Source organism: Mytilus californianus, unplaced genomic scaffold, assembly GCF_021869535.1.
Source record: "Mytilus californianus isolate M0D057914Y unplaced genomic scaffold, xbMytCali1.0.p SCAF_5, whole genome shotgun sequence".
NCBI lineage: Eukaryota > Metazoa > Mollusca > Bivalvia > Mytilida > Mytilidae > Mytilus > Mytilus californianus.
The window spans coordinates 81,675,424-81,745,093 of record NW_026262701.1 but is presented as its reverse complement, the minus strand read 5'-3'; the positions used below and the strand labels follow the sequence as shown (position 1 = coordinate 81,745,093).

General features: G+C 32.7%; 1 protein-coding gene across 1 annotated transcript; it reads right to left on the bottom strand.

Annotated features, from left to right (window-relative positions):
* Positions 1 to 14,999: 14,999 nt before the first annotated feature.
* LOC127702781 (N-lysine methyltransferase KMT5A-A-like) lies at positions 15,000 to 44,927 on the bottom strand. Its single transcript, XM_052207083.1, has 8 exons — positions 44,865 to 44,927; positions 40,567 to 40,657; positions 26,815 to 26,983; positions 23,335 to 23,548; positions 20,753 to 20,798; positions 17,278 to 17,348; positions 15,798 to 15,852; positions 15,000 to 15,049 (listed from the first exon to the last, which is right to left on the bottom strand). Exons 1-8 carry the CDS (start codon positions 44,925 to 44,927, stop codon positions 15,000 to 15,002), a joined length of 759 nt encoding a protein of 252 aa, XP_052063043.1.
* Positions 44,928 to 69,670: the final 24,743 nt, after the last annotated feature.

Sequence of the window (69,670 nt, the reverse complement as noted above, 5' to 3'; positions counted from 1 at the left end):
ATCGACAACTTGGTCTCGCATTATCATCTTTATTTTCTAAATAGTGAAAAATGTTCAACTTTAATTTGGTTAAAAATTATTCCTGTGTAAATGTGTAGGACTGGGAGGAGGGGAGGATGCTGATGTGTGAAATTAGAATGACCATTTGCTGATGTGCAATGGTCTATATAACGTGTAATGGTTGTTTAAAATCAACAGATGTTCAATTATTATGAGATGAAGCTTTTTTAAGTGGTTAGTATATAAATTGCATTTGTTATTTTCTATGTATGCATGTCCTAAGCTATAGTTGCATATCAAATGTGTGATTGTCCTCTTTGATTTTCTGCATGTGACATAATTCTGGGTTAACATTCACTTTTTCTTTGTTCTTCTCTTCAGTTTCTTTTTCACTGTAATATTATAATAGGAGAGTCTGTCTGTGAACCTGTATGTATTAAAAAAACCAAGCTCCATTGTACATAAAATAGAACTTGTAAGATTTTCAGCAAAAAATATGCCACAGAAGGTTGACTTTCCCTTTTACACCAATCACATTTCCTTTAGTATAGTATATGGGTTTTATAATCTCCTTATTAACCGAAAAAAAGTCAAAAAAATGCTTCTAATAAACAATTTGACCTCAGCGTTACCCCAATTGCACTTAGGCTATCAACAAGACAGCTTTACAATGCTACCATTGTACTTCAGAGTAATCAAAATCTCACTTCAGCATCAAACCATTGCACAGCAGTGTGACCATCGTGATTCAGAGATCTTCTAATGTTAGTAACAGTATACTTACATTGCTTGAATTATAAGGAATATCCATATCTGTGGTAAGCTGTCTAGAGAATTGATTATCAACTATTGGAGGAGTCCACTGTGTTTTCCTGAAGCACAAATTATTTGTGAATTTATATGTGAGGCCAAATAAAATAATATGTGTTTCGGACTTTCCTATTACATCTTTGAAAAAAATAGGGTAGGTAGGTAGGGAATTTTTTTTATTTTACAATTTTTTTTTACATTAAGTCTATGGGAGAGAAATTCTGACTTAACAGTGCTTATTGAAAAATGACCAAAAAAACTTTAAGGTAGGCTATTTCTAAGCTTAAAATATAGGGTAGGTAGGGAAATAGGAAACACACATATTTTTTAATTTGGCCTGACTGTGATACATGTCATATGTGTTTCTAAGATTAGATTTGTAAGACTCAGATCGACTTCCAGTCTCTATTCGACGTCCCTTCCTCAAATCGACGTCCAAATCTGATGTCACAATAAAATAACATTCCAAATCGACTGCCAATTTTATGTCCCTCTAATCCACGTCCCTTTTATGGACTTGTCGCAGAGAAATCACGTCTTTATTAACTGGTGAGTTAAATCTAAAACTCAAAAAGTTGTTGAAAAATATAACACCAAATCATAATACTTTTCAACAATTGGGCGTACATTTTTATTCATGTATTGTTTGAGTCTGTATACTGTCCTCTAGATGTCTTGCGATTATCTTTGTCTTTGGTTTGTTGTCTCATTGCCGTACAATGTATATCCATATTTATTTGTGTTTTTTTTTTTAAACAAGAATGGAAAACAACAACATAGATCAATAAAATGAATGTCTTGCACCAAAATATTAATATTTATGTACATGTAGTAGTAATATGATGTCAGTGATTGTCTTTTTTTCTTTATCTGATGTTTGTCCTTTTATTTTGATACCAGTTATAGTTATAGTTTCTGTAAGCTACTTGTCAAAAAGACAAAACCATTATAATATAGAAAATATCAATAAAGATCAATTTAAAAATAAATTATTCAATGACATCGCAATGAGAGGAGACTTTGATAATTCAGACGTTGTGTCTGTGATTCATAACGTCACATTGGACGTCAATTAGAGGATTAAAATATTATACACTGATTTGAGAATGCAGCGTCAGATTTTGAAGAACAGGCGTCAATTTGAGGAATGGCCGTCGATTAGAGACTGGACGTCAATCTGAGTCTAACAGATTTGCCAAAGAAATGAATTAATAAAAGGCAAATTGGGTCTTGATTAAAGGTTAAACAACCAGTACAAAAAGAGGATAAAATTTATCACCATTTGTGAAGTGTAAGAAGTTTACTAAAAATAGTTCTTTGAATAACTGTTCACATCTTAATAAAATTACGTAAATATCAGTTTTCCTCTTATCTTTTTAATTGTTTTAATGAAAGTTGAGAAAACTGTTGAAAAGATAAATTTAACAGCAGCAAAAATATCACATTTCATTCATTTGTACTAGCATTTACAGTAATTGCACATTACATGTTACGATTTGGTCTCTTTTCCTAACAAATAAATAAAAAAGATCAGGTGTAAAACTTCAACAAATGTGCAATCTTTCTGTGAAGTTTCAGGAATCTGGATTGAAAACTGTAGGAGGAGTTAATTACACAAATTGATTACACAAATTAGGTATCCAGATGTCCCTGCCCAACTGCCGATCTGCCAAACATCAATATACATTTTAACCAATTTTTTAAAATTGTATCAAACCAGGCCAAAAAGCTGTCTACTTCTTGAAAACTCAATTTTCATAACCATGTGATAACTGATAAATGTTACTTAAAATAAAGCACATATTATATCATTACCTAGTTTTGACATTAAAATAATAGGTTTTGCCCGTTGAGTCCTTGGCATCTTTCCAGTTTGGTGGTAGAACAGGTGCTATGAACTGAGGGGGTGATGGTGGTGGAGGAATATCTTCTTCATCGGAAAAATCCAATTTTGAAAAATCATATGAAATCTGAAATAAGAATAGAAAGAAATTATGTTCTACTCTGGATTCATTTATTTTTGTGGATACCAATTTTGTGGATTGAGGAAAGTTTATAGTTTTGTGGATATTTGATTTTGTTCTTTTTCCAAATTCTGCATACAAGACAAATGAAAATTTGCACTTTATTCAACATTTATATCCACAAAATACAAAAGAAGGACAATAGAAAACAAAATGCCCTTCTTCTATCCAATTTGTTGGGGCATAAAAATATTACTCATTTAAATACAATCAAACAGCAAATAAATCTATTGCAAGGATATGTGCTCTTTTTATGCCTAAATAAAGGCAACAGTAGTATACCACTGTTTTCGAAATTCAAAAATCCATTGAGAAAAAACAAATCGGGGTTACAAACTAAAACTGAGGGAAACACATCAAATATAAGAGGAGAAAAACAACACAACAGAAACACTAAAAATCGAGGCATGCCTTTGACATGCATTGAGGAAAAAATGGCTGGTCATTCAATGCATACTGTAGAACTTTGGTATTATGATAATTTTTATATTCTAAATTTAAAGCATATACCAGTTTCCTACAAATATTCACACAGTGGGATTTCCAGTGAACGAAAACAAAAGAAAATTCACTCTTCTTATGATAGAGTTGAGAAAGTCAATAATAAAACAATACCGGTGACGATACCGATCAAAATTTATTTCTAACTGATAATTGTACATTTTAAAGAAATTATTTGTTAAGCTGTGATATTAGAAATATACATGCAAATACACAATGTTTGATGTTCAGTATTTCTCGAGATAATCGCTTTAGAAGCTTGTAAAACTGAAATTTGGTCACCAATTTTCTGAGTGTTCCAAAAAGTCCTTAGCATGTTACAATTTCCCAAACTATGCTTATTTTTTCACATTTAAGTTATCGAGCACACCGGTCTGCTCTTGTCACTTGTACATACAGTAGAGAACTATTGTCTTATCATGAATATAAAAATTTAAAAGTCTGTCTGTGCAGGTTAAAAAATTAAAGATAACTAATTCTATAAAGTAGGTATCTTTCTACTATTTTGTATACAATTTTAAGAAAAGGTCGTCTCGAATTTTGTACAAGTATTTCCGGCCTTCTTTATTCATTCACATTCAATGTTTACATCGAGACAAGGTCTGTTTGATTTTGCTTAGTAACTTAATTTCAAAAGTGACAAACTTTGCTGCATATCAACTGATTCCTTTGGAATTTTTTTCCCGACTTTCTCTTTATCTAGATGTATATATATACGAAAAATTAGCATGTTCCAGAGAGGTATACAGACAGTAAAAAAATAAATTGAAGTTGGTACTTCAGGAATTAATTCGCATAGCAACATTTTAAACCAGTTTTACACCAAGCTTCTGTAACCTGCTGTACTTGTCGTTTGCTACTTAAGGAGGAAAATGATAACATTGAATGGAAGTTTTGTTTTTATTTCAATTTATTTCTATTTTCACTATTTACCAGAACGTTTTTCCGTGAACCCATAATTGATAGCGTCCTTAATAAAATGGGACAAACATTGAGAAGATCTAGTTTCCAATGTTTACAGGGGAGGTAATATTTTGTCACTAGATTTTCCACTGCACATTTGGGATGTATTTTGCTGAAAATTATTCTAAATTTCAATTTATATTTTAATTCAAATTCATTGCACATGTTTAATATTCATCATCTATCAAATATCAACATAAAGTAATGCCCTCTTATTGTTTCCTTCACACTTTTTTTTATTACTGAATATTGTAAACCCCAACTATTCAGTGCCTTTATATCTAACACTGGATGTATGTATGTGTGTATCTATCTTGTTTTAAATGTATTGTATTGTTTTATGTAGCCAATTCAAACTCTTCTAAAAGCTACTTGTGAATTTGTATATTGACACATTTTAATTTTTATAGATTTAAGGTTAAACTATCAAATGAAATACAATGTACATAAATAACTTGATACAGAACCACTGCTTTAACATATTTCATTTTTTCTAATGGTTCAATGTATACAAATTTCAGTGTTATAATAGATCTAATTACTTTAAATTCAGCAAATAATTGAAATAATTTAGAAAAAAAATCATTGTCTTACATCATGTGTCTTCATTTCTACTGTCTTTGATTCAGCAACATCTTCTTTATCACCTAGAGATATAATAAGCACATGTGAAAAAGTGTAATATTTTCATGTTGTACCTCGGAACCAACTGTTTGTTGCACACTTCACTGGTTTCTTGTTTTACTTTTACTTATTGTGATCAGAAATCATAACTTTAAATTATTTAGTCTGACATAAAAAAATTAAAGTTTCAGGAACTCTAAGAATCTATATTTCAATAATGTTCTGAAACAACAAAACTTGTCAGCTTAAATGATTCAACTTTGAAATTTTTTTTTTTTTAAAACGGAAACTTTATGAGGTAAACAATTTTTGAAAATGTAATATTGATTAAATTGAGGATAGTGTGGTCATTTTGCAAACATTTCGTAGTTTGTGAAATCATTGGACACTGGTTTCGTGTTTAACTTTTACTTATTGTGGTAAGAAATCATAACTTAAGATGATTGTGTCTGCTGGAAATTATCATAAGGATCTATATCTCAATGATGTTCTCAAAACAATTAACATTTTAGGCAAAAAAGACTTACAAACTGAAAAATATAACAGAAATTTCAAGATTGGAAAAAATTTTGTAAAAAAAGGAATATTGAAAATATTTTTGAAAATGGAATATTGATGAAATTTGTTAATTTTATGAAACAAATATTAAACATACTTCCTGTCTCTTCAGGTTGGATTAAACCATCTGCCACCATGAGATCAGGACCTTCAGGTGAACAAGGTTTACCTAAAATAAATACCAATCATTCTGAAAACTGATAATTATGTCGAAAAAAGGGTCAATTTAAATTGAAAGGTTAGTTACTAAACAAAAATTATTGCCTGATTTATGCAACACAAAAGTTCAGGTGTCAGACCATTAACAAAACAAATACTGTCTCTGGACATGGGTCTCTACATGCAGTCTATTGAAATAAAATGTGTAACCAAGCATAACTGGTCATTCCCTTTCATTGAAGACAAGAAAACTTTCACAATTTTCCTTGCAAAAGCAGTGTTGTAAAATTTCCAACTGCAAAAAAGAAGTAGCTTATGTGGCAGATGAAACAACTGCTTAAAATCCCTTGATTTCATTGTCTATATTTCTTCAGGAAAATATTGTAACATTAGACATGTTAGATTAAGGTATCATTGATGCTTTTAGCATTTAAAAAAAAATCAGATGCATAATTAAACCTCACATCTGTGCACATGCGCACACATGTACTAGTTTCAAACAACGTGGATCTGACAATTTTTGGTTTACAACCTTTACTGCTACCTTTTACAATTTTCATCAAATTATGTTCATGTATGTGTATTTCACATAATATCAACTTTTTTGACTAAATTGATAAGATGCAAACCGCTGATTTAAAAAATAACAAAAAAACTTTTAAATAAATAGAGCGATCAACATCTGGTACAAAATAGTTTACCTGTTGCTTGAAAATTATGACCTTATTGTCTTAAATACGTTTTTTCCATAGTCTCAATTTATTTTGCTTAAAAGTAGTAAGAATTAAACAAGGAATGTTTTTAATTTCAATAAAAAAATATCTTCCAAAAAGATCGATTGATACAAATATGTTACTCGACATTGGTGATCACAGGTAAATCTCACCTGTTTGACACTTAATTAACATTGTTTGAAATGAGAGGGGATTACAGTGGGCGATATCTTTTTGCGCCAAATATGAACTCATTTGTGCCACAACTTATTTTCGCCAATACTACTTCAGTGCCACTTCTTTTTAACAAGAGTGCACACGCTGAAATGTCTTGCCTTCTTTACTAATCATTGATATTATGTTGATTGTCCTAAATATAAAGCTTTATTACAACTGTCACATAAACTTAACATTAACCAAGTAAACTAAACATTGACCAATGAACCATGAAAATGAGGTCAAGGTCAGATGAACCATGCTAGGCAGGCATGTACAGCTAAAAATTCTTCCATACAACAAATATAGTTGACCTATTGCTTATAGTTTAAGAAAAACAGACCAAAACACAACAAGAGTGCACACGCTGAAATGTCTCGCCTTCTTTACTAATCATTGATATTATGTTGATAGTCCTAAATATAAAGCTTTATTACAACTGTCACATAAACTTAACATTAACCAAGAAAACTAAACACTGACCAATGAACCATGAAAATGAGGTCAAGGTCAGATGAACCATGCCAGGCAGACATGTACAGTTAACAATTCTTCCATATAACAAATATAGTTGACCTATTGCTTATAGTTTAAGAAAAACAGACCAAAACACAAAAACTTAACACTGAGCAATGAACCGTGAAAATGAGGTCAAGGTCATATAAAACCTGCGCGACTGACATATAGATCATAAAATATTTCCATACACCAAATATAGTTGACCTTTTGCATATAGTATTAGAAAAAAAGACGAAAACTCAAAAACTTAACTTTGACCACTGAACCATGAAAACGAGGTCAAGGTCAGATGACACCTGCCAGCTAGACATGTACACCTTACAATCATTCCATACACCAAATATAGCAGACCTATTGCATACAGTATAAGAAAAACAGACCAAAACACAAAAACTTAACTATAACCACTGAACCATGAAAATGAGGTCAAGGTCAGATGACACCTGCCAGTTGGACATGTACACCTTACAATCATTCCATACACCAAATAAAGTAGACCTATGGCATACAGTATAGGAAAAACAGACCAAAACACAAAAACTTAACTATAACCGCTGAACCATGAAAATGAGGTCAAGGTCAGATGACACCTGCCAGTTGGACATGTACACCTTACAGTCCTTCCATACACCGAATATACCAGACCTATTGCTTATAGTATCTGAGATATGGACTTGACCACCAAAACTTAACCTTGTTCACTGATCCATGAAATGAGGTTGAGGTCAAGTGAAAACTGTCTGACGGGCATGAGGACCTTGCAAGGTACGCACATACCAAATATAGTTGAACTATTGCATATAGTATTAGAAAAAAAGACCAAAACTCAAAAACTTAACTTTGACCACTGAACCATGAAAATGAGGTCAAGGTCAGATGACACCTGCTCGCTAAACATGTACACCTTACAATCATTCCATACACCAAATATAGTAGACCTATGGCATACAGAATAAGAAAAACAGACCAAAACGCAAAAACTTAACTATAACCACTGAACCATGAAAATGAGGTCAAGGTCAGATGACACCTGCCAGTTGGACATGTACACCTTACAGTCCTTCCATACACCGAATATACTAGACCTATTGCTTATAGTATCTGAGATATGGACTTGACCACCAAAACTTAACCTTGTTCACTGATCCATGAAATGAGGTCAAGGTCAAGTGAAAACTGTCTGACGGGCATGAGGACCTTGCAAGGTACGCACATACCAAATATAGTTATCCTATTACTTATAATAAGAGAGAATCTAACATTACAAAAAATCTTAACTTTTTTTTCAAGTAGTCACTGAACCATGAAAATGAGGTCAAGGACATTGGACATGTAACTGACGGAAACTTCGTAACATGAGGCATCCATATACAAAGTATGAAGTATCCAGACCTTCCACCCTCTAAAATATAAAGCTTTTAAGAAGTTAGCTAACGCCGCTGCCGCCGCCGCCGCTGCCGCCGCCGCTGCCGCCGCCGGATCACTATCCCTATGTCGAGCTTTCTGCGACAAAAGTCGCAGGCCCAACAAAAACTATATGTATCATTTGTGCCAATTTTATGAACTTATTTACATTTACTTATATATCTATCAATCTCTTTTATCCAGGCTTGAGTCCGACAGTTTATCGACTGGCAGAATAAAGTCATTTGAATACAAAATATATGCTGAATTAAATTACTCACTCATATATACATACAGTTAAAACTATAAAATGTCTATGTTCAGGCTGGTATTTATAATTTAAAATAGAAACATATTCCTTTCTGCCCACTTCTCCTCTCACTAGTTTTTTTAAAGCTTTTTCTGAGATCTTCATCTTATTTCTTCATTTTTTCGTAATAATTAAATGCATGACGGATTTTGTGATCTTCTACAATGATGATAGGTTTCCCTTATTCGGACTCTATTTTATAAAACGATATACATGTATTAGACATATTTCCAAGTAAAAAACTCTTCTATTACTGAACAATTTATGTATTGGTGAGTTTTCTTAATTTTGATGAGTGTTCAGTTAATCTAAAGTGGATAGGTTAACGGTTACATGAATGATATAGGTAAAAATATACAGGTAAATGTGGCGCAATTTGATTCTATTTACTGGCGCAATTAATACCATCAGAAAAATGGAGAGTGGCGCAATAAGTACCTTTTCAAAACTGTAATGGGCTCAAATTGATTCTGCCCATTACAGTAGTGCTTCTTTATAGATTACTGTCAGTTTTATGACTAGAAAAGTGTGGCTGTTTAAGGCAAAAGGTCAAGTCTTATTGGTTGATTTTTCTGAATCACATGAATGTTTAAATGGCAAACCCACGTAGGATACCGTTTCATGCTTTGCCCAGTCGGACAGTCTGGTAAACTGAAATTTGTCCTGCAAATACCACCGTTTTGGAAGCCTTGAACTAAACTTGTAGGCTAATCAACTTTAACCAAAATTTCAAGATGTAAATAATTTTTGAAGATGGAATATTATAGAAATTTGTTAATTTTATGAAAGAAATATTAAACATACTTCCTGTCTCTTCAAGTTGGAATAAACCATCTGCCACCATGTGATCAGGACCTTCAGGCCTAGGTGAACAAGATTTACCTAAAATAAATACAAATCATTCTGAAAACAGATAATTATGTGGAAAAAAGGGTCAATTTAAATTGAAAGGTTAGTTACTTAACAAAAATTATTGTCTGATTTATGCAACACAAAAGTTCAGGTGTCAGACCATTAACAAAACAAATACTGTCTCTGGACATGGGTCTCTACATGCAGTCTATTGAAATAAAATGTGTAACCAAGCATAACTGGTCATTCCCTTTCATTGAAGCCAAAGAACACTTTTACAATTGTCCTTGTACAAGCAGTGTTGTAAATGTTAAAGTGTTTACAAAAAGGGAAGTGACTTTTGCGGCAGATGAAACAACTGCTGAAGGTGTAATACCACCATTGAATTTCCCTTATTAGTTTTTGTTAAATTTGCACTTTTCAAAAAATTGTGCAGAATTTATCTTTGTTTCAAGTAAAGAAATACTTGGCATGAGCATTATTCTGTCCAGTACTATAAACAAAATTTCACATAACATTTCATTCCATATATATAAGAAAATAACCATTACTGGAAGTTAACCAATCAAATTTTCAACTCTTATTTACCTGTGTTCAAGCTTTAGTAACCATGTAACCTCAAGTTTCCAAAATATTCTATAGAAATCCCAAATAAAAAAATAATGATGCTTTGAAATACCCAAGATATATATTTATGACCCAGAAATTTTTTACTGCAATGAAATGAAGGATTAACAAGTGAAACTGTCAGCTACTGCTCACTGAAGATACCCAAGCCGCAATTGGATAATTTTAATAGTGGAAAAATATGCGAGTTTTCGGTAAAAAGTAAGTTGTTGAGTGATGAATCTGAAAACGCATCACACGGTATAGCTGACTCATATAAACCCTGAAACCAAGTTTCAGAAATCCTTGTAATGTAGTAATGTAGTTCCTGGGAAAAATGCGGCGTAAATTTTCAACTTGGGTGTCATGACTTGTGTAAAATGATGTCAGTGTTCGGTAAAAAGGAAGTTGTTGGGAGATGAATCTGAAAATGCATCACATGGTATAGCTGACTCATATAAACCCTGAAACCAAATTTCAGAAATCTTTGTATTGTAGTTCCTGAGAAAAAATGAAAAAAATTTCAACTTGGATGTCATGTGTAAAATGATGTCAGTGTTCGGTAAAAAGGAAGTGGTTGAGGGATGAATCTGAAAACGCATCACACTGTGTAGCTGACTCATATAAACCCTGAAACCAAAGGACAAGGTACACTAAGGGCCTTATATGGTCCCTTTTTTGTCACAAAATCATTTTCATGACATAAATGAACTGAGCATCAGAAAAGATTTCTATGTATCTGTTCTTCAGTAGCACATGCGTATTTTATCTTCATGAAAACAGAAACCTGATTTTGGGTCGCTTAAAGTGTGTTGATAGCGTCAAAATATAGAAATTGTAGTTGATTTTTGGACTGCAATCCTTCGTTTTAAAAGGCCTCCGCCAACGTGAGCCACAGTAATAATTAGTGATAAAGATGGTATACAAACAGGGTTTCCCAAATAAGAAAAGAAATAATTACACCTTAAAATCCCTAAAACTTAACATGATCAAGCTACAGACCTAATTTAAAATCATTCCTTTCAATAGTTTTGACCGAATTTGACCATAACTTTCCTTGCACATGTGTTTTATAAATTTTCTAAATATCTGGAAACAGGTAGTGGCTTAACTACAAATGTCAAAGGAGTATGTTCAATAACACCCTAAAACGATCCCTATTTCTAGCTACAATTATAAATTAGGATTTAATGACCAATATCACAATGAATCATAGCTAATACAATGACTATATAGAAAATATGTCTTTTTGTTGAAAATTTACGTACTTGCTTTCTATTCATGATGTCACAAATATCACTCATTTTGATTTTGACCAAAAATTCAATGAAAACGGGTCAATTTCCAATGATTTTTTGGACAGGAAACATAAAGCTCATGCGTCAACAAAAAAGCTTTTTAACAAAATATTTGTTATCACATTTTACATATCTGACTTGAATATTAAGTTTGTCGACGCCTGTGCTCTAAGTTTCCTAGGCCATAATTTGGTTGAAATTTTGACAATTTTGTTAAATTTCGCAAAAATCTCTATTTTGATCTTTACAGGATGTAAAAATCAACGCTTTTAAACTAGAACTTTAACAAAAAAGTTCTATTCAACTTTCTCACGTGTCTTTTTATCACTTTAAAACATTTATTGTCTTGAAACATTGAACATAATAATCGGGGCCAAATATGACCCTTACTAAACTTACTTCTTTGCTAACACGGTAAAAAATAACATTATCAGGCTGCAGACCAAATATAACCTTATTTCCATGGATAGATTGCTAAGAAAAACTTTCACAATTGGCAATGCAGGTAAAAAGTTCTAAATGACTTAAATGCAGACTTTTTAATATGAACTATGTTCATAATTTCACATTATATGCAAATTTGTTAATATAAAAAACAATATTCAACTGTAAACTTTTATTGTATTCAACAGTGGTCTGTTTTGCTGCTTTTAAAGCAACACCACTAGGCACATAGTCAAAACAACTGCTAGTTTGGTTACATTTACTTGATAACAAGGCACACAATATATCATTGTCGAGTTCTGGTCAGAATTCAGGGTAAATTTCTTTATAATTGAAAATGATCTCTCACAGTCAGAATTGATATTTGGCTGAACTATAATAGCTTCATGAAGCTTTGAAAGAGTGTCATAATGTTTTTTTTTGCCATCTAAAATGTCATCTATGATCTCTGCATATTGCTCCCAACAAACTATACAATATATGTTGCTATTGCCTGGTCAAAGCTGGGTAGTTCATCAGAAGACAGCTAATACTATGAGAACTGATCCAACAGTTCCGTGATATTTCCATCCCTTATGGCCTGTGGAAATCTGTTGGCTACATTTTAAACTGAAAAAGAAAAATATTTTATAATTGTTAAATGCTTAATCAAATAGCTATGTATTTTAGTTCTCCTCTCATATGTATTGTTATGATTGCAACATAGAGTGCACAATGCGTTACTCATCCCTCAATGATTTAAAATCGAACTCCCAAATATAATTTATAAATCTTGGTACGTACACATCGTTTTCGCTTAGAAATCGGCTCTATAGACAACGGCACAGGTCCTGAAAGCTACCTCTTTCTGTGGACATTTCCCCTAAGTGAATTTGAAAGAAAGAAAGTCCCAAAATTGTAAAAACTAATCACAAACTACTTACCTTGAGAGCTTTTGCTGTTCGTCCATATAGAAAAATAAACAATGGCCAGATAACAATTACTTAGCCTGGGATCCTGGCCAACTGTTTGACATCGACGAAGTATTAGATTTGGTCAGGATGCCAGGCTAAACAATTACTTCGAAATTTCGGTATTTATCGTGTTATAATGAAAAAACCCGAGAATCGCGATATCACTAACAACCTAAAAATCATAACGAAAAAGCGTGTAATTACGTGTAAAGTGGTGAAAAGCGTGTACACGCCATGTGATAAAATCCTCGCGTGTAAACCGTTGAAAAAGCGTGTATTACACGCGAATATCATGTCAGTTGGCAACTATGGTCATAAGGAGTATTCATGCCATGTTTTATTCCATTCCATTCAGTGGTTCTTTAAAAGAAGACATTTGTATGTATTTCCCATAGGGTCCTATGTTAAACTAAGTCCCTCTCTGGCGTCCATCTTGGATGATGGATCAGTTTCAAAGTAATAACACTTGGTCAGCACCTGAAAAGGAACATTTTTGCCATGTTTGGTTCCATTCCATTCCTTGTTCTCTTAAAGAAGACATTTGTATGTATTGTCCATAGGGTCGATGTTAAACAAAGTACCCTACTGGTGGCCATCTTGGAAGATGGATCAGCTACAAAGTAACAACACTTGGTCAGCACCTCATAAGGAATATTCATGCCATGTTTGGTTTCATTCCATTCAGTGGATCTATAAAAGAAGACATTTGTATGTATTGTCCATATGGTCCTATGTTAAACAAAGTCCCACCCTGGTGGCCATATTGGATGTTTGATCGCCTACAATGTAACAACACTTGGTCAGCACATCATAAGGAATATTCATGCAATGTTTGGTTTCATTCCATTCAGTGGTTCTCTAGAAGAAGTTCAAAATATAAAAAGTTAACGACGACAACGAAGATGGACAATTACAACAGACAAGGACAGACAACAGGTGCCAAGTAATGAGAAAAGCTCACTTGGCCTTTTAGACCAGGTGAGCTAAAAACCAAGCCATAATTATGAAAAAATAATAAAGTTACACATTATTTGATATATGCTCTTATAAGCAGACTTCATAAGAACCAACTCCGACCTGTTGGTCCTAACGTTGACAAAATTTAAAGACGTCTGCCAATTTCACAATTGAGCCTGTCTGTTTGTACGACTGCTATCATACAAAAGGCCTTTTGGGTCACTGGGGTTACTTCTACCAACATTTTGTAGTTTGTCAAATCATTGGACACTTGTTTTTTGTTTTACTTTTACTTATTGAGGTCAGAAATCATATTACTTAAATAAGGATGATTGTGTCTGACAAAACTTGTTATAAGGATCTATATTTCAATGATGTTCTCTAAACATTTAAACTTTTTAGCAAAACATATTTAACTGAAAAATAAAACGAAAATTTCATGTGAATAAATTTTGAAAATGGTATATTGATAAAATTTGTTGATTTTATTATAAGAAATATTAAACATACTTTTTGTCTCTTCAGGTTGGATTAAACCATCTGCCACCCTGAGATCAGGACCTTCAGGTGAACAAGATTTACCTAAAATAAATACAAATCATTCTGAAAACAGATAATTATGTGTAAAAAGGGTTAATTTAAAGTGAAATTTAAAACGAATTTAAATTGAAGGTTATTGACTAAACAAAAATTATTGTCTGATCAATGTAAAAGTTCAGGTGTTGGACCATTAACAAAACAAATACTCAGTCTGGACCTTGGTCTCTACGTGCAATCAATTGAAATAACATGTGAGCCAAACTGATCATTCCCTTTCATTGAACAATGAGTAATGTGAAATTTTCAACAGTCTGCAAAAAGGAAGTGGCTTACATGACAGGTAAAAAAAAATTGCTGAAACACTCAAGTTCAACATTATCAAGCTACAGAGTTTTGACAAAATTTGACAAAAAAATTTCCCTTGTTTCTAGCTTATTGTACTCTATAGTCCAACCCTATCTGGCAGGTTCAATTTTGGAGAATAAAGCTGCTGACTATACAAGCCTGAATTCGTTGGTGGTGTTAAAAACTTTGCCTCTACGCATTTTTCACAGGGTCTTACCCTTTTGATTTGGCAGTCCTACTACAAATCTTCCTCCTATAAGACAATACACAAAAAATCAATTAGTTTTCAATTCTATAATTTTTTAATTATATGATGAATGACAGCTGAAAGATTTACTTGTTGACAAAATATTTTTGTATACATAATAATTAGATATTTGGGCCATCTTTTAGTCCTCCTTTTAATATGTATACTATCTGACACTGAATAATTGGTGTAAATGAAGAAATGTATATGGAAAGGGTTGGTGTTTAATGTCTAGTGGAAAACATAACATGCATATGGGATGAAAACATGTAAATGTGAATCACTGCTTAGAACAAGATAGACATGCTGAGTCAAAATTTCAACAATAGTATTTCCCAAACTACCAGTCAACATGAAATATGCAACCCAACCCAGAACATTTCAATTAATTGGTTTGACACAGTTCAGGATAGAACCCAAATCCTCCCACACACGCCAGGCAAACTGCCACCACAAGACTATTCAGGCAGTCCACAAGGAAAGGCTCTTCATTTTTATGGATGGCAGAGATGACAAAATATCACACAGTACAAAGTTAGTAGAACTTTCCTAATCTATCAAAAGCTAGATTGAAAACTGTGAAGTCATGCATTAGATAAACCATAAAAGTGAATTTTCACTTGAACTTGCATTGGTCTATAGTATGTTGTGAATAGTGATTTTATTTCTAACCGTACTTTAACTGAATGGTCTCAGAACTTTGAACATTCTATTGAAAGGTAAACCATTTTACATACCAAAAATTAATACTTACTTTTCAGTTCTGATATTGAAAACTTTTTCAAACTGACATAACACTTCTTTGTCATCTGAAAATATTATTTTTGAAATTATTTCCAGTCTGAATAAGGTATATAATTGGTTAACTGGCAAATTCCATTAAACTTAGTTTAAGCATACATATCCATAAACCAATCTTACGACTAAGGCCATCCAAAATGTGTTTGTGCCTGGACATAAATTTTCTTGAAAATAGGCCTCATAAGCAACATAATTTTCAAGAAATCTTATATAAGACTGATTTTTAGGCTTTTCAGTCAAAACGTTTTTATTGCAGACTCTTTACACAGAATATAAATAAAACAAGAATGTATCCATAGTACATGGATGCCACACTCGCACTATCATTTTCAATTTTCAGTGGACCATGCAATTGGGGTCAAGACTCTAATTTGGCATTAAAATTAGAAAGATCATATCATAGAGAACATGTGTACTAAGTTTCAAGTTGATTGGACTCCAACTTCATCAAAAACTACCATGACCAAAAACTTGAACCAAAAACTTTAACCTGAAACGGGACAGACGGATGGACGAAAGAATGAACGAACTGAGTGAGGAAAGGATGAACGAAAGGACACAGACCAAAAAACATAATGCCCCTAAGTGGAGAATAACAAAATAAGAGGTACACATCAATAACATAGCAATGCATCTGCACAAGCAAAAACATTTATAAGATATAGACTGAGAAAATCCTTATGATCTTCATTTATGATGTCTTTTATTTTGAATGATTTAGTTTTCATTTTTTAACATCTTAATTTTGATTATCTGATTGTTGTGTTTTTGTTTCTTAACCAATAAACACAACAACTAATCCTATATATATATTAATGTTTTTGTCCAATTAGTCAAAATGATATGCAAGGCCAGATTGAATTCACCTCAACATGGTCAGTACTTCAGCTTGCTGTCAGTAGTTCAAAGTCTTCTTTGACACAATATTTTTCAAACAAGTGTATTTCTTGTACTTTTGGTTTTACTTGAAATGTACCATTTCTTATTCAACAGTTCCAAATTATAAAGGACAGCTGAGACTCAGATCTCAAAAAGTTAGGTAGTTGATCATGTACCAAACGTTTGTCTTATGAATGTCTATAAACCAAATCCCTGTTACTTGTTGTCTTTTGTTATCTAAATAACTTTGTCATTGAGGGAATTTTATACACATTGTTGTCAATTTAATGGAATTTTATGCAACTGTCATACAAGTAAGAGGTTTAGCTAGCTATAAAACCAGGTTTAATCCATTATTTTTTACATGAGAAAATGCCTGTACCAAAGTCAGGAATATAACAGTTATTTTCCATTCCTTTGATGTGTTTGAGCTTTTGATTTTGCCATTTGATAAGGGACTTTCCTTTTTGAATTTTCCTTGGAGTTTGGTATTTTTGTTATATACTTTTTGTTATGGAAGATTAATTTTAACTTTATAAAAGTTGTTGTCTTACTTGAAGTTTCGAAGATTGCTCATGGACAGTACACAAAGAGTCTTCCAACATGTTTGGAGTTCTTGGTTCACCTATTTAATTCAAATATAGAATTGTAAGCATATGATATTGCAAATGTTTAAAGGCAATCTGTAAATTTAGGCATAACAGAAGGCAAAACTATTACACTCTACTGGTAAATATTATGTGTCACTGACGATGACTATATATAGCATGTAAGAAAAAAGTAAAAACTATAACCTACAAGATAAAGACTATCATAGCAACATTGCATCCATCTGCCAATGAAAATTACATAATACAGATATTCACAATATAGAGAATTCTGACTTGAAATCTAGAAGTGAATTTAAATATTATAGTCAAATTAGAAATTATACAATCAGGAAAAGAACTATTTTAGCAGCAAATCATTTTGCCCTTTTTGAAAGGACAAGAAGTGACCTCTTACAGAAAGCACATATATATTTTTTTTTTCTTTTTTAAAGGTTCCACCTAAATAATCCTCATTGCTCATAGTCTATAAGGGTGTGATAAACTCAGATTAACTCATAACATGAAAACATGCAGAGAAAATTTACAACAGATAGATCTCAACTAGATTAACATTTTTACCCCATGTCAGATTTACTCTAAATGCTTTAATTTCAGATATGTAAGCCAAAAACTGTATTTCACCCTTATATTCTATTTTTATGGGCCATGTTGATAGGCAGGCAGGGTCATCGGACACATTTTTTCAACTAAATACCCTAATGATTAATGTGGCCAAGTTTGGTTAAATTTGGCCCAGTAAGTTACAGAGGAGAAGATTTTTGTAAAAGTTAATGGACGACGGACGACGACGGATGTCAAGTGATGAGAAAAGCTCACAATGGGCCAGATGAGCTAACAAATCGTGGTACTATCATATAGAATCATCAAAATATCTAAATGAACAGCAGACCAGAAATGATTTCCAGTATTCACTTCATCCTACAATAGCCTTTTCTTTATTCTATAATCAGGATAATGGTAGGTTTCTTAATGACTTTAAATCATCGGAAAAGGAACACAGTAGTCCATTTTATTATAATTGCATGAATTTAAAGTGAGATTTTAACAGAGAGCGCCTAGTTTTCTTCTTCTTATTCTTCATAATTAAGGTATGAAATATTCCATCGACATCTGATGACCACATACTGTTGCATATGTGGACTATATATAAAATTTACCCCAATTTAAACAGAAAATAAATATTTATAGTACAATGAAAATAACAACCTTGATACTATAAACATTCTAACTTTATGTTATTAAATAATAGTACAGAGAACAGTAAGAGGGAGCTTTTGTCTGACGTTATTAACTGATGGTGCCTGAACAAGTACCACAGGAGCTGATTCCACTCACAGTGACACAATGCAAATGATTAGAAGGGACCATCAGAGAAATATGGGGAATAATGAAATCAAAGTTATTTGTTAATTTGTTCATATTCAAACACTTCTTATTTGACTCAATTTCAAATTTAGAATTTTGTGGAAGACATTTATTATGGATTGCCATGTCCAAGGATAAAAAGCCTTTTTTTAAATGTTTTTCGTTAAGCAATTGCTGTATCATTGCTAGGCTGTTATAAGCATCTAGTACACTAAATCTAAGGGTCACCATTCATTTGTCCCGTAATTAGGCTTGTATAGTTTGCACTGGTACATTATCCGAACCCCCCTTCTCGCCATGAAATTTCAGGTAAAACAAGTGAAACTGTGAGCTACTGCTCACTGATGATACCCCCGCCCAAATACTTGACGGTAAACAGGAAGTTGTTGAGTGATGAATCTGAAAACACATCACATGGTATAGCTGATTTATATAAACCCTGAAACCAAATTTCAGAAATCCTTGTAATGTAGTTCCTGAGAAAAATTGGACGAACATTTTTCAACTTGGATGTCATTTGTACAATGATGTAAGTGTTCTGTAAATAGGAAGTTGTTGAGTGATGAATCTGAAAACGCATCACACGGTATAGCTGACTTATACAAACCCTGAAACCAACTTTCTGAAATCCTTGTAATGTCGTTCCTTAGAAAAATGAGACGAAAAATTATTCATGGGACGGACGGACGGACGGACTGACGGATGGATGGATGGATGGACTGACTGATGGACGGACGGATGGACAGACAGAGGTAAAACAGTATACCCCCACTTTTTTAAACCTGGGTATAAACTCTGAACTGTTACAAAATGTCTGATGAAACTCCAGTAATTTCAAATCTTGTGTGGTAATTTGTGGTATCGTTTTCCATCATCAAACAGAAGTTGAAACTGCTTGTAAATGGTTCTAGAACACTTCACAATTGTCATGATTGTTAAAATAAGTCAATATCACACAAAAAGCAATTTAGAAACTTGTGTATATTTAAACCAGAAGTTTGAATAGCTCATGTAAAAGAAAATAAATACGGTGAGAGTGTACGGAAAAATCTGTATTTAATAGATATCACTAGAATACGACTTTAAAAGTAAAACAGTTCCATTCTTGTGTAAAACAATGTTTAATATTTATATAACACTGATGTTTGAAGGATTTTAAGCTAATACAAAACACAGATTCCAGTTTATTTTAAGCAATGCAGTGAAAGAAACAAGAAATTTGTAGTGAAGCATTTAGTTTTTAAATTTATCAGTTTTAACTTGATATTGAATGAAAATAACATATTAATATGGATAAGGTAAATTATTAGTTTTGAAAATGATAATAGCGCCCTCTACAATAATAATAACAAACATGGCAGAACGTAAACAAACCATCTCGCGAAATAGAATTTTTCTATTATTTCTTGCTTATTGCACTCTATGGTTCGCACCCCTGTATGGCAGGTTCATTTTTTGGAGAATAAAACTGTGGACTATACAAGCCTTTATTCGGAAGCTTTGAATTCTTCTTAAACAAACAATATTATTTTGTTTTGTTCTAATTTTGTACTAATAAAGCAATTAATATGTGATAATCTTTGTATCTAATAAAAACTGTTGCTAGGCAACCTTTCTTTTAACAGGAGCACAATAGTTTTTTTTCTTCAAGTAACTTAGGGCATTGACCATCAATGATATAAACATTAACTTACTTGGAGAGGGCTAAAAGTGACCCTAATCATACCTTGTCCTTTACTGATTGACAATTAGTAATGGCACACAAACTATTATGCAATAAATATGTCATAATTAAGGATCATTTAAGCCATGGTTTAATGTAGATACATATTTATTTAGTCCATGAATCAGAATCATGTGCATTCGTATCAAGAAATTTTCAAAAAATCATGAGTTTTGGGATAATATAAGTCTCCAAGAATATTGCTTTACATAGCAAATTAGACAAGACTGCCTTAAATGCAAACCATTATTCCCGTTGGGGCAGTAGGCGACTATTAAATTATGGACAACAGAAAACAAATAAAGACAAATTTAGCTGAATGATAGATACCTTTATCATGTGAAGCTTTAACTGTCTTCAAGCTATTCTTGTCAGACTGGAAAAGAAAAATCAATTCAATGTAGCCTACAAGAATCTTGCATCACTTATCAGGCATCTATACAATTCACAACTACATATTTTTTCTCTTCCCCATAAATAACATTAGCCCGTTATTCAGTTGTTGTCTTTGGTTACTGTTTATTATATTTGTTGTTATTCATTTTTTTAGGATAAATCATGCTGTTGCATGGTAATCTCGTTTGAATGTTTACATTTTTATTTGTCTTACTATAAGGTATGCATGGATTTCGCTCAATGTTGATTGCAGTAATATGAGTTAACATGACCTACAATTTCTTAAATCCAAGTCTTTTGGTTCCAGTGGATAGTTGTCTCAATGGCAATCAAACAATGTCTCCTTATTTTCATACAATTGCTTACGAAATGGGACATTAAAAAAAACCATAAAAACACAACAATTGTTTTTATAAATTCCTCCTAAATGATGCTTCAGATAAAATCAAGTCTCTTTGTTTCTTGCTTTAATATGTGTAGTATTGTGAATTTTTGAGGACAGTTTTTTGTGGATTTTGTGGGTACAGATGAATAGTTAATTCAAATGTTCAACAAAGTATAAATTTCTCTTAGGATTGTATGCAAACTTTAAAGATTATCCCAAAGTCTGCATCAGCAGAGGAAAAATTTAGCATAACTAACAAAATATGAAAAATGTAAATCATAATGCAATTGGCCTGGTTGAGCAATTTTCATCAATAAAGCCATTTCTTAATCAATCAAGGACTATTACATCAGATCAACAACAGTGATAAACGCACAGATATGTCTCGCTTTTTTGTTATTTTTGTTGTAAAATGCAAATGTTGAAATCAAAATAGCAATACCTTAACATGTAAGATATGCAAAATATTCAGAGTCAATGAAAAAAGGTACAGGGCCAAACAATCTCCATGAAAATGAGATGTGTCAATGCTAATACAAGTGCATACCATATTATTGACCTTCCACTAGTGGTTCCCCATAAACTGACCTAATCACAAACTAATACATGCAAACTAACCAAAAGTTTCAAAGTCAATAGACCATGATTGAGGGGCGTGGTCAAATAATCTCCATGGAAATGAGGTGATGTGCCAATTCTAATACAACTACAAACCAAATATCATTAACCTTCCACCATTGGTTCCCCATAAACTGACCTAATCACAAACTAATATGTGTAAACTAAGCAAATGTTTCAAAGCCAACAGACCATGACTGAGGGGGCTGGGCCAAATAATAGACAAAGAAATGAGATGTGACAATGCTAATACAACTGCACACCAAATATCATTGACCTACCACCAGTTGTTCTACATAAACTGACCTAATCACAAACTAAAACATTGCTGATGCCACCGATGAAAGCGCTGTTTGAAACAGCATACCAGGTCTTGCTATAAGTCTTGCTTTTTTACTACATCATGTACATTAAGGTGATACACACATTATTAAAATGGAACTTGACCACCATTTTCTAATCAGTAACAACATAAAAAAAAATTTAATCATTGATTGATGTTTTATCAAGTGATCATTATCATAAACAGCTGGAGCAACCTGGCCAAAAAACCTGCTGACACTGCTGTAAATGTATTACCCCAAATAAATGACCAGTGCTGTACATGTATTACCCCAAATTAATGACCAGTGCTGTACATGTATTACCCCAAATTAATAACCAGTGCTGTACATGTATGACCCCAAATTAATAACCAGTGCTGTACGTGTATTGCCACAAATTAATAACCAGTGCTATACATGTATTACCCCAAATTAATAACCAGTGCTGTACATGTATTACCCCAAATTAATAACTAGTGCTGTACATGTATGACCTCATATTAATAACCAGTGCTGTACATGTATTACCCCAAATTAATACCTAGTGCTGTACATGTATGACCCCAAATTAATAACCAGTGCTGTACATGTATGACCCCAAATTAATAACCAGTGCTGTACGTGTATTGCCACAAATTAATAACCAGTGCTGTACATGTATTACCCCAAATTAATAACCAGTGCTGTACATGTATTACCCCAAATTAATAACTAGTGCTGTACATGTATGACCCCAAATTAATAACCAGTGCTGTACATGTATTACCCCAAATTAATACCTAGTGCTGTACATGTATGACCCCAAATTAATAACCAGTGCTGTACATGTATGACCCCAAATTAATAACCAGTGCTGTACGTGTATTGCCACAAATTAATAACCAGTGCTGTACATGTATTACCCCAAATTAATAACCAGTGCTGTACATGTATTACCCCAAATTAATAACTAGTGCTGTACATGTATGACCCCCAAATTAATAACCTGTGCTGTACATGTATTACCCCAAATTAATAACCAGTTTTTAGTTTGTTTGAAAACCAAATAAATTTGACAAGGCCTCTTTTAAACATATAAATGGTATTAGTAAAAATCAAAATGGATCATCAACAATAACTCATATCATAATATAATTCAAATAAATTCAGTCATTTAAAATGTTAGAAAAATGTTTAAAAATCAAGCTTACATTTGTTGTTTTGGACTTTTTTCTCCATGGCAGGTTTTTAGATTGATCCCCATAATCGTAGCGTAACTCCTCTCCCCTGACTATTTCTTTGAGGGCAAATAATGCCAAATGGGGATTACCATCCACATGAATACGCCTCATAATAGAATTTTTTTCTCTGCCAACGCCATCATTGACATACCTGCCCATTAATTTTGAATTTGTAGCATCAATGCTGAAAAATGAAATTTCACAATAAACATTCATTGTCAATGATCAATTAGCAGTTTTGTAAAGCCTGTCATGGCATATTATACAATATTGTACAATTAGTAGTAAATTGATCAAAATATACAAGAGCTAGTACCGGACATGAAAAATACCTGTGTCAATGCAGATGTTAGCATCCATATGTCACCCTACAGCCTTCAACAATGACCAAAACCCAAAACATGACAAAAAATGTAAAAAATATCAAAAGAATCAACTGTTGACACAGATATGTGTCTCACCTTTTTGAAATTTTGATAGTATAATAAAAATATTGAAATTAAAATGGAAATATCATGTACCCTATGCAAAACAATCAAATTCAATGAACCATGGTTGAAAGTGCTGGTGCAAACTATTCAAATACATGTAATGCAAGCAAATGTTTTAAAGCCATTAGACAATAACTGAGGGGTATTGAGCCAAATATTCACCATTGATATTTGATGTGCCAATGCTTATACATCTGTATACCAAATATCAATAACTTACATCAAGTGGTTCCCCTTAAACTGACCTAATCATATCATAGTATCAAAGAAACAGACTTAACCAGAAAAAACTATAAACATTGACCAATGAACCATGAAAATGAAGTCAAGATCAGAGAATCCTACCAAACAGACAGACATCATGTCCTTTTTTCCATATGTACACCTTACAATCATTACATACACCAAATATAGTTGACCTATTGCTTATTCTTGTATCTGAGATTAGGACCAAATTTCAGAAACTTAACATTGACCAATGCTACAGTTGACACAAAAAAAAATGATCATGCTGCACAGAATGTTTTTGAAACAATGGAGAACTAGACATCATTGAGATGGGAGCCATCTTTGTGGTCCCCGCTGTAAATAACCTGTGGTAAAAAATTTGTATCTTTACCAAAGGACATGGGGTTGTGAACTGAAACCAAAGTTTTTGAGCTTGACCTTTGACCTAGGAAGTTGTAAATACATTATGACACACCCTCTGGTAGTGGTAAATATACATGTCAAGTATAAACTTTGAAATCATAACGGTTGTCAAGATATAGAGCGGACACGATCTTTACCATAGGACATGGGGTTGTCAACTGAAACCAAAGTTTTTGACCTTGACCTTTGACCTTGGAAGTTGTACATACATTATGACACACCTTCTAGTGTTGGTTAATATATATGTCAAGTATCTATAATATTATATGAGAAGACCTCATTTTGTGTGTTGCTTTCCAAGATAAATTAATCATCATGCCTCTGTGTCCCATAGGTATCATGCATAGTCGTGTTTGTCATCCTCGCTTTTCATTATTCAGTTTGGGTTATTTTTGGAGGAAAAACGAAAATAAAGGCATTCGGATATTGTGTCCGTCATCCGACGGACTTTTAAGTCATAGACAAGACCTCCTTTTAGGACTGTTTTAACATTACACATAATTTTCATAAGTACTTGGGGACAGGACAATTATTTACGTGTTTTTCTGTATACTATGATCATACATATACTATAAATAAAGTGTATTTGCTATTTACTATCATTTATATTATATAGAGTCTCTATATTATGTACAAGTGACCGCCTTGCATAGTAAACTTGGAACTGAATGATAGTAAATAGCAAATATAATTTACTTATAGTACATGTTTGTTCATAGTATAAAGAAAAACGTGAAAATAATTGAAATTAATAGAAAAAAATAACGGACTGTGGAAAAAAGGGAAGGGCTAAAAACTCATCCTACAACAGTTTACATAATTTCAACAATGCTCTAAATGCCTGCAATTTCGCGGGTGTGTTCTAGTAAACTTTGAAATCATAACGGTTCTAAAGATATAGAGCAGACACAGTCTGCGCCATAGGACATGGGGTTATCAACTGAAACCAAAGTTTTTGACCTTGAACTTTGACCTAGGAAGTTGTACAAACATAATGACACTCCCTCTGGTGTTGGTTAACATACATGTCAAGTATAAAGTATGAAAGTACATGTATGAAGTTTCTCTAGACATAGAGCGGACACAATTTGTTAGGTGTGGACACTGGACAAACAGACAGAAAGATGGATGGACTGACTGACTGATCACTATAGGGCAACCCGCCACTAGGCGGAGCCCTAATGATCTTTACAAATTACTACTGTGTAGCATCATCACCTGATATAGGCACTCCAGAAGCAGTTGAAAAAACAAATGGGTAGTCAGGACAAGGTCAAATTCTTCTCATTTTCATAATATTCTACGTTTTGCTGACAAGTAAAGTTTTCTGATACTGATTCCTAATACATGTAACATAGCCATTATTTGGGTCTGATTATGATCCTTTAATGACTTTTTCTCTCTCAAATCTTCAAAATCAGAACTGATGGTACCTGTTCAAAGAAGCATGTAACAAGTTGAAACTCATTTAAACACATTTATCCTTCAACTATTCATTTGAGGTATTTGTAGAACAAAGTTATATTATATTTAAGCTTGAACAATATTGTGACATAATTAGTTTTTATCTATTGTTTTCTGAGAATTTCATGTAAATGAAGTGAATAAATTGTACAGCAAAATGCTTTTTTTTCATCTTTTGCAAAGTTCATATCCTCTTACATTTTTTTTTATTCTTGAACATGCATGAAATATTTGCCACTAGACATTAAGCTACCAACAATCAATCAATTATACAATTCAATAATATCATGTGCACAACTAGTACTGTAATATGTGTTCAATAATTCTGTGAAGTTTAAGGGATCTAAATTTAAAATTGAAGGCAGAATTGTTTACACAAAACAGATCCCTCTTTTGTTAATTTTGCCAAAAATTATAACCAAGTTTGGAAAAAGAGAAAAAATTCCTTTAACAATTCCATAATAGCAAGTGTACAATATTTCCGTCAAGTTTCAATTGCTACACTTTATATTGCTAAATCAACACCGAAAGGGTACTGTCACCTGCATTTGTAAAGATGATTACTGTAAGATCTAAATAATCACTTATTAATTGTGATGTACATGTGAGTATGTTAAAATTGTGTAGACATTTTTAATACACAAAATGTTGTTAAAAAGTAAATGTCAATATTTCAAACCCTAGCAAATTTTTATAAAAAGGAAAAAAACATCTCTCTTACCCCTCCCCCTGAAATTACAATCTGAATAATGAATTAAAATGTTTTCTCACAAAATATGCTTAGAATAATCCTGAAAAGTCACAACATCATCATTTTGAAACCAAAAAAATGCAGCTTTCTTACCTCAGCTTCTGATCCTCATTATCTCTAAAAAAGAAAACATAACATCCATGGCCTTTTCTGACATGGCTGTCAAGTCTCCTGTCTCCTTTTTCACTGGACATCAACTTGCCTTCATACTCAAGTAGAAATTCTCCCTTCATAAAAGCTCTTGTTGTAAAGACCCCTTTTCCTGAAATGAAAACAAATTGCTTATATCTACTTAATACAATAAAATGCTTCGCTGATTGCAGCCTGATATGACTGCAGAAGTCGAAACCTGAACAGCTGGGGCAAGTTTGGACATAAAATTCAAGTTTGATACTGTCTGTTGGATTGTGATCAAATTTTTGACATAATATAGGTTTTTGACACAAAATAGATGTGGTCAAAGATCTTAAAAATCTATTACGCAATACTGTGCTATTGGGTAATATTGTTCAATTGAAAATTTCTTCTTGAAACTTTTCAAAAATTTGAAATTCAAAAATTTTGGAGAAAAAAAATATGAACCCCCCACCCCCCAAAAAAAAATTTGGGAAAAAAAAAAATACCCCAAACTTTTTGACCCCCCTTGGAGTAATTACCCCCAAACTCAACCCCAGCCTTCCATTTGAGTTATGGCACCTTATAGTACAACTTTAGAGAGATCCATACATTTAAACACAAGTTATTGTCTGGAAACTAGAAAAATGCTTGTTTTTGGTCACTTTTTGGCCTCTTAATTCCTACATGTTTGGGGCAATTACCCTCAAACTCAATCCCAGCCTTCCCTTTGTGATATGGAACCTTGTGGTATAATTTCAGAGAGATCCATACACTTACACACAAGTTATTGTCCAGAAACTACAAAAATGCTTGTTTTTTTGCCCCTTTTTAGCCCCCAACTCCTAAATTGTTGGTACCATAACCCCTAAAATCAATCCCAACCTTCCTTTTGTGGTATTTAACCTTCTTGTAAAATTTCATAGAGATCCATTCACTTAAACTAAAGTTATTGTCCAGAAACCAAATGTGTGTCTAGACGACCACGACGACAACCACATCATAGCATTATACAAACCCAAAAATTTTTTTGCTGTCGTATAAAAACTGAAATATTCATGTAGTCTGGTAGTTCCTTCTATATCTAATTATGATATCAGAAAGTGAATAAAACTAAAGGCTGTAAAGGGTATTTGTTGCTCACAGAGGTCTATGTGCATCTTCCACAATGGGGACAAAAAAGTGTAAAAAAAAAAATTGTCATTTAAAGGGAAATAACTCCAATAAAGAGTGATCCGATAATTTCAGGTATGTGAATTATTTGTAGCTCTAGTCTTGCTGATCAATTTTGCTATCCAATTTTCTCTCTATCTACTAGTCTTTTTAAGATTATAGGAAAAAATAAACAAAAATTGGTAATAATTCCTATAAGTCATCTGACAGTTTAGATGAAAATAGACAATAAGTAAATTTTTCCACATTCTGAACATTTTCTCTAATTCGCCACCGGCAGATCACTATTGCTATGTCGAGCTTTCTGAAACAAAAAAAAGATGTGGCATGATTGATACAACTCTCCAGCAGAGGCCAAATGAATTAGAAGGTTAGCATCTATAGGTCACTGTTACATATAATGACCTTCAACAATGGGCAAAGCTCAAAAGCAAGCTTTAAACGTCATCGAAATGAAAAAAGAATTTAAATGAGAAAACTTATTTTCATCATCAGCATTACAGTAACCTTCATACTAAAAGTATAATATAAGTGTATGATGTTAAATTTTAAAATTTAATTTAAAAAATAATATTTATATGCTCGACAAAAACCAAAACACAAAAACTGAATTTTAACCACTGAACTATTAAAATGAAGTCAAGGTCAGATGGCACCTGCCAATTGCAGCAATTTTTCCATTTGTAAAGGGGCATAACTCTAGAACAGCAAAAGTGATGCCACCAACCTTCAAACTCAATCTGTGTTTTGTAGTCGTTAGCATTGTGTATAAGATTCATTACATTTTTTTGAGGCAAACTAAAGTCACGAGAACTGAAACAAAAATTCAGCAATATTCCATTTGTAAAGGGGCATAACTCTAGAACAATAAAAGTTACCCCACCAAAATTCAAACTTTATTTGTGTTTTGTTGTAATAAGCATTGTTTATAGTTTCATAATATTTGGTTGAGGCAATCTTAAGTTAGAGAAAGGAAACCAATTTTGGGGCATACCAACAGACGGACGGAAGAACAAGGGTAAAACTTAATGCCCCCCTGATACGGTGAGGGCATTTGACGCTAACAGTAGTGAAAAAGATACGTTTGATGCTTGACAAAAATTGCCATTCCTACCCTTATTACTATACTATATATAAAAATATTAATTTTCGCGAACCATTTAGGTCACGGAAATTCCAAAAAATCCCTAGAGTAAGGAGAGTTGTACAGATAATGTGAATACACAGAACCCCGATCCAATTCATCTTTTGCTAAAAGTGTTCGTCATTTTCTGTTTTGTATCTACTAACAACCTTCCATTTTTCAATAATTCCTATTTAAGTGTGCAAAAAAACTGCATTAAAAATAGATATTCCCAAAGTTAAAATTCCGCTGATTGGTTGAACTACTGCTAAGATTCACAAACCTAAACTATAAATACATTTCCTCCTTTAAAATGTAATTCCTAAGTGAAGCTACTGTAAAGGTAATATATTAATCCTGATGTAATCTTCAATATTAAATGAAGCTGAAACTGTATATCAGTAGAAGAGAAGACAATGATAGATTGTTAAATGAACGTCTATATAATGTTGTTACATAAAATGCGATATTGAGTAAGGATCTATCCCGCCATAAAAAAAAATCCATTGAAAACAGAGAATATAATCTTTTTGTTTTCAGAAATTCCGTTGAGCATTATTTATATTTAATTTGTATTGTATTTGGGTGCTGTTGACCTTTGTCTTTGAGAGCGCGGTAAGTAACAATCCCATTTCTTAGAAATGTAGACAATGGACAAAAATGTGAACCTTGACGATATGGGTCACTGACTTTTTTCTCTGATTTTTAATACTAGTATCTAACCATTTCATAATTTCTGAATTATCTGTATTTACAATATTTTTGTATTTAACGTGTAATCATGAACATATATCTTCAATTTGTTCAAGTTTATACACGATAAATGGCTATATATGATGATGAAGAATTTGTATGCACACAAGATGGTGGAAAATGAATCTGACATCACTGTACAATCACTTGACATTATTATTTGTAAACAAACGTCGAAAAGAACATGTGTCGTATAATTTCCATATCATTCCAAATTTTGGATTATTTTTACAGATTTTGCAAAAAAATACTGGATTTCCACCTATTTGTCTATCCAAATTTTTGTCTTGAACTAATATGTCCATGAAACTTATTCAATAGACAATACAAAATCAGCAACACATTGAAAATATTATTTCAACAAACATGTTCAATACTTGAAAAAAAATACATGCAGTGAAATTTTTTGGTTAAAATACATTATGGTTGGATATAATTTCTGTATAAATATGCTTTTGGTTGCATATAATTTCTGTATAAATGCTTTTTCCCTTCATAATAGTATTACAAAATGTACATGTATGACAGTATGTATTCTATAAAGTACATGTATTTTTAAAATGCACATTGAGTGGTCCCAAGTAAGGAGTATTATGTTTGTAACACTCAGAAACGTGATGTCTATCCCCCAAACATGTCCTTTGTATGATAATGAACAATAAAACGCTATGTATGAAGCCAAAACGTATCCCTGCACTATTAAAGTTCATCAAGTGTCTTCGTGATCGTCAAAATGAACTAGAAATAAATAATGTTTGTTCCAAAAGGTACTTAATAACATTTGTGTCATTTCTCTAATGATTATCAATTATAAGCATTTAATTTGCGAAAATGATTCGCTGCATTGAAGACCCATTGGTGGCCTTTGGCTGTTATCTGCTCTTTGGTCGGGTTGTTGTCTCTTTGACATATTCCCCATTTTCATTCTCAATTTTATTTTTTACAGAGATTATCTTTAGTGCCGTATGGAGACAGTAGAGTGTCTCCCCATGTTTCAGGTTTATGCTATTATAATATACTAGATAATGGAGTGTGTGTCTGAGCGAGAACATCTCTATGTTCATTACTTTAGGAATATTTATTTAAAACACAGATTTCACTATTCAGCCCCATTAGGGGCCAGCTGAGGCCCACCTCTGGGTGGGGGATTTTCTAGCTGCATTGAAGACCCATTGGTGGCCTTCCGCGGCTATCTGCTCTTTGGTCGGGTTGTTGTCTCTTTGACGTATTCCCCATTTCTATTTCCAATTTAATTTTTACAGAGTTTGTCTTTAGTGCTGTGTGGAGACAGTAGGGTGCCTCTCCGTGCTTCAGGTTTATGCTATTATAATATACTAGATAATGGAGTGTGTGTCTGAGCGAGAACATCTCTATGTTCATTACTTTAGAAATATTTATTCAAAACACAGATTTCACTATTCAGCCCCATTAGGGGCCATCTGAGGCCCACCTATAAGTGTGGGATTTTCTCGCTGCATTGAAGACCCATTGGTGGCCTTCCGATGTTGTCTGCTCTTTGGTTGGGTTGTTGTCTCTTTGACATATTCCCCATTTCCATTCTCAATTTTATTATTTTAGCTTCTTTTTGATAGCTGAGGGATAGTTATGATAACTAGACTCAGCTAGTGTTATCAGGAAGCGTTCCTTGGACGCACGGGTTCATGCATAGATCATTCAGACAGAAAACCATGCGTCCAGGGTGACTATACGTGCCTTAACAAGAATATTGTTAGTATGACAAACACAGGTTTCCTCTCCATATGACTAATCAACGGTGGAACAATAAAATCAGTTGTAACAGTGAAACACCAAATCAAATATATAGTTGAATAGCATTGGAAACCAAAAGTTACAATAAGGGACAACCAATGACCAGATACTTTTATGTAAATACAATTAAACAAAAACATTCAAGTATCAAGTGTAGTACAACATTGTCATTTATTTATCTGATGTTGCAGGATCATTTAAATTGAGTGTGATCTCAGTCATTAAACCACCCCTGGGGATATCCTTAACTTGGTCGTTCCAGTCAAGGTTTAAGGTATCTTAATCCAACTTTTTTTTTTTTTTTTTATTTTTTTTAAAGTAGGTCTGGCAATAGGACTGGCAAAACTGTCTTACAGGATCCAATGTTCACAAGTACTATATAAAAATCTAAAAACTTAGCCACACGTGCACCTATCCCAAATAAACCGAAGGGTGATCGAATGTGCTCTAGAAAGGTAATAAGTTACTGCATGCCCCACTAGTGCCACCAGATTATATAAGTTTGAGAGAAAATACAAAACTGGCTGAACAGTTAAAACAAACCAGACTTTAAATGAACAATTGCTCATCAAGGTATAAACCAAATAAAACAGCCATCACATATATAATGAAAGAAACATATTTAAATATGGATGAACATCTCGGTTTGATATTACTTCATTATAACATGCCTAAATTCAACATCTTGATGATGAAAAAAACCAATACATTAAAGAACTTGGTGGTGAAAAACCCAATTTGATATTTGCTTGAAGGGTGAATTGGAGTTAATAATGCAATTGAAAAAACTATTTCACTCAATTACATAAAAAATAATGGGTAAAAACCCCAATTTGTGAATTCTTATGTGGAGCTCTGTTATATATACTGAATCTGATTAGTTCAGTTTGTGGGGAACCAGTACTGGTAAGTCAATAATATTTGGTGTGTTGTTGAACATGTATCAGAATTCCAACATCTCATCCATGGGGATTAGTTGGTCAACCCCCTTAGTCATGGTTGTCATGATATATTGACATTAAATCTTGGACATGTTACAGCTTAAAATTAAAAGGTCAAACCTCAGAAAATTACAATAAGACCACCATCAACATCATCTTAAAAATTACATGTATATGTACATGCATGTTAATATTTTGGTGAAAGAAGTTCATCCTCTCGATCTACTTTGTCACATTCCTTACATATTCATTTAAATAAATGCCACGAGGATTATTATTAATATACATGTACAACAACAAGAAAACAACCCACTGCCAAAGATAATTGAAAGACGTCTAGAGGTCAATACACTATCTCAAACAATAGACAAAATAAAAAACTAAAAGTACAGCCAATTGCTGAAATGTATCATTACATGTATTTGCAAGATTTAAAATATTATATCTTTCACAACTTTTTGAGTATTAGTTCAATCTATCATTTTATAAAACTTTGATTTCATTGTGGCTAGTCTGTAAAAAAGTCATCAATTAGAGATACCAATACTATTGGGACATTAATTTGAGAACAACAAAAAAGATGTCTATTTCAGGGATATATATATAATTGGTCATACATGTAGATTTGAAATCTTATTTTATTATGACGTCAGATTTGGATGTCGACTTCAGGAATGTTTGTTCACCTGTTTTCAATGATTAGGTGGAAGTATGTTCTTATTTCAAAAAGAGGCAGGCACTCAGCAAATATTATTAATTTGTGCATGAACTACTTGCTAGAAACTGAATGTTTTTACCACAACTTTGTATGTTTTAACTGGAATACATATACGTACATATAATATAAAAAAATACGTGTCTTTTTCAGGACTTCTGATCCATGTTTGGCATGTTTGTTAGATCATAGAGGTGGTTATGAAGGGTGAATGTTCATGACAGTCCTCTATTACAAAGTATATCACTGGATTGAGCTTTTTGTCCAAGTGTATTATTAAAGTGTTTTGCTTTGAGCTCAGTTCATTGTTATGCAAATGCATTCTTTGTGAAATAAAGATTTGACAGACAACTCACATCTGCACATGATCTGCTGCAAGGTAAGATGATTAAATCTGTCAGCACAAGCAGTTGTACCATCCATTCAATGTAAGTATTTAAGGGGAGATTAAAGCATTTTATCATGTTTATTTACACTTGAACCAAACATTTTTTGTCCAGAAGCCAAATAAAAAAAGCACAAATTAACCAAACAATGCTACTCGTGCTACTAACAATATGATGCTAGGTGGTTTTGTTTTTTTTTAACATCTGTGCTGCCTGCTGATGAGTCCTGAGTGTAAATGATCATTCACTTATACATACCGGTAATGTTAGTAAGTATAAATTATTTTTTTTAATCCTTTTGTCCGTAAATCCTTTTCATATCTAAAAGAATTTTAATCAGTGTGTAGGAGTTATGAGCATCTGTATTGGAATCTTCTATATCTGGTATATTATCATTACTTAAAACCATAATATATCTTCATAGAAACAATTTCCACATTCAAACAAAATCTTTTACTAATGATACTGGGAAGATCCTGAACAAATTTTCAGTTTTATGTGGACAAACCCAAGTAAGAAATTACCACCTCAAAGGAACATAAATAGAACCATACAAATATTACGTGCATGCAGGTTCACAGACACCATCTCGCATACTAAAATTTAAAACTGATTTAAAGTAGTGTCTCCTCCATAACAGTCTTGAACATTAAAACTCAATATTAAATAAAAGACACTGCTATTTTCAGTGTTTGGTACAGGTTTGCTGTCACTGTGCACAACAGTTCAACATAGAACCCTATGGGGAAAAACCAGAGAACTGTTTGTGTCAGAAATCACTGTCAAACATCCAAACATACTATCCACACTGATCTGTGTCCACACTTGTATATATATAAAAAATATTTTCAAAGTAAATCAAGCTGGATCATTTCATAAAAGTTAGGACAAAATTAAAAAGAGTGTAGAATTTAAATAAATTGATTGACTACAATAGCCTGAAATGGATGTTTTACTTACATTATGTTGCTTAAATCAGTCTTAATCTATCTTTAATTTATCAGCCAGGATGTTTTCAACATAGAGATATAAAACTAGCTTGTTAAAAGTCTAGATGCATTTATCATTTATAACACTCAACAAGAGGCTCTCAAGAGCCTGAATCGCTCACCTGTATTTCAGAGAAGATTTTTAAATGTTAGCAAACTTGATGAACAAATTGTGTAAAATTGTCTTTAAAGGGCAAAACCTCCTTAAGGGGTCAATTGACAATTTTGGTCATATTAACTTTTTTGTAGATCTTACTTTGCTGAACATTATTGCTGCTTACAGTTTATATATATATCTATAATAATATTCAAAATAATAACAAAAAACTTCAAAATTTTGTTAAAACTACCAATTCGGTGGCAGCAACCCAACAATGGGTTGTTTGATTCGTCTGATAATATCAGGGCCGATAGATCTTGACCAATTAATCAATTTACCCCATGTCACATTTGCTCTAAAAGATTGAGTTTTTGAGATATAAGCCAAAAACTGCATTTGACCCTTATGTTCTATTTTTAGCCATGGCGACCATGTTTGTCGATGGATACAAACTTCGGAAACAATTTATAAACAAGATACCCTAAGGAACATTTAGTTAAAGTTTGAAGGTATTTGGCCCAGTCGTTTCAGAGGAGAAGATTTTTGAAAAAGTTTACGACGACGACGGATGCCAAGTGATGGCAAATGCTCACATGGGGCCCTTCGGTGAGCTAAAAAGGAGGATCCAAGCCCTGTTACCCCTCCCAATCCGCCTCTGGTTTGTATTTATTGGAATTCATTAACCATTATAGATTATTATGTGCATATGGCATTGAATCCCTCTTTTTTTCATTTATTGTTTAAGGTGGTACCTAACACTACAGGGAGATAACTCTGTAAAAATCAGCTAAACGTTTTAATTACGTTGTATTGTTAAGGAAATATTAAGCTTCTCAATGATCAAAATTAGTGTTTGTCAAACTGCTATATAACCAATGAAATTTTTCTGATAAAGTGGTTGGTTCAAATTTTTTGAAATTTTTATATTTTTGTCAAAGGGTCAAAGTAAACATTTTGTCAAAATTTTATGAAAATTAAACGAGCCAAATTAATATTAGTCGAGGTGTTGGGTACCACCTTAATTCTATTAATATTTTATTATGTATTTATTGTAACATATTTTATGTGTTATTGTTCTCAGTTATAAGTATAAAGATTGTAAATATATCATTTCCTTTGAGTTAATTAGCAATTAGAATTTAAGGCATGTAAGAATGGTTTTCCATTTTTTTTTTTTTTACTTGGCATGTCATTTTCTTCCACTCCCATTTCCTTTTTATTTGTAGTGGAGGAAACATATGGGTTGCAGAGATTATATACTTTTCAACATGTTCAATCTGTTCAAGAAAACTAATCATTAACACTGAACTATGAATTAATTTTTATCAAAGACAAACATCTCTGTCAGATGGAATTTACACCTTACAAAATAATGTTCTAGATATAGTAACAACTAAATGATTACTGATTCATTAAAATGAAGTTAAGGTCATGTGATCCTGTCAGACAGGAAAAGTAATAGTTACACAGAAATTAGTGTGCTAACATTCCATTGGCAAATTTAGTCTGATACATTTTACAAAAGTGTGGGACTTTTACATCATGCACTGTCTAGAATGTACATGAGTCATACAGTAAAATTCATTAATGGCATTTGTTTAGAATCAGAAAAATATCAGGGTTGAAAAATGTGCTCACTGATTTATAAATAAATTTAAATGATTTCTGCTAAATTGTTTAGTAAAAATTTAGGTCTAAACTGTAATCTTCCAGTTTTCTATACTGGAGTGTAATAAATTATTTAATAACTCATGTTTACTTTCAAAGTTTCCATTCTTTGGCTGACTCATAATGAGTATAACAGGTTGTACTAAGGACCTTTCTAATGAGTAAAATTGAGAATTGGAAATGAGGAATGTGTCAAAGAGACAACAACCCGACCAAAGAGCAGAGACCTTGTTTTCTTTCAAATTTTGAACCTTGAACATGTTGAAGTACAAATAAATAGTTTTCTTATTTAATTGTTCCATATTTTTCATATTTGTGCCTTTAATAGACAGTTTTTCTCATTGTTGAAGGTGGTAGGGTTGCCTATAATTGCTTACATCCACTTCATTTGAACTCTGGTGGATATCATCTGATTCAATAGAGTTGCCTCATTGGCAATTATATACCACATCTCTTAATTCATTGTTATTCAGGTGATTTTTTCAAGCTTAATTTTCTAAATATATCACTGAATAGTAATCTTACATGTATATATGCAACTACTCAATATGTAATTTTATATTTTTAAGCTAAAATATATTCAATAAATACATTTATCATATATTTGTTATGAAACATTGGGGTTTGCATATTTACACAATATATATATAACCACAGATTTGCCCTATTAATATTTCCAAATAACCAGTTAATTGTGCCTTGTCATTTGGTTATTAATGATGTTGTAAGCATTTCTAACAGCAATGACTGATGAAGAGGTGCTCATTTTGTCAAAATCAATGAAAATTAATTTGTCAAATAAATAAAGATAACTAACACTTAACTGCTAAAAGAAAATCTCACATGACATTACAATTTTCAAGTATTTTGAGTTTCGTAATAGTGAAAATATTTCAGTGGAAAAACATTTATGATCTTGCCAGACTAATCATAAAATTCTTTCCTTAAGCATATGTATAAATATATGACATGTTCTTTTCCATATGGGCCCTAGTATCATCCCTTGATCCATATGAGCCCTCAGCTTGCGCCTTTAGCTAATATTAGTGTCTTGGGATGATACCAGGACAGATATGGAAAGACATGTTTCAGTCTATAAGTACATATAAAAATAATTAGATATGGTAAGACTGCTAATGAGACAAATATCCTGGGACCAAAGTTCAAATGAAAAGGATATATTACGCGCAATTGAAGTTTACTGTATGGATTTCAACAAAGATAAAACAGTCATGCTGTATAGTCAGCAATAAAAAGCCCCAAAATGAAAATGTAAAAAATTAAACAAGAAAACTAATAATATATCTATAAGTATTTTTGTGCTTTACATCCTATGAGCTGTGCCCTTTAACAATACCATTGCTTAAATATTTTACCACATATATACATTATTATAAGTAAACCAGAAATATATTAGTGCATCTAATGCATCACACACACACGAATACTGTGAAAGTACTTTTATTCGTGGGGTACCAATTTTCGTGGTTTTCGTGGAAGGTTTTATCCACGAATTTAAGTGTCCAACGAAATATAACAACTGTTGTCCAAATCAAGACATGGAAAAATCCCCTGTAGGTTCGACTACATGGATACGGGCATATTTTCTAGAGAAAACATCAAATATCAGCAAACGCACTATGAACTATATGCAGTGGCGTAGCAAAAGTGTAGCATGTACAACTTCAGACAGGATTTTAATTTTTAAATTATAAACCAAAGTAAAAAATTAGCTTTGAAAAATGAAAGTCAGACTTCCGGTTAAGATGTATGATGATGAAGTGTTAATTTTATCTGCTCATAATTCTCTCACGGAAAAAAATAAAAATTGTTGCATATTGGGCTTGCTATTTTTATTTCAAAAGTATTATTTCATAAGTATTCATTCATTTTGTTTAGGGGCCAGCTGAAGCCCACCTCCGGGTGCGGGATTTTCTCGCTGTGTTGAAGACTCATTGGTGGCCGTCAGCTGTTTTCTGCTGTTTGGTCGGGTTGTTGTCTCTTTGACACATTCCCCATTTCCATTCTCAATTTTCTTCAAAGTACATTTGTAGCATTTTTATGCAATTTTTTTCTTTAGATGACATGTTTATGGCCCAATTAACACCTTTGATGATCGTTAATCTCTTGATTATTGGATGTCCGGTTAATTGGTGTCACCACTTCTGATTACACGTGTGCAACAATCAAAATGTTTACTTTGCAATTTTCTTCAATGAGACAATTTGTATTCAGAGATGAGTCAGCTTATTTCTGAAAGCAATTATTTTATAAAAAATTTGATGAATGTTGTCAGAAAATTAAAGACGAACATGTAAGTGAAAATGAACACCATGTGATTATTTTCAAGATACTTCGTTTCTGATGGGATCCAATTTTCACCCAAATTTTTTTCTCAGAAAACTAAAATCCATGAATTTAAGAACCCACGAACATGTAACTTTTGCTCAATCCATGAAAATTGATAACCATGAATAAAAATACTTTCGCAGTATGCATATATGTAGTAGCATGCTTTCCTAAGCTTAAAACCAAATTTCATGAGCTCTAATTTGCAGTTCCTGAGAGAAACACAACCAACATTTATTGCAATATAGTTCCCTCTCCTAGAGTGAGGATGTATTGATTTGAATTTATATTATTTATTTTTAGAAGTATACAGTGTATTCAATGGAATTAAGGTTATTACTCTTCAGAATCAGGATTACTTCAGTTTAAATTAAATGATCCATAAATCAGCAGACATATAATTATCTAATACAACAGAGAAATTTATTCAAGTTGCTTGTTTATCACTTCAAAAACATTAAACATAAATAAACAGTCAGTTGGCAGGTTCAAAATATTGCAATCTTAAACAGCATGAGTTACAGACATGATTTAAATTAGAAATCTAGTTAAAATGGTTCTTTTTTCTTCCATTGGTTTAGGAATTTCAGACAATTACAAGTATCTCACACATATCCAAATAAAATAAGGGATATATTTTAAACATAGTGAAACCTGTTGCGAATGTTTCCTGTGCAGGTTTTAAATAGTGTGTTTTTGTTGGATGTTTGTATGACAGGCAAAAGGACACAATATGTTTAACAAAATAAAATTGTACTTTATTAGCATGATTGATGAAGTTTATCTAAGTTGAATACTGAAATATCAGAAATTATTGCAATAAGAAATTATTGCAATAATATATTATTGTGAATTTGACATGACCATACAAAATTAAAGATTAATTTTTGCAATTTCATGAAAAAAGTGCAAACAGATATAATTTTAATTTTGTATTCGTATATATGGATTGTGATTTTATATCATTGTGATAGTCATCCTTCTTTAAGACAATTTTCAACCAATGTTTAAATATTTAAAGTCTTGCAGTGAAACACCACCATTCAGAAGTCAAGTGCTACTAAAAATAAACCCCGGTTTTCTGAATATCTTCAATAAGCATACTATCGAGCACATTAATCCTCAATTTTTAAAGCATAATCTTTGACTTGTAAATTTTAACTCAAAATTAATGTAAAAATAAGAAGATGTGGTATGATTGCCAATGAGACAACTCTCCACAAGAGACCAAACATCACAGAAATTAACAACTATGTCACTGTATGGCCTTCAACAATGACTGTAAACCATACCACATTATCAGCTATAAAAGGCCCCTAAATGACAAATGTAAAACAATTTAAATAAGAAAACTTAAGGCATGATTTATGTTCAAATTGGTCTATATGTATATTTCATTTCTACAAATTTGTTTGCTAGTTTAAGTAAACAACAGCATATGTTCTAAAAACTAAAATAACAAAAAATACCGAACTTCGAGGAATATTCAAATCGGAAAGTTCGTAGCCAAATGGCATAATCAAAAGCTCAAACACATCAAAAGAATGAATAACAACTGTCATATTCCTGACTTGGTACAGGCATTTTCAAGTTGAAGTGGGTGAATTGGTGTCCAAACAAATTAATGGAAACCTTACAATAATTTCTAATTCACTGTACCTTTGATGCCAAAATGTTAGAATTTACCTAGAAACTGAAATGGAAGGCTGTATTGTTACAAAGATATCAATGGAGGACAACACATAAAATTCTAACAAAACTCACCTATTTCAGGGTTAATATCTTTGACAATAAAACCATCCTTGTCAATACCCTGTCTTATATACAACTCTGCCTCTTTAACTGCACTAGACACCTAATGAGGAAAAAGAAATGAAAATTCTATGATTGTTTGAATTCATATGTTATGTATGTATATATATTAACTTATGAAGTAAGATTGGTTTAATACATGCTAGCTATATTCATAAAGCAAAGGCTGATCCAGGAATTCTTTCACAAGGGAGGCTCAACTGCCAAGTTAAAAGGCAAAAGATGGATGTCAATAATAGCCTCTCGAGAGATTCACTTAGTGTAAAAATAGATGCTAGTTTGTCCCTCACATTTGGATGTGCAGGAGCAATTTTCCTAAAGATTGGACTCTGATAAGAAGGGAAAAGTAGCATTATATCTGCACCTTTTAATTTTATTGAACCTATATGCTGAGAGTACCATGAGATGCACAAGCAGATCGTAGAGGTCACTAGCGTATTTGGTCTTATGAGGTCAATTCATGAAATTTATCCCTCTTAAGTTTATTGGAAATAATGGATATCTTACTTGTTTTTATTTGGAAATTAATTTATTTGTGACATTTGGAATACGATATTTACGATTTGATATAGTTTTTGGATTCATTAATATTCTAACGATGTAGCTTGTGATGGATAATTTTGTTACGTTGTCAGCAAACATTTGCTAATGGAACGGTAACGGAACTTTCTGGCAAGGCCAAGACAAGTTCTAAAAGTGACAATATTTTCAGCCCAAATTATGACCACAGGCAACTTATTTCGCCAGGTTATGATAACAAAAATCAGTGCTTTTCAAGCGAGTATTGAAAACATTATTGTAGGAGGTGGAGCCATGGGTAATACTCCTGTCAATCAAACACAGGAAGTAGCTATATCGGATGTCTACAATATGTTATTGCAGAATCAGTTATACATACAAACTTTGATGCAAAAACAGAATTTACAAACTGATACTATTCAGACAGCACCAAAGATTTATTCTAGACAATTGGCAACAATGGCCAGACCAAGAAAGGTCGTTCAAAATAAATCTAGAAAAGATAACTATCAATCACAAATGGACTGTTTGTTTGACACAAACAATAATATTTCTGCACCTTCTGAATTATATCCAGATGTTTCAAGTGACAAACAAAGTTAAGATTGCAATGATGAAGATTGTTCGGAGAACAATGATCATGATGAACATGAAGCAGATCTAGAAAAAACTAAAAATGCAAATGTCTTAGAACCAATGAAAGATTTTATTATAAATTCTGATGAAAAGACAGGTCCAAAAATTAATCATGGTTTAGCCAATCATATGAACCAGGGACTGAGGACAAGAGTGAATGAAGATAAATTCAAAGAACTCACCAAAAAGTATGATAAACCTGGAAGCCATTGTACATAGCTTATAGTGATGACGCTAATTTAGCTCTTGTAAACCGATAAATTTATTCACATAGCACCATTAATATGATCATTATATGCCTTGGTTGTATTTTAAAAGCTAAATGTATCTACTACCTATTGAGCATCATTTATTGTATTTTTCTGCATTCAGTCAATTTAAAACTATTGTCTGATCGGTTGTCATGTGGAATTTTCAAAAAGTTAAAAATGTTTTATAAAATCCTAATCAAATATTTCATGGAAAGAAAGACTAACAAGAGGCTCTCAAGAGCCTGAATCGCTCACCTGTATTTCAGAGGAGAAGATTTTTAAATGTTAGCAAACTTGATGAACAAATTGTGTTAAATTGTCTTTAAAGGGCAATAACTCCTTAAGGGGTCAATTGACAATTTTGGTCATATTAACTTTTTTGTAGATCTTACTTTGCTGAACATTATTGCTGCTTACAGTTTATATATATCTATAATAATATTCAAAATAATAACAAAAAACTGTAAAATTTTGTTAAAACTACCAATTCAGTGGCAGCAACCCAACAATGGGTTGTTCGATTCGTCTGATAATTTCAGGGCCGATAGATCTTGACCAATTAAACAATTAAACCCCATGTCACATTTGCTCTAAAAGATTTAGTTTTTGAGATATAAGCCAAAAACTGCATTTGACCCTTATATTCTATTTTTAGCAATGGCGGCCATGTTTGTCGATGGATACAAACTTTGGATACAATTTATAAACAAGATACCCTAAGGAACATTTAGTTAAAGTTTGAAGGTAATTGGCCCAGTAGTTTCAGAGGAGAAGATTTTTTAAATGTTAGCAAACTTGATGAACAAATTGTGTAAAATTGTCTTTAAAGGGCAATAACTCCTTAAGGGGTCAATTGACAATTATGGTCATATTAACTTTTTTGTAGATCTTACTTTGCTGAACATTATTGCTGCTTACAGTTTATATATATCTATAATAATATTCAAAATAATAACAAACAACTGCAAAATTTTGTTAAAACTACCAATTCGGTACAGCAACCCAACAATGGGTTGTTCGATTCGTCTGAAAATTTCAGGGCCAATAGACCTTGACCAATTAAACAATTTTACCCCATGTCACATTTGCTCTAAAAGATTTAGTTTTTGAGATATAAGCCAAAAACTGCATTTGACCCTTATGTTTTATTTTTAGCCATGGCGGCCATGTTTGTCGATGGATACAAACTTCGGATACAATTTATAAACAAGATACCCTAAGAAACATTTAGTTAAAGTTTGAAGGTAATTGGCCCAGTAGTTTCAGAGGAGAAGATTTTTAAATGTTAGCAAACTTGATGAACAAATTGTGTAAAATTGTCTTTAAAGGGCAATAACTCCTTAAGGGGTCAATTGACAATTATGGTCATATTAACTTTTTTGTAGATCTTACTTACCAGAACATTATTGCAACTTACAGTTTATATATATCTATAATAATATTCAAAATAATAACAAAAAACTGCAAAATTTTGTTAAAACTACCAATTCGGTACAGCAACCCAACAATGGGTTGTTTGATTCGTCTGAAAATTTCAGGGCCGATAGACCTTGACCAATTCAACAATTTTACCCCTGTCACATTTGCTCTAAAAGATTTAGTTTTTGAGATATAAGCCAAAAACTGCATTTGACCCTTATGTTTTATTTTTTAGCCATGGCGGCCATGTTTGTTGATGGATACAAACTTCGGATACAATTTATAAACAAGATACCCTAAGGAACATTTAGTTAAAGTTTGAAGGTAATTGGCCCAGTAGTTTCAGAGGAGAAGATTTTTAAATGTTAGCAAACTTGATGAACAAATTGTGTAAAATTGTCTTTAAAGGGCAATAACTCCTTAAGGGGTCAATTGACAATTATGGTCATATTAACTTTTTTGTAGATCTTACTTTGCTGAACATTATTGCTGCTTACAGTTTATATATATCTATAATAATATTCAAAATAATAAAAAAAAACTGCAAAATTTTGTTAAAACTACCAATTCGGTGGCAGCAACCCAACAATGGGTTGTTTGATTCGTCTGAAAATTTCAGAGCTGATAGATTTTGACTAATTCAATCAATTTACCCCATGTCAGATTTGCTCTAAAAGCTTTAGTTTTTGAGATATAAGCCAAAAACTGCATTTGACCCCTATGTTCTATTTTTAGCCATGGCGGCCATGTTTGTAAATGGATCAAAACTTCGGATACAATTTATAAACTAGATACCCTAAGGAACATTTATTTAAATTTGAAGGTATTTGGCCCAGTAGTTTCAGAGGAGAAGATTTTTTAAATAGTTTACGACGACGACAGACGACGACGACAGACAACGACGACAGACGACGGACGCCAAGTGATGGCATAAGCTCACATGGGGCCCTTAGGGCCCCGGTGAGCTAAAAATTGGCAGAGGATGAAGACTAATAACCTAGGTAACACACACAAACAAGAATGTGTCCATAGTATACAGGTTACACAGATGCCCCACTAGCAGTATCATTTTCTATCTTCAGTGGACCGTGAAATTGAAGTCAAAGCTCTAATCTGGCATTAAAATTAGAAAGATCATATCATGTGTACCAAGTTTCAAGTTGATTGGACTTCAACTTCATTAACAAATACCTTGACTAAAAACTTTAACCTAAAGCGGGACAGACGAATGGACGGACGGACGGACAAATGAATGGATGCACAGACAGAAAAAACATATACCCCAAGGTGGTGCATAAAAATGAAATTATTTTGAAATTATGCATATTTAAGATCCACTTTTTATATGTTTTCAAGTACTTTTAGTAAAAATTTGTTAATTGAACACACCTACACTGTTGTTATGACTCATTTATTAATACTTACATTTTTCTGGCCTTTGATTTGGGCACGTTCACTTTTCCTTGTCCTGTATAAAAAATATTTCATTTTAATACATTTTATATGTTTGAGCAATTTCAAAATTATTTTAGAAATTTCTGAATTATATTGATTTAATTTAAAGAATATACATATCTGTGTATATATATAGGATAAGATTAGAGATCACCAAATGCGGCCAAAAAATATGAAGTACTGTTTTATGTACATGTACATCGCATGTATAATTAAAGAACCTTTGTGAGCACGCTCACATACCCCAAAGCCCCCACATGGTCACTGGACAAACAAAATCTCAACAGATTCCTAAGTTCAAAGACTCATAACTCTACAAAACAAACTGAAAAGTAAACTGATAAAAATTTTCTTGTGAATATGCACATTTACATATTATGTTTTCATTAACTACAAAGTTTCATGAAATTGTCTTGTGTGGTTTCAGAGGAGTTGCGATTACAAACTGTTGCAGTAGTATATTTAGACCAAAATTAAGTTCAAAGGGGCATAACTCCTAGAAAAAAATTGAATCATAATTTCCTGTGGATATGCACATCTACATAGTATGTCCTTATTATCTACAAATTTTCATGAAATTCTGTTGTGTGGTTTCAGAGGAGTTGTGATGACAAAGTATATTTTGGCCAAAATTTTAAGTTAAAGGGGCATAACTTCTAGAAAAAAATTGAATCGTAATTTCCTGTTGATATAAACATCTGCATAGTATCATGTCCTTATTATCTTCAGTTTCATGAAATTCTGTTGTGCGGTTTCAGAGGAGTTGCGATGACAAGAACGGGACTGGCCAAATTCTAAGTTAAAGGGGCATAACTCCTAGAAAAATAAATGGGGAATATGTCCATGTGACACAGATGATGCCCCTGCTTGCATATCATATAAAGTTATAAAGGGACATAACTGAAGAACAGTAAAAGTGACACTACCCAAATTTGTACTTCATCTGAGTTTTGTGGTAATAAGTATTGTGTATAAGTTTCACAACATTTGGTTGAGGCAAACTGAACTTAGAGAACAGAAACGAAAAATTCAGCAATTTTTCCCTTTGTAAAGGAGCATAACTCTAGAACAGAAAAAAAGATGCTACCAAAATTCAAACTTGATCTGTATTTTGTGGTAATAAGCCTTGCACATTAGTTTCATAATATTTGGTTGAGGCAAACTAAAGTTAGAGAACGGTAAAGAAAAAATTCAGCAATTTTTCCATTTGTAAAGGAGCATAACTCTGGAACAGTTAAAGTGACGCCACCAAAATTCAAACTTGATCTGTGTTTTGTGGTAATAAGCATTGTGTATAAGTTTCATAACATTTGGTTGAGGAAAACTAAAGTTAGAGAACGGAAACCAATTTTTGGACGTACGTACGTACGTACGTACGGATGGACGGACAGCTGAAAAACATTATACCTTCCGCAACTTTGTTGCGTGGGGTATAATTAAACATTAAGGGCTGTTCCAGAATGAAACAAATGGGCAGGAAGGAGAAAAGGTGTATGGATAGGGCTTGATATTACCATTTGTCAGATTGACCTAGACAATTAAATGAAGGTATTGGACAAATAGAATTAACATATAATTTTTTATTGACAAGCGGAAAAACTATTAATAAGATCTGATTTCCTCTAATGACCTATAAAAAGAGTTGCACAACATAATTATTTATTTAAGTACATTGGTTTGCAACCATTCAATGATTAATTGGCCTCTTTGACAACTATATTGCTGTTAAAGGTGTGAAATGGAAAACAAATTTCAATTTTCTTCAGATTTCTTGTTTGATGGCATGAGCTATTAAGCCACACCAATTAAATTCTTGTTCTACCGTTTTTTTTTTCGACTCCAACAATTGGGGCGAGCGGGTTGGAAAATTTTAATAAAAAAAACTTTAATTTGCAAATTTTTGAGGCGAAGCTTGAAAAGTAAAGGCGAGTGAATATATTTATTTTGTAAACATAGGTTTTGACAATATTGATCAAAACACGATGGTATAAAACTTGATTTACCACTTGTACTTTGACATTTCTTTAATTTATGAAGTGTTTTTTTTCTTTCCTGTTCACCAAGAAAGATAATTGAATAATTACTTCAACTGCTTTAAATGATCTCCATTGAATTGTCATAGATGTCTTTCCTCCTTTACAGACATGACTTCTAACTAGCAACATGGTGGCTGTCTTGCAAGAAGCAGGAACTGCTCATCCTTCCGGAACACCTGAGTTCACCTCCAGTTTTTTGGGGTTCGAGCTGTTCGTTAATGTGTACATTTTAGTTCTTTATGTTATATGATGGTTGTCTGTGTCTCTGTCGTTTTGGTGTTCTCATTTTAGTTCTTTGTCTTTTATTCTTTTTGGCACTTTGTATATACATAATATGTGGTATGAGTGCCAATGAGACAATTCTCCATCCAAGTCATAATCAGTTTGGGAACAACCCCTCAAAAGATGGGTAACCTCTCAATGTAATAACTCTTTTTTTTAGGAGGAGTACATTTCAAGTGATATACAGTATTTTTTTTTTGTAAAAACCACTTTCTAGTTCAAAAGGGCACATATTTATATCATTTGAAGAACCCTTTCCCAAAGAACTATACATATATCTGGTATTACATGGTCAAAACATGTCCCAAGAATTTTGTAATAGGTGTCAGACCACCAATTACTCCCTCCAATTTAGAACGTATGTGAAAGTAGGCCTATTCGGACAAAAAATAGTGCATTTGATGTCATTGTTTACTTAAACTAACCAACAAATTGGCAGAAATGAAACTTTTGGTGAAAGAGAATTATATTAAGACCATTTTCAGCCAAAATTTACTTGTCTATGAGTTTGCATTCAACAGTGAGGATTAATGCACTCCATAGTATACTAATTTAAGATTTCCAGAAAACCAGGGGTTATTTTTAGTGGTACCTCTATTCATGCTATTCGGGAGGCCTCTTCTTTCTTATATGATTTTAAAGGTATGTTGAAAATTGGCATGTAGAAAGCTGATACATGTACAATTCAGGATATACCTGGTTTCTATGAAATTAAACTTAAGGTAAAATATTTAGAAAGCTGTGAAAATTGCAAATTTTGGTTGAACAGATAGGGACTTTTAATTGGTGGTCTGACACCTTTAAAGGGAAATTGCGGTTAAACCCCAAAATCAGAAAACAATTGATTTTTTTGTCTTAACTGATCATTTGAAATGATAGTAGCCACATTTCAATCTTTTTTGGGTGAAAAAGTCACATATTGCAAATTAAGAGCCTTAAACCTGAATTTGTGCTATTTTTAGCTTTTCCCAACCTGACAATATGCTTTCATATAAACAAATGTCCAAAATTGTTATAAATGCACAGTAAGTTGTTTCTGTGGTGTTAAACATGAAAACATCGGTTGTTTACTACCCAAAAAAAATTGTTGTCATGAAGATTTAATGAAATTATTTGATTTTTACCTCTTATATCATTGTGTCATACCATGTATTTGGCAGATAACATAGCCTGATGTAAACACTGCATAAACTCACAAAAATCCCATTTATTATCTCAAATAAAATTTTTATATCTTAAATTTTATTGACTGATAGTAAATAAAACAATTTAATGACCATGACTGCACTTTTGATCAATTAATAGTCCCATTACTGACACCAGGTGAAAAAAAAGGGGGTCAATATTCCTTGACTCTTCAATACCTTGGATTTTTTACTAAACTCATTGCAAAAATTGTGGAAAGTCTTTAAAGCAGTAGAACAAGCAAGGAAAAATCAACACAAACTGATCTTGATATTGAAAGTTTATGTTCCTGTAGTCCAAAAATGAAATTTTCAAGTATTTTCTAAAAAAATCATACATTACAGTCAGTTTAAATTGAGCTGTAAAATTTGTAATATAAGTCGCATTATGCTCAGATAGGATGTTTTTAACTACAAATTGACTATGGATTAAGAATAAAGAAAAACAAAAGATTTCTGATCAACTTTTTTGGCTCTTTAGGTGTCAGACCACCAATTACTCCCTCCAATTTAGAACATATGTGAAAGTAGGCCTACTCAGACAAAAAATAGTGCATTTGATGTCATTGTTTACTTAAACTAACCAACAAATTGGCAGAAATGAAACTTTTGGTGAAAGAGAAATATATTAAGACCATTTTGAGCCAAAATTTACTTGTCTATGAGTTTGCATTCAACAGTGAGGATTAATGCACTCCATAGTATACTAATTTAAGATTTCCAGAAATTAAACTTAAGGTAAAAATTTAGAAAGCTGTGAAAATTGCAAATTTTGGTTGAACAGATAGGGACTTTTAATTGGTGGTCTGACACCTTTAATAGTCCTGCATGGACTTTAATTATATATATCTTCTTTATTATTAAAAATAAGTGGACCCCTCTTTTAAAAAAGTTGTTCCAAATATGATGAATTTTCCCCCCTTTTAGGTTAAAAAATATACGTTTTTTCTGTTTTCTTTTCTACAACAGTAAAATGAGGGACAGTCTTTCATTTAAGGGATTATTCATTTGGAGGATTGTTCCCAACCTGATAATGTATTTAGAGTTAATACAATTACAGGTCATAGTACGGCCTTCAACACAGAGCTTTGGCCCAGACCAAACAGCAAGCTATAAAGGACCCCAAAATTACTAGTGTAAAACAATTCAAACATGTCAAACAGGAAAACCAACGATCTAATCTATATACAAACGGAGAAATAACTATGGACCACACCAACAAACCACAACTACTGAACAACAGGCTCCTGACTCAGGATAGGTGCATAGACATTCGGTCCGAGTACACAGTTATTTCATAGTGCATTTCTTTTAGACAATAAATGAAAATTAAAAAAATCCCACCTGCGCTTTCTCAATAATATTTTTACAGTGTGTTGTACTACTTATGGGACAAATTATATCAAAATTATAGAAAACTACATCGGCTCTAACTCAAAATATGGACAATTTCATATTAAGGGGGTCTTCAAATCTTTTGACAGCTTCCGAAGTGCTAATTTTAAACATTTTTCAGCTGGACCAAATCACTACTTTACTTTAAAATTCATGACCCAAATTTTTTTACAGTGTCATTTCACCCCCCTACTTACTATTTGAGTCATAAAACATGGAGAAATAAATTTGGAAGGGGTATAAAAAAAATCGACAAGTAACACACTGTCCATACTAGGGACTATATTCGTGGACAACGAAAATCAAAGGACGATAACTGTGTACCCGGAACCTAATAGGGTAGAAAAAGTTGACCAATCTTAATGAAACTTGGTATGACCAAAGCTTATTAAATTATAAGACTGCTTACAAAGTTTCATGGCAATAGGATTTATATTATAGACAATATGACTAATTCTATATTCAACTTTGCGTGTTAAATTTAGACGTTAAAATTGAAAATTTTCAACTATCAACATTTGGGGCTTAAAAAATTAAAATATTGCAAAAAAATACTTTTGAAATGCCTTAATATATAATATATTATGTATTAAAAGCAATAGAGTACTCATTTGATTTATCAGACTTATCATAATTATTAAAAAGTCAAATTTATATGAGCCTGTGGCTAAAAATTGAGGTTTTCCAATGAAGGGGAGCCTTACATGAAGATGTAATATTTTCCAGCAATTTTAAATTTGTAAAGCTTTTTGGTTATAAATAATCCTTACGTATGTATTTAATGTACTTTAAATGGAAAGAAAACTTACAAATAACATATCACATTAGTTTAAAAGGGTCTTAGGCCAAGAAAGACTGAAAATAATTTAGGGTCAATTTAGGCCGTATCACATATTTACATTTAAAAATGCATATTGAAGCTATAGGAAATAAAATTTTGTGTCTGTTCTATCATTTCTATACTCAGGTGACATGATACAATAAATCTAAGCACAAAAAGACTCTTGCATTCAACTTTTTTTGCAGACAGTATGGTCTGATACAAAGATTTTTCACTTTTTAGTGAAAAACATGCATGCAATTTTAGTCTCAACAGGCTTATATTTGAACCACTTGCTATCCTACAGAAGAAAAGAAAGATATTATGTGACATAAAACAGGTACAAAAGACATTGTTAAGTGCTTTTTATACAAATTTAGTGAGGTCTTTATAATGGACTTCAACTTTTATGTTCCAAGCTCCTCACATTTAACTTGATCCAAACAGGGCGTTAGACGAGGATCATATATACAACACATTTTGCACATATTGTCCGAGATAATCTTCTTTTCTGTAGATTCAGAGTTCACAAATGAGTAATACAACTGGATTGAAGCATAGAAACACAAATATTGACACATAAAAACCTGTCAGATAGAAAGTCAGAATGCCACTTATGCATCAAAATTGAAAAAGCTATGAAATGCTTATTTTGACCATAAAATACCAAAATTGGTAATTTTTGCAGAAATTCTATCATATAAAAGTTTAAATCCTTTAGTTTTATGCTATTTGATAAATTGACACCATCAAATCATTCAGGGAAGCTGCCAAAGTACAGATTCTATATTTCCTGATTTCACCTCTTAGGTCAGAGTACACAGTTATTTCGTAGTGCATTTCTTTTAGACAATAAATGAAAATTAAAAAAATCCCACCTGCACTTTCTCAATAATATTTTTACAGTGTGTTGTACTACTTTTGGGACAAATTATATCAAAATTATAGAAAACTTCATCGGCTCTAACTCAAAATATGGACAATTTCATGTTAAGGGGGTCTTCAAATTTTTTGACAGCTTCCTAAGTGCTAATTTTAACATTTTTCAGCTGGACCAAATCACTACTTTACTTTAAAATTCATGACCCAAATTTTTTTACAGTGTCATTTCACCCCCCTACTTACTATTTGAGTCATAAAACATGGAGAAATAAATTTGGAAGGGGTATAAAAAAAATCGACATTGAAGTAACACACTGTCCATACTAGGGACTATATTCGTGGACAATGAAAATCACAGGACGATAACTGTGTACCCGGACCATTCAGTGGGTTTGGATAGTTTTGTTCCACCTGCAAACAATGTTGCAGTTGAAGGCAACACTTCTTTCAGAAGTTCTGCATACTTTATTCTAAAAACGAAAATCAGCATGATTTTGCAGGGGAATGTAAGTAAGGGGGAAGGAAACCAATATTAATATCTTTTTACAACAACAAAAAACGGCAGGGGAAATAGACACGATTACTTTTCCGCATGCGGGAAGCGGGAATATTAAAAAAAAAAAAAAATGTTTAGAAAAAATTATGTGCGGGCGGGTCCGTTGAACAAGGAATTAAATTGGTGTGGCCTTACTATGTGATTATGTGCCTGGCTAAATTGTATCACCATTTTGTGTTTCTCTAGAAACTTACCATTATTGCAAGCATGCATGATAATTAGTTAAATCAATTTCTGGTTAAAAACAATATTGACAACATATTGACAAGCATATTTTTAAATACTATTTAACAGCTAAAGGATAATCTTGATAATGCTAGGACTCAGCAGGACCAGGACGCGTCCCATGGATGCACAGGTTAATGATATGATGCATCTAAAAAAAATTGTGCGTCCAGGATTCATTTAAGCACCTCAATAGGTAAAATGCTTAATCATTATTTTATCTAAGCGTATTAAGGGGAGGTAACTCAGAAATTCTACAATTTTTAAAGGAATCTACAAGCAATTTTCTATTTAATGTTATTGTCGAAAAAAACGTACGATGTCCCACTTTTTCTTTTGATATTCAAAAAGCACTTTATAAGAGCTATAACCTCGTATATTATTTAAAATTTTTAGCAAAGTATGATTATTTTTTTTTCATTTTTCATTTATATACTTCCATACCGCCTTTAACATAGCTTGTAATATATTTTTTGTAATTGTTTGAACTCCCAAATTTCTGTTTGAAGACAAATATTTCAATTTTTATTTTCATTATAGATATCTACAGAAGAAACGAGAAAGACGTTGTGTACATGTTATTATTTTGTACAAGTTATTACTTCTGCAAAAACTTTGAACGAGCAATTACTTGTAGGATGCCATCATACAAGTTATTACTTCTACAAATATAATTGTACAGGTAATTACTAATTACCTGTACAATTTTTGTTAAGAAAAAGATAATAAGTTGTACATGTTGTACAACCACTATTTTTGAGGTATATTTAAGTAAAAATGTTCATTAGGCTTAAATCTATCTGCCTTGAAATTTTCAGACGAATGAGACATCTTGTTGTTGGGTTGTAAAGGACAGAAAGATACACGCGTACAATTGCATGTACAACAGGGATAGCAAATAGTCCCTTGAGGGCAAGGGTCCTGATAAAGTGAGTATAAAATAACAAGATATTTAAGCCAGATATGTACATAGAAAATAACAATACAAACACAAGTAAAACATAAGAGTTTGATATGTTCTGTATAGTTTTTTATAGGCCCTTCACCATCTTTGTGAACGTTTCAAACAAAATTCATGACTCACATGTAGTTTCTACTTCCTCTGGAAATTTCAGGGCTGTAGATATATTATAAAGATCCAGAGCCCTTTATTTTTCCTAAAATAGATTGTATGCAGTGATCCCCTGATTATGCAAAATTTATGGCAATGACCAATTGATGGAAATATCTTAGAAATGTTCTTTGGTGGACTACATGTGATTTCTAAAAAAAAAAGCAGTCAATGGTACGTTGTACAGCATCTTAACCGAGGTCACCCAATCAGCTTAAATCATTATAATCATCTTAAACTCGTAAATCTTAAAGTCACCGACCATTTATCTTTTATGAGGGAGGGGGGGGGCATGTTTTTTTTTTTCTTAATTCTTAAAAAAAAATAATTAATAAATAAAGCCCCAAAAAAGTATTTAATATGAATGCTGTGTACCTGTTGAATGAATACTGTTTCTTAACAAATATTACTTAAACTATTTAAAACCTTTTTTTGCTTTGCATTTAAAAGAAAAAAATAGACTCTAGAAAAAAACTATGCATCCCCCCCTCCTTATAATAGACGAATGGTTGATGCCTTGGTATTCCCGTTTTCTGCTGCAGAAAACGGTAATATAAGATATTCTATGTGCTGGTTATTTCAAGCTATAGGGACATCCCGGACCACAACAAACTTGGACCGTTGCAAACTGTGACTACTTCTTTATTGAATTTGATTGGCTGTTTGTTCTTGTGTAATATAAAAGAAAGGATATGTGGTTTGCTTGCCAATAAAATGAATAAGACAACTACCACCAAAGTTCAAATGAAGTGGATGTAAGCAATTATAGGCAACCGTACGACCTTCAACAATGAGAAAACTCCATACCGTATAATGCTATAAATGGTCCCGACATGAAAAATATGGAACAATTCAATTGAGAAAACTAACAGCTTAATTTATAACAAAACAATTGACGTGGCAGGGTATTTATAATACATCCCTCATTACAACAAAAACACAAAGTACAGATCTGAGAGTACTCGCAGTTACTGATACTAGTTCAAAGCCAATAACAACGAATAAAAAAATCATGTGTCTAAGACATTGTGGGTCTTTCTTGTCCCGCGTTAGTCTTTGTCAAATGATTTCCCTTCTCCTGGACTAACGCTTGGTTTGTCTGCCATTCATTGGTTAAGTCAAGAAAATTGTTGAGGCAATCTGACTGTGCATAACACTAATGTATAGATTTTTTTGTAATTTTGGAGTAAACTGGGGAAATGGGGAATATGTCAAAGAGACAACAACCTTACCAAAGAGCAGATAACAATTGAAGGCCACCAATGGGTCTTCAACGCAGCGAGAAAATCCTGCACACAGAGGTGGGCCTCAGCGGGCCCCTAAATAAAAATGAGTACTAGTTCAGTGAAAATAGACGTCATACTAAACTCAAAAACATATAAATGAACTAAAATTTTAAAACATACAAGACTAACAAAGGCCAGAGGCTCCTGACTTGGGACAGGCGCAAAAATGCGGCGGGGCTAAACATGTTTTGTGAGATCTCAACCCTCCCCCTATACCTCTAGCCAATGTAGAATAAAGAAACACACAGCAATATGCACAGTAAAACTCAGTTTAAAAGAAGTCCGAGTCCGATGTCAGAATAGAAAATAAAAGAAACTAAGCAAAATGACAATGATACATAAATTAACAATGGACTACTAGCAGTTACTGACATGCCAGCTCCAGACCTCAATTAAACTGATTGAAAGATGTTTCTAAAAAAGGGTGTGATGCTGAAGGTCAATTGCAAAATGTGAATATTGAAGAAAACAGATACTACTATTATTGACAATATCTTGTAAAATGTACACTGATGTTAATGCATCACAATAAGGGGTCCCAGTAGAATCCCTTAGGTTGCGTTAAAAAAATGCATCCATCAGTTTGTCTCACTTTTAAGCAAATTTAAGATTTTTTCTCGCCACGATATAGTCTTTTTGTGCTGATGCGGCGTAAAGCAATTACCAATCAACCAATCAATCATTTTTTTTTAAAAGTCATAGGTTGTTTTACATGAGACGCAGAAATGCCCATCTAATCCCTACATGCCCTAAGGAAACAAGTCGGATTTGGCCATATTGGAGCCACACAATATCCAATATATAGAATAGATTCTGTATTTTATAATGCAAATCATATTCTGACCCCGCCTAATTTGTTGAAAATAGTTTGATGAGAATCTTGTATAAAAAATTCCCCGTATAACATAATTTGAATTATGTATATATATACTTAATTAAAATTCTGTATAGTCAGACTGAGTCTGCATTTGCGTATGAAAAAAATTGTTACGTCATAATTCAGTATATACGGAATTCGATCCATACAGAAATAGTTCTGTATATCCGTTTTTTTAATTCTGTAAATACATAAACAATTTCTGTATATACGAAAAGGCGCGAAAATACATAATTGAATAATATACCTCTATACACAAATTTTAATTACGTATATACAGATTTTGAATTAAGTATATAAAAAGTATTCAAACTATACCCATCATATAATACATATATACGGAATTATTTCTGTACATATGTAATTACATATACGTTATAATACAGACAGACATTTTTTGTTTTACCCTGATGCTGCGCAATAATTATTTCTTAGTGTTGGACTAATGGGTTGTCAGATTATTGGGCTGTCGAAGCAATGGGTTGTCGGATTATTGGGTTGTCGGACTTGGGTTGTTGGACTAATGGGCTGTCAGAAGAATGGGGTTCGGACTAATGAGCTATCGGGCTAATGGGCTGTCGGAATAATGGCGTGTAACAGTAACATAATAGCATAGGCATTGTGATCTAATGTATGGGAAATAATATGAAAACAACACGAAATAATTCCATGTCTGTTCTGAACGTACCTTGAGTCGTCAACCCGCTCAAAATGCACTATAGTTTCACAAACATCTTAGTATTCTATATTATTCGCGTTCTTACCATTCGATCTGCTTTCATTTTGTACAAAATAACATGTCTTAAGGATCCACTATTTTTAACTTTTCCGTCTGCATAAACTTTCAAAAGCTTAGATGGGTATAATATGAAGACTCGGTGACGGGGATTCTTAATTTTTATCCGTGTCTGTTCTGTATACAGATGAGACAGACTGTATCTCGATTTCGGGCCCTTACAAATGTTCGACTTTGAGCGTTCGTAACGAAGATCAATCCCAAAAAAAATCGTTTCGTGTACATGAAATTTATACTGTGTTATTCTAATTTTCTTAATTTTTGAACGTATCACTACGTTTTCCAGCAGAAGGATACACATATTTTAACCAAGGAATTGTATATCTAAAATATATACAATTCCTTGTTTTAACACAGTGACAAACAAAAAAATATTTTTTTGTTAGATATATATTTTTTGAATATGTCTTAAATAAAGCAGGAATTCGTTTGCATGATTGGTTTTCATGATTGAAGGGATTGAAACTTTTAAAATTAAGATATTTGAAAAAAAAACTGACTGTGCAATATCACTTTTCTATCTGCTGGGGGTTTTTTTTTCTATCTTTGCCGGCGACATAGTTTAACATAATTCATTACGAAAAAACTAGCCAAATTAATTTAATATGCAAAATGAAAACAGTATAATGCATACATCCTGATCGACAAAAAGTAACACGTTTATGCTTTGTGCCAGCAGAGATTACATTTCAGTCACCAATTTAATTTCGATTAAAGTTATGTCTTGGGTTGCTGTCTCGTTGCCTTTAAATTAAATATGTTTTGTTTATTAGGAATCGAATACCAGTTATTGCTGCTCTCAATTGAAATATCCTTTATCCAAAACATATAATCTACTCAACACACATCACCAATAAATATCCCGTTGGTGTGGAAATTACTTGAAGTTATAAAGTTGTTTCCATTATATCATCTCATTACAAATCAGAAAGATATAAAAGCAAGAGGCTCTCGAGAGCTTGAATCGCTCACCTGTACTTTTTGATTAAATCTTTCATCAATGATTATTTTTTGCTTTTCAATATATATTAATGGGTGGCTTAATTAAAAATGCCAAAAAGTTTGGTTTAACTTGGTTCAGTAGTTTCAGAGGAGAAAATTTTTCAAAGTTGGAAATCTATAGATAAACAAAGTGTGAAAAAATGTCTTTAAAGGGCAATAACTCCTTAAGGGATCAATTGACAATTTTGGTCATATAAAATTATTTGTATATCTTTCTCTGCTGCACATTTTTTCGGTTGACAGTTTATAATGATATTCAAGATAATAACCAAAAACTGCAAAATTTGCTTAAAATTACCAATTTAGTGGCAGCAACCCAATTGTTGTTAGATTCATCTGAAAATTTCAGGGCTAATAGAACTTGACTATCCCTTAAAATAGATAAGCTCTAAATGCTTTAATTTTTTAGATATAAGCGAAAAAACTGCATTTTCCCCATATGTTCTATGTTTTAGCCATGGCGGCCATGTTTTTGACGAAACAGAAAATAAAACACAAACTTTATTCTTGATACCCTACGGATATTCCGCTTAAGTGTGGTTTGAATTCGCCTTTTCAGAATCTTAAGGACCATTGTTCGTACACCAAAATGAAAATAACGTTACGTCATTGGTTGAATTTCCATAGTTTAGAACATCTTAAACCAATCACAACGTTTTGATGTACGCTTTTGAAAATATTACCCAGAATGCATGAGATTCTGAAACGGCGAATTGGTACAGTAGTTTCAGAGAAAGTTGTTTGGAATATGTTACACCGGACGGACGACGACGGACGCCAAATGTTGGCAAAAGCACACCTTTTCAAAGGAAAGGTGATTTAAAAAAACGAAATAAAATAACAGCATAGTATCTCTTCTGATTAATGTACCACTTTAATTTTCGTCTTTAGCGCAATATTGGATTTGAAACTTTGGCTAGAAAGTAAATATTCAATATTTATATCATTTATGATTAAGAAACTGTTTCCATCCTCAGTACTGTAAAGCGACCCGACTGTATATCTTATTTTTATTACCACATTTCAACATCTATTTCATTGCACTCTTATCACCAATGATTTATCTTGACAGCTTAATGTTTTCTTTCTCACCATGCTCACAAATACAAATTATGAATACGTGTAATGCCATACTTGCAATTATTTTAAACAAATGGTTAATAAAATTGAATTCTAGTTCATTTCGATAATCACTTAAGAACCTTTTGTTGTATTGTCGCTAATGAAATTGGCCGGAATATATTACAGGAAACTGTACACAAATAAGTCACACATTATACTTGCATGCCTTATATTTTGATTAGTAATTGTGTACTTAAAATGCTAACGCATACATGAAACCTTTTTCATTTTCATACTACACTACTGAAATTACATGAAATCTTCTCGAAAATACTAAACTTTTTGTACATATTCTGTATGCAAACTTCGAAAGTTGCTTGGTTATCATAAAATCCACATATCACATTAAATCATATCAAATACTCACATTTTTTAATGATAACGCTTCCGTTTAACAAATAAACTATATAAATGATAGCTAATTCCTTGTTTTGTGTAGCAAAATATCGATATAATCGACGAATGCAATAAATATATATTCAAATTACCAAATTTTACAAAATGGCAGAACATACAAATATTCAAAAATAATTTGTGTCAAATTCGAGGCTCCAAATTCCGGAAAAACCAATGACGCGCCTGACAACAAGTGTGAAAATACAGTAAAATTGTGCTAATTGAACATTTCCTATCATTTAAAATCTTTCCAAATGAAATACAATATTTTGATAAATATTTTACTTGAAGAAAATTATTAATTAAAGTATCAAAATGTTTCAAAAACTGGAATTAAGAACGCAACAATGAAATTTAAGGGGAAAAGGGGGAGGGTCATTTCTGTAGCCGAGAAAAGACTTATTATTTCAAATTCGTCCGTATTATTATGTCAATTTTTTTTTTACCATATATACTGACTTAATAATCATCAATATCGTTGCTATTTTAAAGCATGTATTTCAACAAAAAATACTGATCCAATTTTTTGTCATTATCATTATGATTTAATACCTTCATCAATGTTCATTGCGTCTTTTTATACCGTTTATTCAAAGCGACTCATTCAATTTCCTTTCAGGCTTGCTATAAAAAAAAATGCATCAAAAACCAACGAAAATGGTCCATAATCTGTTATCATTTAACTTGAAATTTTAAATTGGCGAAAGGAAGGGAGGGTATATGTGTGTCAGAATTTGAGGTTACTATAACCACATAGAACCGTTAAAATTAGTTGGCTTTATTTGCAGTCAATATGTTACCTAACAAACTGTAAAAACATTAGCTGAGCTTTGATTCGACATAGTTACAACGTAACTACGAGTGTAGCAAATGAGATGCATAGTTTAGTTCAAATTCTCAAGTACAGAACGTAAATTAAACTATATTAACCTACATGTATTTCTCACTTTACAAGTATATAATGTTGATATGAGTCCCTGTATAAAAAATATCGGACACCGGTATATATACATATAACACAGGCGGATTTAAGGGGAGCAGGCCCCTCTTTTTTGTGGGAAAATTTAGTTAGTTATTTAGGGAATCACTGAAGCATGACTGGAGCGACCCCCTCTTATGCAGTCAGTGGGCTTCCACTTAAAACAATTTCTGGACCCTCCACTGTATATTAAGCAAAACATGCTGTCCGACGTGTTTCTGTTGCTTTATATTTGTCATGAATTTCTATTCAGGATTTAATGCAAACAAAACATATATCGTTCTGGACATATATAAAAAGAAAGGGGACGAAAGAAACCCAGCGATAAAAAAAAACATGTCAAGGAAAAAAATGCACAACACATTTGTCAAAAGAAAAACATCAAAAGGATAAACAACAGTAAAAACTTTATACTAAGAATTTTATTTTGAAAGATCCCAGGTTGGAGGAGGGTTTTGCACCAACAAGCCACATTCTGCATGAGCCTGTCCCAAATCAGGAGTCTATAATTCAGTCGTTGTCGTTTGTTAATGTATATCATATCCGTTTTCGTTCATTGCATTATTTTATCAGACCGTTATTTTTCTCGTTTGATTGTTTTACATTTGTCATTTCGGGGCCTTTTATAACTGATATGTGGTTTGGGTTTCGCTCATTGTTGAAGGTATTGTACGGTGACCTATAGTTGTAAACTTATATGACATTCGAAATCTGGTGGAGAGGTGTCTCATATGCAGTCATACCACATCTTCTTATTTTTATATAACAGCATCAAATCCATTGTGTAGTGGTTAGCGCATCGGACTACAAACAAAAAAGGTTCCTGGTTCGATCTCCGTTCCGGGGAGAAAATTTTAGGGGCTGAATTTTCCGCTCTCCCTTGACACCATTTGCGAGAATGGTCTTGAGAAATGATGATAGTCCGTCGGAAGGGGACTATCAATGGCTGACCCGTGTTAAGAGAGAGCAATATATTTTGCACTTAAAAGACACCCTTGTAGATATCGAAAAAGAACAGGCTAATGCCGATACAAGGCAGCACTCGCACCAGCAAAGTGGAAAGGGATTAATATAAGTTGTAATAACTTGTTTCCCATTCCACTATAAATAAATATGTTTAAACTAAATCCGTAGATGAACTCTGATGCTCCGGATGAGTGACTTGTTCATGCTCTAATAATGGTACCCGTCGTTTAAACATGGTTAATAGTACGTACACAGGTTAAGTGGTACTTTTCCCATAGCATTAGAATAACAAGTTTACTCATGTAATGATTATATGAGTGCGAATATCACATGAAAATGTAAACTCTGACACTGGAGACGTAAACTCATTGGTTGCTGATGTTAAGTACATCGTACGAATAATATTTGAATAGAAAAAAGCTAACCCATTTAATAAGTATATGCGTCTATTGTTCAAAGCCTATTTTGGGAACTGAAGGTTGACAGTTTTTTAATTGCTTGATACAGTGCTCGACTTGTCTCTTCGGCATTGGATTAAAAATTAAAAATTCGCCGCACTGGTTTCAAATTTCCATTGTTACGTTCCTCTGGGAATACACGATAAAAGTTGCCATAAAGAAATGTTACCATAAAAACGCAGCTAAGTGTATCTAAAGGGGTCGCATCAAAAGTTACCATTCAGTGAAATTTTCCTCTTGGAAACACAAAAATATTTCCCAGGAAAACACTTAATAAAATTAACTATTTAGTGAAATGTTCCTCTGGGGAACACATCAAATGACTAAATGATCAATATGATATCCCTCTTAGCAGTAAATATTTAATAACTTAAGACTTGCCAATTTTGGGGGAGAATATTACAAAAGAGAAATCATTTACTAGTCTATAACTCTCGGGTAAGTCATAATTCTTATACTGTATATGTAGTCTTCATTACAATGTTCTCCTGAGGAACACTTCACTCAATGGTAACTTTTGTCATCTGTTCACAGGATACCATTTCAATAAATGATAGATGTGTCCATAGACGAATATAACGCTATGTGTTCCCCAGAGGAACATTTCAGTAAGGTTAACAGGGGGAATTTCACGAAATAGTACAATAGTCATGCAATATTACTTATGCAACTAGTAGGTTCACCCACTACACACAATCAGCTAAATTAAAGCCGTAAGAAAAAAAAATGTTGTTTAAAGACTAACAATGTCGGTGATGTGATAATAACATGTTTAATTCAACCCTGATTCGGGTTTTGCTACAGCATATTCTACCTTCAAAACCGAAGAAGCGTTGTTTAGGCTCTTAACATAGTTAGATAGTTGCTGTAGAACACAAACTCAGTCAGTGCCAATAAAAAAATAAAACGATGTGGTATTATTGCTAATGAGTCAAATCTCCATACGAGACCGAATGACATTAAAAATTAACAACTATATTTATATAGGTCATCGTACGGCCTTCAACAACGAGCAAATCTCATACCGCATAATCAGCTATAAAAGGCCCCGAAATGGACAATTGTAAAACAATTCAACCGAGAAAACTAACGGCCTAATTTATGTAAAACTAATTAACGAAAAAAAATATGATACACAGAAACAAACGACAACGGCTGAATTATAGGCCCCTGGCTTGGGACAGGGACATATAGAATGTGGCGAGGTAAAACATGTTAGCGGGCACCCAACCCTCCCCTAACCTGCCAGAGTGTTGTTACTGTACAACATAAGATCAAACTACAAAAATCAGTTGAAAAAGGCTAAACTCATCAGATGGATACAAATAGGAATACAATCTACCAACGACACGGAGTGGACATGGCAGGGTACTCATACATCCCACAACAAAAATGCAAATATGATCGGGTTGTTGTCTCTTTGACACATTCCCCATTTCCATTCTCAATTTTAGATAAACTGTTTCTGAAAAGAGGTTGATCATTTCCAAAAATATACAGTTGAAATTTGTAAGCTTCTTGAGAAAGTCAAACCAAATCAATGCAAGTCTTAAGCGTTTAGCCTCTTGCATAAGTGTATTTATATATAAACATTTATTTTTATATCTACTTGATTGCTTAATGTCCAGTTGCAAATATATCATATAGAATTACGGAGATGTGATATTATTGCCAATAAGATATCTATCCGCCTAAGTGTAAAATCAGTGTATGTAAGAAATTATAGGCAACGTTACGGCCTTCAAAAATGACAAAAAAATCCTACACCGTATAGTCGGCTATATATGGCCCCTACATGAGAAATGTGAAACAATTCAATTGAGAAATCTAACGGCTATTTAATAACATTACAATTAACGAAAACAAAATATGACAGACATGAACCAACGACAACCAGTAAACTACTGGTTTCTGACTTGGGGCAAGCACATAAGGAATGTGGCGGGTTGAACATGTTTGTGAAAGCTCACCCCTCCCCACGCCTCCCTAGCCTGAGACAAGGGTGTTACAGCAAAAAATATGAACAAACTATCCAAATCAGCTGAAAAGGGCTTAATCACCTGTCCTAAGTCAGGAATCTGATGTTCAGTAGTTGTCGTTTGTTGATGTGGTTCATAAGTGTTTCTCGTTTCTCGTTTTTTATATAGATTAGACCGTTGGTTTCCCCGTTTGAATGGTTTTACACTAGTAAGTTTTGGAGCCCTTTATAGTTTGCTGTTCGGTGTGAATCAAGGCTCCGTGTTGAAGACCGTACTTTGACCTATAATGGTTTACTTTTATAAATTTTGACTTGAATGGAGAGTTGTCTCATTGGCACTCATACCACATCATCTTATATCTATTAGCTCATCAGATCGATACAAAGCAAAAAAAATAAATAAACATCTATCAAAACACAGACCAGACGTGGCAGGGTATTTATACATTCCTATATATAAAAAAAAACACACACAATGCAGTGACAAATAATTCATGCATATTTAGAGAAACATTCTAATTACATTAAGTTACTTTTGTACTGTAAAAATCATTTACTAAGTGACTCCTTTTGTACTGATATACTCTCGTGGTGCATGTCTAATGTATATGAGGGTATTGTCTGTTTGTCCGTCCGTCGTCAACATGTCGGACAATAACTCAAAAACGCTTTAACAAATTAACATGCAACCTTTGCGAATTGTTTATATTCATTAATGTAAGCTCCCTTTCGATTTTTATAAATCTTAGATTAAACGTTTACGAGTTACGGGGTTTTGTTTATTAAATTTTTCATATATTTCAAGTAATTAATAATATTGAACTTTTGCTACTTTTCACAAACAATAATAACCATGAACTGAATTCGAATTTGCTCCTTGGTTGACTAGTTCCGTGTTTTACAAGAAAACGAAGCACGTTGATATATGAAGAATTTCACAAGGAAAATAATTTGCAGACATATTCATCTTACCATGGACTCATTATCAAAGGAAAGGTTCCACAGAAAATTAATGTCCTATCAAAATTATGAACATAGACTAACTTACCTAAGGAAAAAGTCCGAGGGACACACTTTACTACCAACCGTATTATATAATAATTTTTCTTTTGGTGCAGGATCGAACAATTAGAAAAATTGTTCCATCACCAGTGCTGTTTCTTTCTCTGCATGCTTATCTATTAAAATATACAGTTGAAATTTGTAAGCTTCTTGAGAAAGTCAAACCAAATCCATGCAAGTCTTAAGCGTTTAACCTCTTGCATAAGTGTATTTATATATAAACATTTATTTTTATATCTACTTGATTGTTTAATGTCCAGTTGCAAATATATTATATAGAATTACGGAGATGTGATATGATTGCCAATAAGATATCTATCCGCCTAAGTGTAAAATCAGTGTATGTAAGAAATTATAGGCAACGTTACGGCCTTCAAAAATGACAAAAAAATCCTACACCGTATAGTCGGCTATACATGGCCCCTACATGAAAAATGTGAAACAATTCAATTGAGAAATCTAACGGCTATTTAATAACATAACAATTAACGAAAACAAAATATGACAGACATGAACCAACGACAACCAGTAAACTACTGGTTTCTGACTTGGGGCAAGCGCATAAGGAATGTGGCGGGTTGAACATGTTTGTGAAAGCTCACCCCTCCCCACGCCTCCCTAGCCTGAGACAAGGGTGTTACAGCAAAAAATATGAACAAACTATCCAAATCAGCTGAAAAGGGCTTAATCACCTGTCCTAAGTCAGGAATCTGATGTTCAGTAGTTGTCGTTTGTTGATGTGGTTCATAAGTGTTTCTCGTTTCTCGTTTTTTATATAGATTAGACCGTTGGTTTCCCCGTTTGAATGGTTTTACACTAGTAAGTTTTGGAGCCCTTTATAGTTTGCTGTTCGGTGTGAATCAAGGCTCCGTGTTGAAGACCGTACTTTGACCTATAATGGTTTACTTTTATAAATTTTGACTTGAATGGAGAGTTGTCTCATTGGCACTCATACCACATCTTCTTATATCTATTAGCTAAACAGATCGATACAAAGCAACAAAAAAAAACATCTATCAAAACACAGACCAGACGTGGCAGGGTATTTATACATTCCTATATATAAAAAAAAAACACACAATGCAGTGACAAATAATTCATGCATATTTAGAGAAACATTCTAATTACATTAAGTTACTTTTGTACTGTAAAAATCATTTACTAAGTGACTCCTTTTGTACTAATATACTCTGGTGGTGCATGTCTAATGTATATGAGGGTATTGTCTGTTTGTCCGTCCGTCGTCAACATGTCGGACAATAACTCAAAAACGCTTTAACAAATTAACATGCAACCTTTGCGAATTGTTTATATTCATTAATGTAAGTTCCCTTTCGATTTTTATAAATCTTAGATTAAACGTTTACGAGTTACGGGGTTTTGTTTATTAAATTTTTCATATATTTCAAGTAATTAATAATATTGGACTTTTGCTACTTTTCACAAACAATAATAACCATGAACTGAATTCGAATTTGCTCCTTGGTTGACTAGTTCCGTGTTTTACAAGAAAACGAAGCACGTTGATATATGAAGAATTTCACAAGGAAAACAAGGAAAATAATTTGCAGACATATTCATCTAACCATGGACTCATTATCAAAGGAAAGGTTCCACAGAAAATTAACGTCCTATCAAAATTATGAACATAGACTAACTTACCTAAGGAAAAGTTCGAGGGACACACTTTACTACCAACCGTATTATCTAATAAGTTTTCTTTTGGTGCAGGATCGAACAATTAGAAAAACTTTTCCATCACCAGTGCTGTTTCTTTCTCTGCATGCTTATCTATTAATATTATTACATTTTGGGTTCTTATAAACGCAAAACATAATCATTTCTTTCTTTTGCATCAAAAGCACACCGTAAGAATAGATATTAAATACATTTGAAGGAAGATATTCGGTGAAATTATTCATTTCCGGAATAAAAAAAATATTATTCTATGTAATACGGATTACACTAAGCAGGAACTGCTTATCCTACTGAAGGCACCTAGTTCATCCCTATATTTGTTGTAAATGGAATCCTATTGCTTATGTTCTACTTTTTGGAGCAAGAGTACCACATAGCACCCTATTCTACTAAGTGAACACAATAACATATTACAGTTTATTCCGTGGAGGCATATGTACAAAACAATATCGACTGGATATTTCGTGATCCGTCAAGTTACATGGATCCAATAAATTTGTCCTAACAATTTCGGGTTTGTACCGACGGTTAAAGCATTTGGTTATGCCTTGGTTTCAGTTAGACAAGACAAAAATATCCAATCTTCTTTCTTACGACGCCTTATTATACCAAATAATGACTCATCAATGGTTATTTCACGCAAAGGTTACATAATTGGTGTCACTAGTGGATTGGGAACTACTGATCCTACAGGAATATCAGAAATCCTCTTCATGAGTTTTTGGTGGGGTTCGTGTCGCTCAATTATTATTTTTCTCTGTTATTTTTTATGTTTTTTGGTTGTTTTTTTTTTTTTTTGCCTAGCTACACGAATTTTTAATAGTTTGATATAAAATGGCCTGGGCATGATCCCAAAAAAAGAATGTGTCACTAAGAAAATGTGAAAAATATCAAATAATAATAATTATGATATTATTGACGGATACAAATAGAAATTTATTTTTACAAAGAGAAATAAATGCTGCCGGGCATGCAAATAATGACACTCTTAAAATCTAATGGTCGAGCTCCTATCATGTGCCTATGGTGTATGGTCAAGTCATTTTGTGACGAAAAACATAAAGAGGTGGATTTAGGGGGAGGTGAACCGCCCCCCCCCCCTCTTATGGAGCTACATATATTGTGAATGCATAGACTTTTTATTTGTCCCACTCCAAATGTTGCCTAGTTTGCCCCTTCAAAATCCTGGATCCGCATCTGACTTAAATGTAAAGTTTAATCAAGACGCCTACACTTCGTGACTTGAAATTTTACATAAATTTTACACATGACGTTTAACGCTCTTTTTTTAGTTGGGAAGATCGCGAAATTCCAAGAGTTTGGAGAACCTTTTCACGTGACAAACACCAAGGTTGGAGAATAAAAACAGAAATAATAATATCATCTATCCGAATAACGTTAAACTTAGTTTTAGAACATAAGGCATATAAAATTATTTGTAAGATTTTCATCTCCGTCTGTCATGATTTATTTTATTATACGTTTATTCAATATTAGAGAAAAACATGTATACTAGAAATGTCAATGCAAAGTGATGCCAATTTTTATACATCTTTCACTAGTAAACATGCATAAACGTCGTAATAATTCATGTTCATGAGCTGTATACAGTACATGGTATGCAATGAGCACATCTTATAACACACAAAAAAAAAACAAAAAAAACAAAGAACAAAACAAACAAAAAACAACGTTTGTTGCATATATTATATTTGTTTTTCGTTTATTGTTTTGTACTTAAATCAGGCCGTTTGTTTTCTCGTTTGAATTGTTTTACATATTTGTCATTTCGATGTCTTTTATACGGTAAGGTTTTGTTCATTATTGGCGAACGTACAGTGGCCGATAGCCGCTAACCTTCTACCTCATTCTGGTCTCTGATGGAGAGTTGTCTCATTGACAATCATACTACATCTTCTCATTTTTATATTACCAGTAAGTTACAGTTTAGAGATTTTTTACTGGGATTTCTAAGCGAGTACTACTGACACCAAAGACAATTTGCATTAAAAGATGTGAGATAACAACCAACAACCGTGCACTGGAATAGCAAGCACCACACAGGCACTTAGTAAACGGGACAGGTTAGAACTAAATGTTAGACTATAAAATGCCAAAATTGCTATTTGGTTTTCGAGTATACCACAAAATGGTAAAAAAAAAGGCTGATGACACTTCAAAACTCATAAGTCGAAGAGAAACTCACAGTACCATGGCAATAAACGAAAAAAAAAAAAAAAAAAAACAAATTCACAAACCACTACATAGTAAACTTAAGACTGAGCAACACGAATCCTACCCCACACCCTTTCCCCCCCAAAAAAATCCTGCTTGATCCTATGTGCTCCGGAAGGTTAGCAGATCATAAACATTTACGAATCGGACAATTATGCAAATCTGTTTAACCCTGCCGCATTTTTTATGTGCTTGTCCCTAATCAGGAGATTTCATCAGTTGTTGTCCATCGTAGCTCTCTGTCATAATTGTTTTTCGTTTGTTTTTTCTGCATACATGTTTACATATATTCGATCGTTTTTGAATAATATAAAATGATTTTTATTTCATTTCATTTCATTTCATTTCATTTCGTCCATTTTTCGTTTCGTTTCGTTCATTGTTTCTATTTCGTTTCTCATTTTAGCACAACTCAGTATCGTTTCGTTTCGTTCATTGTGTTTCTGTTTCATTTCTCACAATAAATTTTTGATGCCGTTTTCTGTTTCGTTTCGTTTCGTTTTGTTTGGTATCTTTCAGCTGTCTTTTTACATTTATGCTTTTTAATGTTGAAGTCATCTGTTCATGGACTTGACGCATGATTGAGGAAAAACATTTGCTCTACTGATTTGTCCTTTCTGTAAATTTAGTGCCAATGTGAGATCTTTGATAGTCTTTGTAAGAATTTAATATATATCTATATACTAGATATAATGTTTAATAGGTATACACTGATCTTGTTTAGACGAGAGGATTTAGAGTGAACATGTCTCGAACAGATTTTACATATGCATTACTGGACCTTACATCACCAGCCTTTAATTTTACGAAAAGCGCTAAAGATTACATCTCAATTAATTGCTGGAATCAATATCAAACGTAGAATTTTATGTCTCACTCAATTACTGAACGCCTCAACACAAGGCTATTTAGTACGGACCTGTTATTCTCGTAAAATATTTCACATTTCAAGCTCTTGACTTAACATCTAAAGTACTGGAATAAACATGTCCTTGACTTTACATCTTAAATTATGACATCTCCAGCGCTAGATTATACATCGCCAATATTTGACTTTTAATGTCAAACACCGGAATTCTAATCTCACTTGACTTTACATCTCTTGCGCAAGACTTTTTTATTTCTAGAACTTGAATTTACATCTCAAACGATGGCGATGTAGTTGACCTATCTAACGTTTCATTTCCATCACTGTGCTTTTTCATCTTTTATGTTAGCCTTCACATCTCAAGCCCTGACGGGGGTGTAGACATGTGACAATTTATAGATTCCTCCAGTTAAAGTTTATTTACTAAAATAGGGCGTCCATTACGCCATGTTGTATGCATCAATATGAATATGAAGCTACGCTCGGTCGGAATAGGGAAGGGTGAGTGTCACGCTCTCAACCTTTGCATTCGGTCTCTATAAGGGATGATCTGTGTCAATTC

Coding starts and splice junctions, on each gene's coding strand:
- LOC127702781 (XM_052207083.1), bottom strand. CDS start 44,927: ATGAAATATTTTTTATACAGGACAAGGAAAAGTGAACGTGCCCAAATC. Junction 23,549..26,814: donor AATGAGGATCAGAAGCTGAG/GTAAGAAAGCTG, acceptor TTCATTTTTCAG/CATTGATGCTACAAATTCAA. Junction 15,853..17,277: donor AGCAATCTTCGAAACTTCAA/GTAAGACAACAA, acceptor TAATATTTTCAG/ATGACAAAGAAGTGTTATGT.